The sequence below is a fragment of the Rattus norvegicus genome, chromosome 6, assembly GCF_036323735.1.
Source record: "Rattus norvegicus strain BN/NHsdMcwi chromosome 6, GRCr8, whole genome shotgun sequence".
NCBI classification, from domain to species: domain Eukaryota; kingdom Metazoa; phylum Chordata; class Mammalia; order Rodentia; family Muridae; genus Rattus; species Rattus norvegicus.
The window spans coordinates 25333134-25405222 of NC_086024.1; the positions used below are offsets into that span (position 1 = coordinate 25333134).

The following is a 72089-nucleotide window of genomic DNA, read 5'->3' on the forward strand; positions in this document are numbered from 1 at the left end:
GTTTTGTACTCTATGGCCATGAAAGCAGTGAGGAAACACCTGTCAGAAAGAAAGACATCATGCTCAGTCCCTTTGGTTACAACTGAACGGCCACGATTTTCACTCATTGGTGTTTTGAAGATAGGATTCTCCTTTGCAAAATGTCTTAATAGTTATGAATGGCTTGTTTTCAATATAAATACCTAATGTGTTTTTCTATCCGATTAGTTCGTTATGGAATAATGTACATCAATTTCATGCATAATTTGCACTCTTCTAGTGGAAACACCAAGTGGAAACATTATCATTAAATGTTGATCTGTGAAGCAAAAAAGACAAAAGTCATTTTTTTTTAATTTAAACTGAAGCCCATGTTTACTGAGCCAGCAAGAGAATTCTGCAGAGAAATCACTGTTTCCCAGAGGACACTTCTCCCAGCATAGCATTTCATTCTCACTGGCCAGTTGCTGCTTATAGCACAGTTTTTAGACACAGAAAAGTGCCATTCCCCCAAGAGATTAGAGGTTGTGCTAGATCCCAGGGCTTGGCAAACAAAGGTCTGAGAGCCACACCACCCCTGCCTGCTCTGATTCAGTTTATTAAGCAAGAATGGTCTCAGTTTTAACTGCTGGAGACGAGAGAAGAAAAGCCTGGGACCATAATCAGTCTCATAGTTTGCATATTACTTAGGGCCACTCTCCTGGTGACACATCAAAGAACAGCCACAAAAATCAGAGCGTGAAAGCTGTATTTGCTAACTGGCTATTAGAGAGAAAGTGTGTCAACCCCAGTCCTAGAATACCTAAAAAATTGTCCTTTACCACATAGATAGAGCATCGGTATTCTAGACAACAAGGGCAAACCCTTTGCTTCATGTTTGGTAGCATAGATAGATGATAGATAGATAGATAGATAGATAGATAGATAGATAGATAGATAGATAGATAGATAGATAGATAGATAGATATGATTGATTGATTGACATATGACAGAGATAGATATAGATGATAGATAGATAATTTGAAAACAAAACCCTTGTTTATAACAATTAAAGTTCTTAACAAAATACTTCCTTTGACTTTCTAGAACTCCCATTTTTCAGGCTGAGTCACTTAGTTAATTAATTACAGTGTCTCTACTCCCTGCTCTGGTTCTTTCCTTGCAAGGAGACCACTGATGGTGCTAACATGGTTCTTTTCTTTGTCCTTTGTAGCAGTTACAACTAGATTTCTTCATATCACTTGCTTAGCAATGATCTATTTTGTATGAAAAATAAAACCACGATATATACACCACAGACCTAATTCCAGATGCAGAGATGTTGCACTCAGTTCTTCCCCTCCCACAACATATCACAAGTGACTTAAAAGAAAATAAATTTAGTCTCCTGCTCTGAAGATCCTCAAAGTAATTAATAGTTGCATTTTCCCTAGAATTTCTAAGATGTTTCAGCCATTGCCTCTTCCAGCTCCTGACGGTATTACAGGCATCGCTGAATACGTAGGACTGTGTCACTCCAACCTCGGCTTATGTCTGATATATTTTCTGTCTCCTCCTACACCTCCTTCTAGTCTCCCTGTATCTCTCTCTGTCTCTCTCTGTCTCTGTCTCTCTCTCTCCCTTTGTGCACATGCACTCACACATGTATGTGTGCACACATCTGTGTCTAAATATCATAGGTGCATGTGTCTGTGCTGATTTTAATCACATCCTGAGTTCTGAGAATAAGAACATGAATATTTTGGAGAAGTTCCAATCCATCCTCTGCACTTAACCCTAGAATCTCCATTCCCTGCACAGTCTCTCTTGTTACTCCTCAGGCAAGAAAAATCTAGTAATAACATAAGAAGACCAGGTTGTAAAGGGTTCATTCCATCAAGAATTAAGAATCCCCTTGACAAAATTTCCTAAAGCAATGGCTTATGATCTAAGATCAAGAATCAACAAATTGGGACCTTTTAAATTGCAAAGCTTCTATAAGGCAAAGGACACTGTCAATGGAACAAAATAGTGCCCAGTAGATTGGTAAAAGATCTTTACCAATCCTTTGTCCAATAGAAGGCTAAGATCCAAAATATACAAAGAACTTAAGAAGTTAGACTCCAGAGAATAAAATAACCCTATTAAAAATGGGGTACAGAGGAGTTGGGGATTTAGCTCAGTGGTAGAGCGCTTGCCTAGGTAAGCGCAAGGCCCTGGGTTCAGTCCCCAGCTCCGAAAAAAAAGAACCAAAAAAATGGGGTACAGAGCTAAACAAAGAATTCTCAATTGAAGAATACCAAATGGCTGAGAAGCACCTAAAGAAATGTTCAGTGTCCTTAGTCATCAGGGAAATGCAAATCAAAACAACCCTGAGATTCCACCTCACACCAGTCAGAATGGCTAAGATGACAAACTCAGGTGACAGCAGACGCTGGCGAGGATGTGGAGAAAGAGGAACACTCCTCCATTATTAGTGGGATTGCAGACTGGTACGACCACTCTGGAAATCAGTCTGGAGGTTCCTCAGAAAATTGGACATAGTAGCCTTATTTATAATAGCCAGAAGCTGGAAAGAACCCAGATATCCCTCAACAGAGGAATGTATACAGAAAATGTCGTACATTTGCATAATGGAGTACTACTCAGCTATTAAAATGACTTCAGGAAATTCAAAGGCAAATGGATAGAACTACAAAATATCATCCTGAGTGAGGTAACCCAGCCACAAAATAACACACATGGCATGGTACACACTCACTGATAAGTCGATATCAGTTCAAAAGCTCGGAATACCCAAGAAACAATTCCCAGCCCATATGAAGCTCAAGAAGAAGGAAGACCAAAATGTGGATGCTTCAGTCTTTCTTAGAAGGGAGAACAAAATACTCGGGAGGAAATACAGGGACAAAGAGTGGAGCAGGGACTGAAGAAAAAGTCATCCAGAGACTGTCCCATGTGGGGATCCATCCCATATGTAGCCACCAAACCCAGTCACTATTGCTGATGCCAGAAAGTGCTTGCTGATAGGAAGGAGTCTGATATTGATGTCTCTTGAGAGGCTTGCCCAGAGCCTTACTGATACAGATGGGGATGCTTGCAGCTAACTATCAGACTGAGCATGGAGACTCCAATGGAGGAGTTAGAGAATGGACTGAAGGAGCTAAACAGGTTTGCAACCCCATAGGAAGAAAAACAGTATCGACCAACCAAATTCCCCAGAGCTCCCAGGAACTAGAACACCAACCAATGAGCACACATTGAATGACCGATGGCCCCAGCCACATATGTAGCAGAGAATGGCATTGTCTTGCATCAATAGGAGGAGAAGCCCTTGGTCCCATAAAGGTTTGTTTCCCTAGTGTAGGGGAATTCCAGAGAGATGAGGTTGCAGTGGGTGTGTGGGAGTGGGAGCATAGAAACATGGGTCGGAGAGAGGGGATGGGGAAGGGGCGAAAGGGGATAACATTTGAAATATAAATACACATAATATTCAAGAAAAAATGTTTTGCAAAATAAAAGAAAAAAGAATTCCCTTGATGCATATAGCATTCTACTGAGCAGGGTCACTCTTTAAAGTGCTCAATCTGCATGCTGAATATGTGAGAATCCCAAGTCACATTTCAGTCTCCTTCCACCTGCTCATAGATCCAGTTGTCACAGGCCACCACGAAATCCTCAATTACCCTCAGGGTTAATCAGACACCATCAGACACAGTCTCTGAAATTAACTTCTTGTGTCTCTTAAACCAGTTTTGTCCAGTGCCTAAGAGTTCACAGAAGTTTGAATGCCTTCTGTGAGCAGAGCAGACCCACAGGTGTGTAAGATATGAGTTGTGATGTTTTATGTTTTCACTTCACATGGCAATTATAAAAATCTGTATTCTTCAGTTGTGTGCAAAGAACATTGAAGCATCTCTCCTGGTGACGGAAATCCTAACTAATAATGAACTGTCAGGGCCAGTTGTATCAGGCCCTCGACGTCACAAATGGATATAAGCTGTGTTATGTATATGTTTCCCCACTCTCTTTTAAGGGCCTTGGCCTAAAATTCAAAATATTTAGTGCCTTGTAAAAATTCTCCTCCTCATGGCATGAGAAAATTAATGCCCTTCCTAAAGTAAACAATTTGCCCCTTTCCGTAGCTGGATCAGAACGGTTATAGATCATCTGACTCAGAAGAAAAATAGAGCTGAGGGAACAGAAGGGAAGGAAGTCAACCACCAGAAATGTATGTCAGAATGTATGCTTTTTCTTCTTTACCGTGAACAAACATTACACTTTAATACCACAGAGGCAGAGGGAAAACCTTTGGCTTGTAAGCCTGTAGACAAAGCAGAATGAAAAAGCTGCCTTCATACAAGAGTCAAATCCTGCCCTTCACCTTGGTGAAGAATGAAATGTCTGTGCTGTTTCATTTACCTCTGCTGGAACTGGGCTCTGACTGACACTGTGAACGGGAAACTAACAGTGACTGAGTGGTTTTTGGTTACCTGATCGTTCTGTGGTAATTACATCATCTTGCTGCTCACAACCACCCTTGAAAGGAGAAAAAAAATGCCCTCATTTTTTAACTCAAGAAGCTGACACTTGAAAAAAATTCATACCTTACCAAATATCATCCAGTTGATTTGAAATGGCAAAAGACAAACCAAAAATAAGCCCAAACAGGAAGCTCATCCAAACCAAGTTCATTGCTCTGCTCTCTCCAACATTTATAAACATATGCTTTTAACATAATGGCAGACTAAATCTTGCAATCAAGTTATTACAGCATTCTGGTAAGCCTGCAAATGGCATGTTGTTCTTACAGAGGACAACCAGGATATGACATTGTCTCCTTCCATTATGCACAGCCAGCAGGCTGACTGTCAAATGCCAACCACTGTGATCTACTTAGCAAGGTCGACTGCTTGATCGCTGTGAATAATTGGACGCCATTAATAATGGTCAGCTCCAGGATACAGGAAATTGGTCAAGCATGGTAATTGCATTTTGAATTCCAGCAGATTATTTCCTAGGGAGGAGAAAGGGACTGTATGAGTTACAGTTTTTCTAAGTACAATAGAGATAATTGCTTCCCCAGAGGTGAAGGGGACAAAGCAACAACTCCCTTATCTAGTGAGAAGCAACAGAGGGCAAAGTTTTGCAAATCAGAGGCAACACTAGGAAGCCTGACCAGAACTACACATCATCAACAGTTGTTTCCTTGCTCCCTCATTTAGATGAGGCCAGAGCTATATATGCTGATGGATCTCTGTCCAAATTTTGAATCAGAAAACAAGCCAGACCAATATCTACTTAGAAAACCTACTATAACTAATGTCATCTGAAAATGTGCAGCTATTGTTCTTACATTTTAAAATATATTGTCCAACTCTTACATATTCAGGGCTGTAAATACAATGTGATTCTATAAAGTAATATTACCTTTTATAAAAATAATCTTAAAAATAAAGGCACTTTAATAATGTTCCAGAGATGAGAAAATTAAAAAATTATTCAGAGTTACATTTATAATCATGTGAAAAAGGGGGGCTTGAAAGTGATTTTAGAGAGCCTGGAGACATGGCTCAGTGGTTAAGAGTCCTGCCTGCTCTTCTAGAAGACTTAGGTTCAGTTCTCAACACCCACTATAAACACCCGCTGTAAAATCGCTGAAGGAAGACTCCAGACTCAGACACTATACAAAGACAGAGAGTCTTTATTCTGCAGAAAGAGCCAACATGTGGGGGTCAGTCATTTTTCAAAATGGTAACCCCAGACAAAGGTGTACAGGCCTTCTTATAGGAAACTGGGGGAACTCTCGAGAATTAGGTAGTCTGGGGAGGTTACAGGCGGTCAGTGGTCTGCATTCCTATGTCATAAGTGTTTAACTACTGGACGAGATAGGACTTCCCAGCACAGATGGCCCATCCTGAAATAAGATTTTTCCCCATTCCTGTAGCTATCCTCAGGCTTTTCTTTGGGAGGGGGTTTTATGACACTGTTTCTGGATTTATGGTCTGTTCTTGGACCTGGTGCCTTATGGTCTTCTTTTTAAAAACAGGCCTGGTCCTTAAATTGAAACAAATGGAGTTTATGTTGGCCTTTCACCATAAACTCCAATCCTGGGTAATCCAACACCCTCTTCTGCCCTCTTCTGGCCTTCACATGTACCAGCCACACACATTGCACACAGACACATAAAGGTGGGCAAACACACATAAAGCAAAAAATTTTAAATATCTTTAAAGTGATTTTTAGAGAATAATAGACTAGGATTTGGATGGCAAATAAAGAGCTGTGTGTGTGTGTGTGTGTGTGTGTGTGTGTGTGTGTGTGTGTGTGTGTGTGTGTGTGTGTGTTTAAATAAAATATAACAGTGAGGAACTTTACAATCCTCTTAGCTATCCGTCTCAGGCTTTAACAGGGGAACTGTGTGTAGCAGGAAAGCATACTGAGCAGAAGAGAACTACAGTTAAAATTTTACCATAACAGAGCTAGCTGAGTAGGATGTAGGAGTAGGAGCATGGAATGCTGGCATAGATACAAAAAGCTATGAATATACTAAATAATATTTAATTATATACCTTGTTAGGGAATTGTATAGTGTGTGGATTATATTTCAAAATCATTAAATTCATCACTTAGCATGAGCTTTCCCCTGATTTGATGGAGCCACTAGGAAGTGGGTCATTCTGACCATTTTCCCCAAAGATACTCATTGCTTATGTCAGTTCTGAGATGTGAAATGAAAAGAAGCAAAGACTGAAGAAGGTCTATGTATTAAAAATCAATCGCAGGACTCTCCTAAGAACATAGAAGAGATGACTACATGACCTCACACTAGGGAATGCTTTGTTAGGCAGCATGAAAGACAGGGATACATATGTATGTATGTATATATGTATGTATGTATGTGTGTGTGTATATATATATATATATAATTAAATTACCTTAAAAATTAATTACCTTAAAATTAAAAATATATTTGCTACAAATGAGACCATCATGTAAAAACGTTTACAGATCACACAGCCTTGAAAAAATTCAGAGTAAGTATGATTCTTTCCAGGAAACTCCATTCACAACAATAAAAGTCTTTAGTTTCCAAATAAGTACCCAGCAATCAGAACTATCAAAATATTGGCAAGAGATGGGTGTTTCCCTAAAATATCTAAATTTACTCCCAGGATGAAAGAGATCATCTATGTAAAACAGCAACTCTCATTTAGAAGGGAATGACAGAGAAAGAACCAGCTTACCCCAAATTCCATGGCCCAAGGTGGAAATACTTTAATAAAGTTTTTATAGTAAGTAATCAAAGAAATTCCTAAATAAAGCCTCTTACAGCCAACCGTTAGACTGAATTTAAGATTCCTATGGAGGAATTAAGGGAAGAATTGAAGGAGATGAAGTGGATGGCAACCTCATAGAAAGACCAACAGTGTCGGCTAACCTGAACCCCTGGGAGCCCCCAGAGTCTGAACCACCAACCAAAGAGCATACACATACACAGGCTGGTCTGAGGCCCCCAGCATATATATAGCAGAGGACTGCCTGGTCTGGCCTCAGTAGGAAAGGATGTGCTTAATTCTGTAAAGACTTGAGGGCCCCAGGGAAGGGGGCCACCTAGGGTCAGGGGGAAGTGGGGGAGCATCCTCACAGTGGCAAAGGGGAGGAAGAATGGGATGAGGAACTGTGTGAAGGGGGGGGAGGGCAACATCTGAAATGTAACTAAATAAAATAATTAATTAAAATATAATAAAATATGTATAGGCTCTTTTTAAATATATCGGTGGAAACACCAGGAGGGTGAGCTACAGAAAAACAGGGAAATCACTACAGGCGTCAGATGCTAGCTGATGGCTTTCTTAGTCTTCTCACTGGTAGAAGTTAGCGGTCTGCGTGTACATTCCAAAAGATGTACCTAAGGGTCACAGAGATCGTAGGTCACATAGAAAGGTGAGCATGAAAGCCTATTCAGGGGGTAGCGCTCACCCAGTATAACTGGACTCTAGCCTTGCAGCATTCCAACATCTCCAACATCTTTGACGGTTTTGTAGTTAATCACACAACCTTGCAAAGGGTTCAGTGCAAGTGCGATTCTTTCCAAGAAACTCCATCCATAACAGTAAAAGGTTTCTGTCTACAGATAAGCAGGCAGCAATCAGAAACACCCAAATACTGGCAAAAAGATGAATGTGTTACACAAATGTGTGCATTTACTCCTAGGATGAGAGATATGACCCAGCCACAGAAAGGAATGGAATGTTGACATGAACTACAAAGATGCTTGCTACTTGACAGCATTGTGACAACTGAAAACATTCTGCCACAAAAAGCCCCGTAGTGCATGGTTCTATGTCTGTTTGTCCAGAATAAGCAAATATATGGAGAAAGATGATGGTTTCTTTTTAGTGTTGCAGAAGAAGTAGACGGGAGAAAGTAAATGTAGCTCTTCTGTATATAGGGCTTCTTTTAAAGAAAATGAAGATGAAACGTGATGTGATTACAGTGATCATTGCACACCTCCTTATGAATATGCTAAATAATATTTAATTATATACCTTGTTAGGGAATTGTATGGTGTGTGGATTATATTTCAAAATCAGTAAGCTACTTAAATAAATCAAATGCAAGCAAAAGCAGCACTAGGTGTTATTTGCTTCCTAGATGACAAATTATGTCTTCAGAATGCATATCCAGGCGAGCGCTGAAGGCCAGAACGACTCAGTAGCTCGGTAAGTTCCCTAAGATTTCTGCTTTTAAGAGTTTGTTGGCCCAATGGTTTACAAATATATGAACTCTCTGCAGCCCAAATCATTGGTATTGTTGTCTTTTCTCCTTGGTTGTTGACGCTTTCTTTTGCATTTTACAGAAACACTGTATCAGCTCACACAGAGAAGGCTCTGTGACCTACAGAGAGTGCTAATACAATCTTTGCAAATGCCTGCTTTCCTAGATAAACACTAAAAAGCTACTGAAGGATCCCAAAATGTGAACAAGGTCTAAGGGGACCGCTGAAGAATGTTGCTTCAAGGCATGAGAAAGATCACACACACATAGGTGATGGTGTGCCTATAAAAGTGAACACTCAGAACCATAATTCCCTAGTCCTTAAATATGCCTCACATGCTAAGCAGTAGACATAAAAAAGCACAGAGAGTCAGCTCTTCGCCTTTTCCTTTAACAATCAATGCCTTTTTTTTCCAGTGAGGAATACCTGTTGTCTTTTATTAATAAAGTTTTATTTATTCTACAAAAGTTCTATACACATATATATTTTAATCATATACATCTCCCACTACCTCTGTCCATCTCCCCATGGGGCCCTCCAGTCCATCTCCTTCCCAATTTCATGTCTTCTTTTATTATTAATAATAACCTTATGTCTAATTAGTGTTGACCGCATGCACATGGGTGAGTGCTACACACTGGGGCACGGGCAACCTACTCTACCCTTCAGCAGCCATCAACTGCCCCTAGACTCTTAGCTAAAAGTAGAGGCCTTGGGAGCCCCTGCCCTATCCATTCTGTAAGTTTTATTGATTTAATCTTGTGCAACAGTATTTACAAAGCTCTCAAGAAACTCATGACAACCAGAGGTCAGAGAAGATGCTTCACACACCATTGTCCTTCTCACCCACACCATGGTGACAGGGTGGGTGAGACTATCAACTTCCCAAGGAATTCACTGGGGACAAGGCTTGAGTCCAAGTAAGAAGGAGTAATGAGGACCAGGGCCTGTGAATGTGTGCATATATGATATAGATATGAGGTACGGATGTGTAGTATATGTGTGTGATTTGCCTATGACAAGTCTAGTGTTTGTGTGTTGTATTTTTTGTGTGGAGTGCTGTGTGTGTGTGTGTGTGTGTGTGTGTGTGTGTGTGTGTGTGTATTGTAAGGGTGGGTGGCTGTGTGTGCATTGTGTGTGCATACCACATGTGTGCATGTGCAGAGAGTAGAAGTGAAGAGAGGGCTTAGTGAGCATTTTGACAGTTTCCCTGAACAAAGAACATAGAATGAATTTCCCTGTGGTTAAAAAGAGAATGTCACTGATGAACAAGAGGAAGGTGCATTCTTGTTCTTTCTTTTGCACTCCAGGCTTAAAATGAAAAAAAAAATCAGCATTTGTTTCGTCCTTATGCTATTTCCTTTATCTGTAATCAATTTGCAATTTCCATGTTCCCATTGCGCCTATTGTCTTATGCTTCTGGCTGAGTTATTTTTATTTCTCTCTCCCTTCAAAACCTAAGCGTTTATCTCCACGAAAGCGCTGACACGCCCTCCAGAGTGAGGAAATTTGAAGCAACCTTCTTGCCATCTTTTCAACCACTACAAACCTACCTGAATGGGAGGAGGAGAAGATATGAGAGAGGAGGTCAAGAGTGTACAGAAGCCCATGTTTTATTCATTTCTCCAGAAAGCTATGGATATTAACTAATTACCAAACTCCGTGCATCCCTGAAGAATGAAGAAGGGTAATCCAGCTGTGCCCTCCTTTAAGAAACACTGAGTCAAAAATAAATTATGAAATGAAACAGGAGGTGTATTTAGAGACAGGTTCAACAGAAGGTTGTATTTTTAAGAGAGTGTTCCCCCAGTGCATGTAAAACATGACTTCATTTAGAAAACTTGAGTCAGTCTGCGGCAGAATACCATTATTAAAAGCTCCATGTCAGTAAAAGCAGGTGTGCTGGGGGCTTAATTGTTAAATCCATAATAAGTTTCCTTTAAATAGCATAACACTTCCGCACCCCGGCTCCAAGTACTAAAATATGAATTGGTCTGCCGGCTATTGATTAAATGTAAATTAAGGGAAACATGACTATTGTCAGAGCTAACTATGCCTGTTTGCCTTTCTATTTCTGTGAGTAAATGGGAAAATTGAATATAAGAGAAAATAAGCAGTTATTTCTTATTTCATTTTATAATTAATCCCCATGCTATTATCTATACAATCTCTATGTAATGCTAAGACACAAATATAAATTATTCAAGCTAATGGAGAAGACAGAGAAGCATGGAACTGGATAATTCCAAAATTAGTTCATCTTCGCTTTTGATTACATTCTCTGCCTTAAATCTTTGCCTCCAATTTTGGAGTGATCCACAAGAAGTCGATGGAAATCTAATCTTCCTGCATATGAGTCAAAGCAAATTTTTAAGCAGAATTTTAAGCAGAATGTCTAGAACCAGATACAGGAGTAGGTCTCCTGCACATGCTGTGAGGGCAGATCCCAGATAGCCTCTAAAGTTGCTGATCAAAGCAAAATGAAATAAAAGCTCTTAGGGCAGACTACTATGCTTTTAAAATAAACACATTGTATTGCCAAATAGAAACCCTCCCAAAGACGTCTTCACCTTCAGAATTTCTTGGTCTACACTACAACTACTTTGTTTCTGTTCTTGTTCTTGTCACCATTGTTGAGATTGTTTTGTTTTTCAAAGTCCTTACATTTGATTTCCGCTTTGAGGAACAACCCCTATAGCAATAGAAAAGTTCCCTCTAGTCTAGGTGACCCCCAACTACTGTGTAGCCCCTCAGAGGTCCTAGCCCAGGTGAATTTAAAATTTCTACTTCATCTCCCAAAACAAAATTAAAATGCCAATTTACAGAAGAAAGATATGTGTCGCAATGGATCATTAGAGATCTCAACAACCTAGACTGGTGGTCATACTGCTGGAAGTTTGACCAAAAAGAAAAAGGTGGGATCAATTTCAAACTGAACATATAAATAACGTTCCAGGTATTTAATTCCAAGACAGACAGGAACCTGAGCTTCATATAGGATTCTAATCTTGAATAAGGACTTTATCTTATTAATTTGCTCATAATCAAATGTGACAAGGCCAGGTAAAAGGAAATATAATTCTTGATAAAATAGAAGCATAGGACTAAATTACAGGAGGGAATAAAATTGTTTCTATCAATCTATTTAAAGATTCCATTAAATAATGCTGCTTGGTTCTGAATCGTGAATGGAGCTACATGAGTTCCACATGAATTGAAATGATTAAAAACAATGCTCTCAGACAATGAGCATTAAAGTGAGTTATGCTTGCAGAACACAGATAAGGGAGCTTTTGGCAAAACCAAAACACTGAATTGAATATACATATTGGGTATTCCAGGAGAGGGGAGGCTATGGTTGAATGGAGAATCTAAAAAACACAACTGTGCTATGAATAGGGACAGCCATGCATGTAATTTTTGTCAAGACAAATTGGCTGATTAAAGCTGCTAGATATTGTGATAATACAAAAAGGGGAGCTGGTGAGAAAATTCACTGAGCTCAAATGAATAATAAAACTGAAAATGAGCAGAGATTATAACATCACTTCAAAAACTGGAGCTAAGAATAGTGCCTTTGTGTCTGCTATACTTTTATTTTAACAGCATTTCACAAAATCACTGAATCATAACTTTTATAGTTTAAAATGGTCAAAAAAGATGATCCAGTCCAAACATATACTCAAGACTTCTGTCTCCTGAAAAACTCCCTGCTCACAGTCAGCGTGTGTGAACATTCCAGAACTGTCATTTCCTGCTGAGTAGACCATTCCTGATTTATAGGGAGTGACAGTATATTTGTCACAGCATCACAGGACAATGTTACTTTGTGACTGTAGGGACTCGGAAACAAACAAAGCGGTTAAGATTACCAGTCATATATATGTATAAATTTATATAATTATTACAGGAAAAGCTATTACATAGTAACTATATGCATTTACTACAGTTTTGTTAAAGGGTAGGCTTTCTGGTTATAAAAAATGTTTAATGTAAAATATATTGACGTTGTTGTATTTTACCATCAACAGTCTCTAATGGGTGTGTAGGACTGTGTGTATGTGTGTGTGTGTGTGTGTGTGTGTGTGTATGTGTGTGTGGAGAGAGAGAGAGAGAGAGAGAGAGAGAGAGAGAGTATGAGAGAAAGAGAGAGAGACAGAAGCAGAGACAGAGGGAGATCTGTGTGTGTGATGTATGTACACACCCCTATGAACATGAGAAGCCAGAAGAGTACACTGGTATCTTGTTGTATCATTCTCTTCCTTATTCCTTTGAAACAGGGTTTCTCTCTGAACCCTGAGCTTAACCAGTGGATAGGCAGTCCTATTGATCCTCCTGTCCCTGTAACAGCACTGATATTGGAGATGTGCAGCACTCTTAGCTTTTTATATAGCAGCTGGAGTCTTCAACTCAGGTCCTCAACTTTCAAAACAGGCATTCTTACCCACTAAGCCATCTTCCCACCCCTACCATAGGTCTGGATCACAGCATTTTCCTCTTGTATTTGGTTTGTTTTGTCCTCAAGGCTATAGAATATTTTATGCATACATTTAAACATATATAAATAAATATATACATATGTATAGCCAAGCTGTGTATTATGCTCCACCATTTGAGTTTATATGAGTGTAAAAATTACTAGCAAATGCACTTCTCAGTGTTTGACACATTGTTAAAGAATTCTTGGTTGTGGACAAAATTGTGTTGAATACTTAGTACACCAAATCCTGCTCCAGTAATTGCAGCTATGGTCATGAACTAATTGAGTAGAGTAGGTTGTAGACAAAATAGGAGAAACATAAAGTAGTGGGAGATCAAAAGAAGGTCGGAGCCTGGGAGGGCATAAGGAAAAGAGGCTGAAAGGGGGATGGTCAAGACTTCAGGCTGCTGTTGGGTGGGATAAGAAAGTTCTTATTTCTATTTAACAAATAGAGTAACACATGGATGGGAATTGGAATAGCCAATTATTTCCAAATTACTTGTAGAGTATGTTTTGAATATTTCTAACACACAGCAATGATGTGCTACATCATTCCTAGGCTCATGTGCTTTAATTCTTGGTTTCATCTGGTGGTGATCTTTTAGGATGTTGGTGAACCTCTAGGACAGCACTTTTGTTATAGGTCAGTAGGAGTAGGACTTTGGAAAATTTAGTCCAGCCCTATTTTAGGTGTGAGATGTAAGATATCTGCTTCCTTCCTTTGCTTTGGCCACCATGGACTCTGCCGTGCCTTTCCTGCCATGGTGGATGTTTCCTTCCAGGATTATGAATCAAAAATAAACCCTCCTCTTAAATTTTTCTTTCAAGTATTTTGTCATAAAATGAGAGAAATAACCAGTACAATACCTGAAGTGGTAGATATACTCACTCCCTTGATCTGATCATTCCACACTGCATAAATATACACACATGTATCCAGTAAGTACATGCAATGGCTGTGTACAAGCACATATTCATTAAGGATATGCAATGGCTATGTCTTTTCAAAATTTAAAATATATCCAGAGGTATCAAATGAATAAAGTGGCCACAGAATACTTTTCCTGGAGTGACAGTTGAGTGCCAAGAGGAAGTCTGGTGGCTATCTAGGTCATGAGAGGCATGGAGGCCTCCATAATGAAAGCTTGTAAGCTATATGTTGACAGTTGAGATTAAAGGGCATAGAAGGGACATACATTACCTGTAATGTAAAGGAGAACAAAGCCCCCACTAAGGAGACCCTTAGGGATGCTTCTGACCTCAAAGAAGCTTCATTCTACCCTTCTTCCTAAGAAACCATTGGCAGGAGTACAGGGAAGCTATCTCCTATGAGATACTCTTTACCCTTGATCTAGCCTGTTTCTTACAAAGAAGATTCCCTGACCTGGCCCAGGTACTCTCTTGTGAAACCCATAATCTTCAGTGCCCACCAAATGAGTTCTGACAGGAGAGTCAGGAACACTTTGTACCTCTACAATTCCTATGAAGACACATTAAATCTCTACCCAAACCTGAGTACGTGTTAATGGGTATGGTGCACACCTGCAATCTCAGGATTTGGGACACTGAGGCAGGAGGAACATATGCTCTAGAATGGCCTGAGATATATACAGAATGACACCTTGGTAAGATGAGTATCTGTTGCTTCCTACCCATCAAATAGTATGTGTATTTCCGTGGTCTGATATTTACAAATGAAATCTGGCCCTGAACAAGAATTATCCCAACAGGCAGCAAAGAAAATCAATTTTATTTCTTCTTCAGCAAACTGCTTGAGATGTGGAAAGTATTCGCCTGGTCAGAGAGGCTGCAATCAGAGCCAGCTTGCTGCGAACCATTTCCATGCAGCATATAGGAATTACAGCAGCCTACAGTTACCCTGCAAGGGGCCTCTGCTAAGTGCAGGCTTGTGGGTCACTAGGAAAGCAGGCCAGCTCCAAGCGACCAGTTTCTGGACTGTGGCACAAGTTATTCGAATAATACCCAGATCAGCAATGATTAGCCAATCCACTCAAGGATCCTATGAATTCACAAACAAAGGCTAGAACTAGAATAACCCTTCTGTCGCAGGGAGATCTCTAGCTGCAGATCCTTATGTTCTAGGTAGGGGCTGATGCTGGTGAAAAAAATTGAGGTGACTTGTGACCTTGATTGATGAAAAAGTGTGTCTTTTTTTTGTTACTGTTGACAAACAGAAATTTAGCATATTATTTATAAATAAGCAAAAACATTTACTTAAGTCATTAGTATTCTCTCTGTATAAATCCAGCCTGTTACAGTTATATACTTTCCAAGCAATCTGCTTAGTCACAAAATGATATGCTATGTTTCTGTTGGTTGCTAGTAACATGCCTGTTTGCTTTGTCACCAACAGAATCCAGGTATTTCATATTGTATTTCAGCTAGATTCCTCACTATATGCACACAATACTTCAATGAATGGGACTAATAAAGCCCATCATTAGCTCCAATGTATGTTAATAAAATATGCATATTACTATTTGGCCAACTTCAGTTTGTTGTACATTACCATTTTCAATATAATTTTAATGCAATGCTATACATTGCTAATGTATGTAACTGACTTCATTCGTGGATCTATTCATTATACTTTGGACATTTGTAACCAAAGTAAGCATTGTACTTGGGAGATGGGGTGGGCCACACAGTACCAGAAAGGAGATAAACCAAAAAAGAAAAAAAGAAAAGAAAATGGGATAGGAAAAAGAAGACAAGAGGCTCAGAGACATTCCTCAGGACTGATGGAGTTTGGAGGGTGTTTTCACAGGCTGGGATTTGACCCTGCAGGATAGAAGAAGATAAAGGGAGTTCTATGATCAAGGTTCTCATCAAACAATAGTTGACTAATACTGCTTCAGGGGACCAAGGATGCCTGCTAGAAACTGTCCCACCGTACACAAGCTGAGAGGCATGCTTACATCAGTAAACAGGTTCACATGAGTCTGGCCTCTCTGTTTCCGAAGTCATAGTTTGCTGGTTATTTTTTTTTATGTTAAAATACTTGTAACCTTTATCTCTATGACCTCCCCCAAATGTGTTGTCCTTTATAGCACTGCCTTCTACATATCATTTTAAGAAAAAACTTGCAATTCCATCCATCAATCTTAATTTTCATATTTCCTATCGTGTGCATCTGATTTATTGCCTATTCTTGCCTTCTCCACTGTGAGCCAAGAGCCACACACATCTCCAAGAACATGTGCTACTTTAAAAGCTTCAGACGTCCTCAAATCACAGCAGCTGTACTCCAGCAGGTACAATTAGAGCACAGAGACAGAGGAGTTGGCAGGGAGAGACAGCACAGCCCTCTCAAGTTATCCTCCAGCGAGTCAGTCTGGCTCCCAGCAATGACCTCAGGCTAGCAGCAAATGACTGCCAAGCTCAGATTCCTTCCCATCGTGGCTTTAAAATTCAGCTAACTGGAAGAGTTCACAAGCTAACAACAACAAAAAAAAAATCAGTACCCAGAATATGTAATTGGAACGGGCTGAATTTGTGTGGAGAATGGAGTGCCCATGGGCAGGAAATGTGGAACTGCTCCCTCCTTAGATGAGACAGAAAGGCTGGTTCCAGGCAGAAAGGATAAGAGGACAGAGGACCCTCTGTAAATCACTTCTCATTAGAATAGCATCATATTGTTAACTCAACTTTGGAGACCTGAGAAAGACAATGACACAAGGCCAAGTTTCTTTGAAAGTGAGCAGAGCATAAAAAAGTTTTGGGGTCATTTTGGTTGTTGGGTTACTTCTTTGTTTTGAGCAGCAAACCGACTCTGATTTGGAGATATAGGTGTCTTTTCAAAAGCAGATTTTTAATCGACTGCTCCACAGAATGGGTTACCTTCTTCTGCCTCTCAGGAAGATACTTACAGAGGAAGAGAGATGAAGATTTGAACTCATTCCTATATCCACTGGCATTCTTTGGTTTCCCATAGGAACCTTCTAATTGATAACCTTAATGGCTACCATGTATTTCCCTGGACTACCAGACTCCAAACCCTTTCTGTGGCAAACCCCTTCTTACTCACCAGGTTTTAGCTTTCATGTCATCACACCAATGAGAACTTCCAAGACCAGAAAATTAAGATTACTCCATTTCCACTTCCCTGCCCATATCCCTTTATTTTCCTCGATAAAATTAATCTTGAGTTAAATCTTTACTTCTTTGCCTACCTCCCTCTGTCTCCTCCATGAACTTGTCAGTCTTCAATTCTGCCACATTCCCAGCTAGAGGAAGAGCAGCCACCACCTAAGCACCCAATAAATACTCTCATGGATCAAATAAATGTTAATGAGTACCTTTGATAGGAGTGGGACCGATGGCAGGATCTGTCTGCAGAGTTCTAACTGTGGGAGTCTAAATCTGAAACAAGACAGCACACAAGGATTCACACACTCAGAAAAAAAATCTTTCTAGGGACAAAATGTACTAGTATGATCAAAGTGCTCTGTTTTGTACCAATTAGTTTAGCCATTTTTAACCTGCCACAGTGAGGGAAGAAATATCACAGTAAAATTAAATTCTGAAGTGCAGGTAGGCTTAAGTCCATTCCCAAAGTTCATATATTGGGGCAGTAACACGTGAAATATGTACTCTTGGATACATGGTCTTTAATGAGATGATTAAGCTTTAACGAAAACAACAGAGTGTGGCTATGTGTCTTTTATGACCAGTGCCTCAGCCTCTCTCTTTCTAACACACACTCATGGAGGAATGGCCCTGTGAGAGCATACAATAGTAACACATTGTCTGCAAGCCAGGAAGAGATACCTACCCTGCCAGCACCTTCCTTTGGGTCTTCCAAACCTCAGAATTTGTAAAACATTAAACAAATAAACAAACAAACAGATAATTTGAGCCACCAAGTCTCTTATTTTTTTAGTCACAGCCTAAGAACATTAGGAAAGTTTAGATAGTATCCTTGAACAAGACATTCAACTTCTTAAGCTCAATGTCTTTACTGACTAATACTAAGGAAAGAAAGTTCATTTTGGCCTGAGTACTCTTCATGTTATGGTGTTATGTATGAGTGCCAAGATAAGAATCCAGACATGGCAAATAGTCAATTAAGAAAGTCCAGTGTACATGACAACTGAAATGCCTGGGTATCATTTTATGCAGAACTACAGAGAAGGTGCTCGAAAGTCATGATAGAGCCCACAGTACTATTCTGACCCTTGGGCCATCTATTAATGTCCTACTAACCAATGTGAATAGTTAACTACATAAAGACAATTGAACCACCAAATGGGAAACCAAAATGGCTCTCAATATCATAGAACAAACAATTTAGTGGCAGAGCTAAATATCCTACCAAATAATGAATAGAGGGAGACTTTTTCAGTTTTGACCAATTGATTTGTCTTGAAAGGTGTACCATGTATCTAGTTGAAATATTCAAGAAACAGATCAAATTCTCTTATAACAAACATTTAATAATTATCTGAATTCCAAATAGTGTGGTTTGAAACTAAATAAACATCATTTACTTGGGTAACTCATATTATGTGCCTGGGTCACTGACTCCTCCTATGTCAAAATGCCTACAGCCATACATTATTATAAATATTCTTCTAAACTTCAGGATCTGGTTAAATAAATGCTTCTCACCTAAGCCTGGTCACTCTACCTAACAACTGGGTATGTCTTGAAGTAAGTACCCAAAGTCAAGTAGCATAGGGTACATTTTTTTCCCTTTTATTGAAAATGGATTTTTTTCTCACATAATATAACCTGATTACAGTTTCTCCTACCTAACTCTTCCCAGTTCCTTTCTAGATCTCCAACCATTGGGATCCACCCATTTCTGTCTCTCACTCAAAAACAAACAGGGATAATAATAAAATAAAACTAAACTAAACTAAACTAAACCACTGGAATACAGAAAAACAAGAAAGTCACAAGAAATAGAGACCCACTTTGCACACTCAGGAATTCCATAGAAACACTAAACTGGAAGCCATAATATATACACAAAGAACCTGTATGGTAAACCAGGGGAAGAAAACTATATATGAATAAAAATAAAATTAAAAATAATGAGATTTTTTTAAAAAAAAAAGAAAAGCTCTGACATGACATTATGAGACAAGGAACATCTGAAAATGCTCTTGCATTCATTTCCTGTTGGCCATCTACTGAAGGGAATGTAGCCTATGCTTAAGAGTAGTTTGTTTTTCCAGCAAGACTTCCCTTGAGAAAACTAAATTTTCATTTGCAAATGGTTATCAGTTGAAAATGTGTCCACTTCTTCTTTCAGCACTAGGACCCTATCTGGTACAGACCTGTGCAGACCCTGTGCATGCTGCCCCAGTCTCTATGACTTCATGTGTGCATTTATCTTGCTGATTTAAAGGGCCTTATTTTCTTGGTGTCCTCCATAATTTCTGTTTCTTACATTCTTTCTGCCTCCCATGAGGTTCTCTGTGTCCTGACAGGAAGGCTTTAATGAAGACATTGCATTTAACAATGACCGTTTCCAAGGTGTCTCACTCTCTGCATGTCTGTCTCTATTCTTGCTCCCACCTGATGCAGGAAGAAGCTTCCCTGGTTACGACTGAGCAAGGCACTGATCTACGAGTACGGCAGAAGGTCATTAGGAATGTTGTTGTTGTTGTTGTTGTGGTGCTGGTGGTGGTTATTGTTGTTTTAGAACATCTATATTTAGTTTTACTCTAGGTCCCTGGGCTATCTAGATTCAGGCACTTGGTCACCCAAGCAGTGTTTAGGATGAGTTCCATCTCCTAGAGTAGGCTTTAAATCAAATGAAACATTGGCTGGTTAGTCTCAAAAGCTTTGTACCACATGCACACTCATCTATCTTGTAAGCAGGATATCACTGTAGATGCAAAGGCTCTGTGGCTGACTTGGTGTTTTTTTTTCTTCAGTAGTATGCAATGTTTCTTCCTATACCAAAGTTAATAGTGCATAGAAGTGAAGGCCCTATATAGATAACATGTCTACTTCTTCATGTTCAATGAGTTGTATCTGTATCCTCTAGTTCTTAACCTCTGTGGTTCTGCAGATTGCAACTTATTTATCATTGACTTATCAGCTAAAATCCATTTATAAGTGAATGTGCACCATACTTGTCTTCCTGAATCTGGATTACCTCACTCAGAAGGGTTTTTTTAACTTCCATTTATTTATTTTTTAACAGCCAATAATACTCTATTGTGTATTTTATCCATTCTTTCGTTGAGAAACTAGATTGCTTTCAATTTCCAGCTTTTATTAACAGAGCAGCAATGAAACAAGGTCAAGTAAGTGTCTCTGCCTACCACAGATGAAGGATTCTTTGAGTATACATGGTATAGGTAGATCTTGGGGTAGATCTATTCCAGTCTTCCTGAGGAATCCACATGCTGATTTCCAGTATCCTTTATTGCAAGTCCTACGCCCATTCTACTTTACCCTTCACTTTTGAGAAAGAGAAGCCCCACTCTGGGTTTGACCCCCACCCCTCCACCCAACTCTATTTCCATTGGCAGAGCCTCTCAGTGGACAGTGATGCTAGGTTCCTCTCAGCAAGCATAGTAGGGTGTCATTATCAGTATCAGGGATTGGTTCTTGCCCATGGGATATGTCTCAATTTGAGGCATTCAATGGTTGGCCATTCTCTCAGTCTCTTTGTCCCTGTACATCTTGTAGGCAGTACACATTTGGGGTAGGTTTTGTGACTGAGTTGCTGTCCTTTTCCTTCCACTTGGAGTCCTGCCTGGCTACAGGAAGTGGCCATTTCAGGATCCATATCTCCCACTGCTAGCAGTCTTAGCTAGAGTTGCCCCAGTAGACCTTCTGGGACCTCTCCTCATCCCAGGTCTCTAGCACATCCTAGAGATTGCTGCCCCACCATCACCAGTACTGATTTCTCTTTTCTATCCCCAGCTGTCCCTACATATGATCTCCCCTTCCTCCACCCTGTTCCCTCCCCACCTTTTCTTCCACCCAGTTCCACCCTTTCATAGACCTATGATATCAAGTCGAAGACCCAAAAAATAATCCCACATACCTACAGTCACTTGATTTGTGACAATGAGTCCAAAACCACACAATGAAAATGGGAAAGTATCTTCAATAAATAATGCTGGTCTAACTGGATGCCTGCACATAGAAGAATCAAATGGATCCATATTAATCACCCTACATAAAACTGAAATGCACATGCATTAAAGACCTCAATATAAAACAAGATATACTGAATCTAATAGAAGATAATGTGGGAAAGAGCCTCAAACACATTGGCGTAGGGGAATATTTCCTAAATAGAACACCGATGGCTCAGGCTCTAAGGTCTACAATTGACAAATAGAACCTGATGAAACTGAAAAACTTCAGTAAATCAAAAGACACCTTCAATAGAACAAAATGATGGCCTCCAGATTGGGGAAAGAACTTCATTAATCCGACATCTGACAGAGGGCGAATATCCAAAATATACAAAAAAATAAAAAACAAAAAAAAACAAAAAAAAACAAAAAAAAACCAAAAAAAACTGAAGTTAGACAACAACAATTGAAAATTTAAATAACACAATTTAATAATGGGGTACAGAGCTAAACATAGAATCCTCAACAGAGGAATTTCAAATGTCTGAGAAGTACCTAAAGAAAGGTTTAACATCCTTAGTCATTGGGAAATGCAAATCAAAATGACTGAAATTCCACCTAACATCCATCAGAATAGCTAAGATCAAAAACAATGAACAGCTCATGCTGGTGAAGTCATGGAGCAAACGGAGCACTCCTCCACTGCTGGCAGGAGTGCAAACTTGTACAACCACTCTGGAATTAAATCTGGAGGCTTCACAGAAAATTAGGAATAACTCTACCTGAAGACCCAGCTCTACCACTCCTCAGCATATACCCAAAAGATATCCCAGCGTTCCACAAGGACACTTGTTGAACCATGTTCATAGCAGTTTTATTCGTAATAGCTTGAAATTGAAAACTTCCTAGCCTAGACGTCCCTAGGATAAACATGTGGTTCATTTGCACAATGGAATACTATCCAGCCATTAAAAACAAGGATATCATGAATTCCTCAGGTAAATGGATGGCACTAGAAAATATCATTCTGAATGAGGAAACCCAGACCCAAAAGGATGTGGGTGGTGTTCCAAGAGCTTTTTAGAGTCAACAGTTTCTTCAACCAAGGGATTCATTTCTTATATCACGTCTTCAATGACTGAGATTCTCTCTTGCGTATCTTGTGTTCTGTGGGTGAGACTTGCTTCTGAAGTTTACTGTTCAAGTTCCTAATTCTTTTTATTTTCAGATTTCTCTCAGTTTGGGTTTTCTATTTTTTTTTAATCTATTTTTGTGTTCAGGTCTTGAACAATTTTCATTCATTTGCTCCCACTGTTCGTTTATATTTTTATGGATTTCTTTAAGGGATTTCTCCATGTCATCTTTAAGAAGAGGATAATGGGGGAGGAATTTTTAAGGGTGTGACTGGGAGGAGGATGGGTGGGGCTGTGATTGGGATGTAAAGAAAATAAATAATTAATTTTGTTTAAAAAGAAGAAGCTCTATCATACTTACAAGGGCTATATTAAGGTTGTAATCTGGTGCTTCAGCTATGTTGGAATACTCAGGGCCTGCTGTGTCAAGGCTGCTGAGCTCTAATGGAGACATCTTGTCCTGCCTGTTACTGATTGTGTTTTTATGCTGGTGCCTAGGCATCTGGGATTGAGAAGACCATAATTCTAAGTGCTGACATTTGGTTTGACTTTGATGAGTGTGTGTTTTGTTCATTAGTTACTATTGCCCTTTCCGTACCTTGGGAGATTTTGGAAGCTGAATGTTGCCTGGTGGTTATTTTAGGTGTGGTCACTGGGAGTTCTGGGTAAAATGTGTTTCTAGGTATTAGAAGATGACACTTGATTGGGGATGGACTGGGAGAGGACTGGGAAGTCCACCAGGGGGAATTCAAGCATGGTGTTCCGCCAGAATCTGCTTAGTCCTCTGGGAGTGGAGAAAGAGTGAGGTGAGGCCACACTAGATAGTCTGCTACAGAGCTGGGAATGCGACTGGGGATTGATATGGAAGAGAGGAATAAAAGTAAAGATCTGCTATTTGCTTTTCTGGCAAGCTTGTCTGCCAGGCTCATGGAGAATGCCTGATGGAGAAGTGACTGGGATAACAGCAGAATGGTGGTTACAGGAGATCATTAAGATCTGCTGCAGATGGAGTTGGTGTGGGCAGCATGTGTTCTGCTACAGAACTAGGGATGAGACTTGGAGTTGGATTTGGAGGAGAAGAGAAACATATGAAGATGTGTGGTTAGGCTACCTGACCAGAGTGGTCCCCTGGTTGCCAGAGAATGCCTGCTGAGTTGGGGATTGAGATAAAATAAGGAACAGGAGGAAGACAGGTTGGCAGAAAGATTCTAGTGATCCCATATGGATGGAGGCAGGGAGGCAGTCAAGGCTACGTGGTAGTCTGCTACCCAATTGGGGATGAGGCTGGGGGATTGAATTAGAAAGAGAGAAGGAAAAGGTGAAGATATGCAGTTACCCTAACTTTCCAAGACCTACAAGGACAGCGTGATGTTTTCCTAGGGAATGTCTGCTGGCGTTAGTGGGTAAGTTAATGGTATAAGTGGAAGAAGGAAACAGTGGGGTAAAGGTCTTCATGGTCTATTAGAGGAGGATGTAGGAGAAGAAGGGGGGACCAGGACAGGTGTTCAGCTATGGAGCTGAGACCAGGAGTTTGGATTTGGAGACAGTGAGGTATAGGTGAAGGTCTGATGTCAGCTTACCTGCTTCCCTGGCCGGAGTAGCCTGCTGGTTCCCAGGGAAGGACTGTTACAGTTGGAGGTTAGGGCAGTGTGATGAGTTAAGGGGAAGGGAGTTTGGAAGTGAAGATCCAGTCCACAGTGACACATTGGAAATGGGGACAAAGGAGCCACTGGTGGCCTATTATAGAAATGGGAATTAGAGTGAGGGATTGGACTTGAAAGAAGAGAGAGAGAAGCAAAGATCTGCCATCAGCCTAACTACATTTTTGGCTTTAGCAAAAGTGGCTTCCTGCTTCCCAAGGAATGTCTTTAAGGTAGCTTCTAAAAATCAAAAGTATATCTTCAACACATTCTTAGTACTTTAGTCTCTCAAAAATACATGGATTGAGAATGATTGTGATAGTCACATTCAGTTTTTGAGCTCATGGCTCATTCTACTTTGGGGAATGTGAACTGACAAGTAGTAATAGGTTAACTTCAATGCCTCAGCACATCACCGCTATACCAGAAAACCTGTTTTGATGTAACTTAGTCCGCCTCTATACAATCTGAATTCCAAGTAGGCATCAAGATTATATTATGCCTGGTCCCGGTTGTACATGAAAAAATCCTGAGAGCCTGGGAGAGGCTTACAGGAGATGATTGGTATTTAAACCTCCAATCCTGATTGTGCAGGCAAAGAGAAAGACTGGATCTGCAGTACTTACTCACCAAACAACCCTGAAGAAGAGAGTGCTAACCGGTTTATTTTGTCTTTCCCTGAAGGGCACAAACTTGAAAATGTTCAGTCAAACAAAAAGATTTTTCTCCTGATATAATGCATAACTGTGCTCTCTGCCCTGTAGAAGTCCCACAGCATCCTCTTGATATGATCTGCAGCCAAGAGTCTGACAAATTGCAAAACCACACCCCCCTTGTTATCTTGTTGCTGAAACTTCCAACAGCCTACAAATAGTATGGATAAGATGCATGTGGTTTATTTACTCCATGTTTACAAACAAGGGAGGGCATCATGAGTTTTCCAGGAAAATGGGTGGAACTGGAAAATATCATCCTGAACGAGGTAGCCCAGACCCAAAAGACATATGAGCATAGTATGTACTCACTTATAAGCAGATATTAGCCATAAAGTACAGGATACCACCAGCACTACAATCCACAGACCAAAAGAAGCCATATAACAAAGAAAGACCAAGGGAGCATACAAATACTGTTCCCCCAGCATCTTGGTTTGAGACAGGCTAGTAATTCCTACAATATTTCCCAATACCTTGGATTGAGATAGCCAGTAATTCTTGTAGATTTTCTTTCTTTCTGCTGCCTCTTCTAGTTCTCCTTTTCAGCCATGTACATTATGTAAATTCTTCTCCCCTTCCCCACTTCCCTGCCTCTCATCCTAAGACATCACATTCATGAGCTCACAATGACAATTTACCTTCCTGGAACAAGTTAGCTAGAAGGCAATGTTAAAATTATATTCTGTAAGGTAAAGGGAACTTTTCCCTACTCTGACTGCTCCTGCCTCCCAAGTTACAGGAAGAGTGAGAGAGCTGTAATCTACAGAAGGAAAATCCTTAACAAACATACAGAGCACTGCAGTGGGGAAATGGAGTCAACAAAGAAGAGAGAAATGATGGGGTGAAATGCTGTAAACTGAACAAGGGACACAAATTTTTGTGAAACCAATCCCTCAATATCCAAGCCCACCAAAAATCAGATATACCTCACCAATTAAAATATGCTTCTTTACCCATGGAGATCATCTCTGCACAAGCCCCAGAAAAGCAATGGTGGCTTAAGCTATACACTGCAAAACACATCCTTTATTCCAAGAAATACACAGAAATGTCCAAAGCCAAAGCCATAGAAAAACATGAGGATACGAGCAGCACTTGAAGATTCTGATGCTGGCAGCCACAAAAAAAAATACTGAAAATATCCCACATCTAGTCATGTTAACAAAGACCTTCACAGCAATGGCCTAGTTACTTCAGTACCTATTATCCACACAAGGATCCAGCTTTCATCCAAATTTGAGAAGCATGGAAAAGACAAGGAAGACACCCTGAAAAAGTCGTAATCAGAACCAGATTTGGATATGACACAAATATTAGAATTATCCATGTATCCATCAAGGAATCCAAAATATCTGTGATTGATATGTTAAAAAGAGAGTGGAAAGGAAAATGGCTAACCTGAGTGGGCAGATCAGAGAAAGGATGGAAATGCCTAACAAGGAAGCCAAACTAAGTATTAGAATTAGTGTGTGTGTGTGTGTGTGTGTGTGTGTGTGTGTGTCTGTGTCTGTGTGTGTCTGTGTGTGTGTGTGTGTGTGTGTCTGTGTGTGACTATGTGTGTGTCTTTGATGTGGCCTACCTTAAAGTCAACAGAGCCAGGAAAACAATCTTTACCTGAAGACATATCATTGCAAAATTTCAAAGCAGGAAGGAAATGAAGAAAAAGTAAACACAGTGCCTAAGACTCACAGGACAATATCAAAAGGAGCGGCATGCAGAACAACAAAGGATAATGAAAGAGAAGAAAGAATAGATAGAATGCTTAAAGTAATAAGAGCAATGGATATTCTCAAACTAATGATAGAGCGCTACATAACAGAAGTACCAAAGGCAAAGAAAGGAAGAAATGTGGAATTTAAAATGTGAAAAACTATGACCTTAGTGACCAAGCACAAGGCTCCATCTTAAGATCTTGAATTTTAAATGACCATGAGGATATATAGGGAAATGTTCAGGAGTTCTAAAAATAAGTTGGCTGATTGGGGGGGGGGCATTCTTCAGCCTATCTCATGGGATATCACTTTGGAACCACCATCTGCTTCTGTGACTAGTCCTGTGCCGGCAGGATGATGCTTGAGCTGCTGTTTCACATTAACAACATGAGATGCCAGAGGCTATAAAAAAATATGAACTAAGCCTTTCTGTTAGACCCTATGCTTACATAAAAAAATGTTGGCCAGTCTGTGCCTCCTTTATTTTACAAAATGAAGAAGTCAGCTGTCATAGTCCTGTTTACACAGACACTGATTACAAAAGAGATATTGTCTTTATGGACTTTTGCATTCATGCACGGCAGGACTTTATTTTTTCATTGTGAGGGTTCACTTATTAAACAAAGGGGAAACAACAGATTTTTTTTCCTCTTGGAAGTTGCCTGGGTTTGCACAACCTTGGGAAAACAATAAACTTGAACGTGTGAGTGAGTGAGTGAGTGAGTGAGTGTGTGTGTGTGTGTGTGTGTGTGTGTGTGTGTACTTATACATGTGTACTTATACATTCACATGTATGTGGAGACTAACGTTCACTCCTCAAGAGTCACCCACCTTGTTCTGTGAGACAACATCTCTCACTAAGAAGAAGGGAGAAGATTGTTTGTTTTGACTGGGGACAGGACGGCTGTGGGATTAAATCTATACAAACAAAATTTATAGGAGTTCAGCCTTTGGTACCATTGGCATAGAACAATAAATGTCAGCACCAAGTGGGAATATACCTCTCTTTTTGTACAGGCTGTACTCACTAGTGAAATGTAGTCCTTCGCCTGGCTGGATAAGTGGGATGTCTCTCATATTGCCTCAGCACTGGTCCAGGAAAGAGTTGATGAGAGCATTCTGAAGTGTTCCAGTCAACAGCAAACATATCTAGTCGATACTTCTCAGTATTTACCTAGCAGGTGCAGGGTGAGGCTTGAGTCTAATCTTCAGGATCCCATCCCCAATTTCAAAAGGAAGCAATACTTTTTCTTTTAAGCGAGCATTTTTAAAGATCTTTTAAAATTAAAAGATCAATATTGTGATACAAAACATATTTAGAGTAATTTTGTAACTCTAGTGCCAAAAAGAAAGCTACTAGGGTTCTCGTTCTCTCTCTCTCTCTCTCTCTCTCTCTCTCTCTCTGTCTCTCTCTCTCTGTCTCTCTCTCTCTCTTTCTCTGCGTGTGTGTGTGTGTGTGTGTGCGCGTGTGTGCGTGTGTGCGTGCGGTGTGTGTGATAATTTTGCCTCTTGTTGAGAACAAGAACAGTGTGGTGCATGGGCAGGTAATTTTTTGTCATTGACTGACAGCATATGGAACACCTCAGAATGTTCTCATCAACTCGGTACCAGTGCCGAGGCAATATGACAGACATCACACTTATCCAACTGCGTGAAAGACTGCATCTCACTAGTGAACGTAGCCTGTACATTGAAGGTTCTGGAATAACATTGCAATATTTCATGGCAATAAAGCTGAGGAAGCTAAAACATTAAGGCAAAGAGCCAGTGGTCAATAACTGATTCTAATGCTTTGCTTCCACACTAGGCTGTAGTTTACAAACCACATTCACCTATTTCCTCCAGTCTTTCTTCATTAAAATTATCTTATTAGAACCTATAAAGTTAGAATTAAGTCCTGTAGTTCACTAGTGGATAAAATGAGGCTCTCCTCTTTTCTCTTTTCATTTGAGTCATTAGGAATGATTTTCTTGTGGTTGTTCAGTAAGTCCACTGAACTAAGAAATCAAATGGAAAAATTATCAGTAACTGCTTCAGTCTGGTCAAATTAAGCAACTTAGAACCAGCACGTGGATGGATCAAAATGTCACAGGGCATGTGCCAATCAAATGGCATCTACACCGGCACCACAAGTTCATCATTGACACCACATCCATCACAATAGCCCTTGCCACTGAGCACTTAAAACTTGTCCCATGTCCTTGTGAAACATGATGATGTCACTGCTAATAGCAAATGCAGGCAGGCAACCTCTGAGTGACAAATGAAAGAAGAATTAGAAGTTTGATCACATTTTGCAAACTTGGCCAAACCAATCTAAAATAACAAAGTCCTGAGAAATCAATAGATTTTAATATATCAACTAGGATTTATCCATTACTTCTTGGACAAGTGGCTGCTTACTTCCAAATGTTCCTCTCTTATAAGACACCAACTTATAAAAAAACAGCAAAACTTAACTAGGTCTCTACATCCTGATTAATACTTCCCAGTATGCAAGGAGCTTGGCAGATGTCTCTAAGTCAAGGAGCATACACACACCACTCCAGTTGGTCAGCAACAGCAGGTCTACATGACAGGTCCCAACATGTTGCAGCTGAAACTTGGCATAAATGTGAAGTTCCCGTCTGTTCAGACACCATGTCAAGCCCCACGTTGATGGCTACCATGCATCTCTGTTCTGCTTGATCTCCTCTGAGGAAGATTTCCCAATTTGCAGAGTGAATGTTGGTTTTATAACCACATGGATGCAGCAAGGCTGTGACTCAACTAGTGCATTTAAAATTGGGTCGGTGCATAGCAGAAATATTGGGAAAAGAAGCATACCCTCAAGCTTGAAATTTTGGCAAAGAGTCAAATGGCCATAAAACAGAATTTCATGTAAGAAGATAGGGGAGTAGAGGGGCATTAAGTATCTTCCTCAATTCCTCTCCGCTTACTTTTTTTTTAGACAAGGTCTCACTAACTTAATGCTCACTGTTTAACTAGACTTGCTAGCAAGCAAATCCCAGAGATCCTCCTTTAAGCCACCATGATGGGTGCTGGACAGCGGACCTTATAGCAAGTGAGCCGTCTCCCCGACCACAACCAAAAAGCTTCTTACACTGAAATAATCTTTGAAAATGTCCTCATAGCTATCTTCCTCAACTTCAAAAGGGAGCCAGGGCATTATTTCAAAATGCTAGCTAGCATGTGCGCCTTTAGCAGATGGCTGGTCCACACACTTCAAAAGTGACTGGATCATTTGGTGACTGCTAGAATGTGCCGGTGCTGAGGACAGATAACTACAATGAGAGAAATTCTATTCCTTCTTCACAGTCCTGTGATTTAATTGCTCTTGGTCTTGAAACTGCTGCTTCAGTGTCACGTGGCTAAGTGGAGTAGTTTCAATAAGCAATATCTTCAATTGGCTGGGGGTTTGAGCACTCGATCTCCAGTTAGTGGCGCTGTTTGGCAAAGGTTATGGGACATTTAGTAGGTAACGCCTTGTTCAAGGAAGTATGTCACTGGCTGTGGTTTGGATAGCTTCCTCCCATTTCTAATTTGCTGCCTCTGCTTCCCTTGTGTGGAGGAAGATGTGAGATTTCTCAGCTTCCTGCTCCAGATGCCTGTTATATGCCTCCTCTGACCTTATGTTCAAATAGCCCATAGGCCAAAATTGGCTCATCTTTCTATATGTTATCTGGTTGTGGCAACAAATAATAACTAACACAGCTACCTTAGTTTCTGTAGCATATTGCTTTTACCCATCTTCAACTTTTAAGGAAAATTAAATACCGAATGCCATACAGCTTTAGTAGAGTACAGTGGTATTTTTTTTGAATGCCCTGAATATTTTTCAAAAATGGTAACTACTTGCTTCTACCAAGTGCATTGCTATCTCTAGTCTATTTACCCTCATAAAAGTATATTACTTTATACATTGCATTTGATAAATGCTATTATGTGCCTTTCCACAATTTCCAGTAAATCCACTTGTTGCCTTTCTGTTCAAAGGTAGCATGTGGAGAATGATGGTTTCTAGTCTCCTGGCCTTCATCTCTCCTGCCAAAGCACCTTATCATCCTCAGATACAGCACAGTATTCACAGAGAACCATTTGCATCCTCTGGTTGCCCGTATGATCTCCAACTCCTTTGGTTATGCGGAGGCAGAGGGGGAGCTCAGTATTTTAATTTCCATTTGCCTCAATGTCCTCAATTCTACTCTTCGTGACCCCTACCTTAACTTAGTCACATTGACAGACAAGTGTCTGGAACGGAAGAGGAAAACTAGATAAGGGGCCTCTTGATTTTCAAAGAAGAATATAAAGACAGCTTCTGTTCTAAAGGTGTTAAGATATAAAACAGATTCCTTCAGTTCAGAAACAAGAAGAAACAAAGTTATTTTTTCATCATTATGGTGGCTGATAGGTGTAAAGTATTGCTGGATGTTGATTATTCTAGACCATGTATCTTCCTCAAACAAACCTGCAAGTTGCATATCATCTCACTAGAGATGGTAAAACTCTGTCAAGATGTCCATTCTTCTGTGTCATGTGGCTTAGGCCCTGGAAACCTTTGGGCACAGTTCATGTCCTGTTTTCACCAACTGCAGTGTAGTTCAGCATTTCTCATATACTGTTACATTTTGAGCCCCACAAAGGCAGGAGCTGAACTTCCTACCCTCATTTCTTCCTAGATCTCTCCAAGGTTCCAGACCAGTGTGGGTGTGTAATCCAGGCCTCCCAGTTGCTTACAGTATAGTTCAAGTAATGGTCTGGGGTGTAACTCAGTGACACAGACAGCATTCCCCTGCTATATTCAAGGCTCTGGATCCAATTCCAAAAGCTGGTTTCATAGAAAATTCAGAATAGAGGAAAGACAAAATAAGAAAAAATTAGAAAGCAGAGACAATTTAGAGTACAATTGGGGGTTTTCACAATTTGTAAAACATTCTGTTGTGATGAGCAAACAGTGGGCCTGAAGAAGGCTCCATCCCTAAATAAACTTGAAATCTAAAACAGGACATATCGCCAAAGAACATGTTTGACTGCAGTGAACTTTTCTCACCAGTCTGTCCCCAGAGCTTGGTGCCTAGGAAAGATGTAATATACACTGTTTTTAAATGAATGAAAGAAAAGCTGTTCGAGCTACAACCTCAACCTGTTGCTGCAAGCTTCCTTTTCCTAGAAGGCGTTATCTCCATATGTGATTAAGAACCCCAGGAGGACACTGTTGCCTTTTACACAGGAGCAGAAAGCTACATGAGCACCCTTCCTTTCCATACCTCCAGCCACACATCACACAGGCATTTTCAGAGCCCCACACTCACAGTCAATATAGTAAAATACAATACACAGCATCCCCCCAAAGGAAGCAAGTAACAGCTCCACCACAGCCCCTCCTTCAACAAGAATAATTAATTTCCAAGCATCTTTAAGTGATAACCTACACTGATCATCATCAAGAGATTTGTTTCTCTCAGTTACTCAAATCTATCGCAGCCAATTTGCATTATGAAAAGTGCAGCTGCAAAAATAATGACTGGCTGGGGTTGGGGTGGCGTGTCTTTAACGATCCACACAAATGACTTACAGATTCTACCTTAAACCCAAGAAACCATAGGGTCCTGCACTTAGGGGGATCAATAATCCTGAGCTGAAAAATTTGGAAGCATACAATATCTAATGGATGGATTCTAAGCTTCTTTTTATGAAGATGGAGATATGCATGTACGTCCTGAACATGGGGAAGATCTATGTTCCAACTGTGTGTAGCCCGGGATCTCTGTCAGCTCCACACACAATGGTTCTGGGTGACTCAGGGTGGTGAATGGTGCTTCTTGTTCACTGAACCTGGCTTTTTCATCCTGACAGAATGCTTGCTGAGGTTTTAGCATATTTGGTTGATTGCATCTTTTCAGTCTTGGACAGACAAAACTTATTAATGACAGAGGCAAACACTTTCAGAATCTATCAATATTCTCACTTGTATTGAAAGGTTTTTCTAACGGCCTCTAAGGAAATGATTTTCTGATTTCAAGATCTGAGGCAGCCTCCTTTCTGAATTAGCAAAGGAGTCAAGGGGCCAAGAGTCAACCATGTGCCAGCTTAACCAAGCTGGGCGATATGCTAATTAGCAGACTTACTGTTTGCAGAGCCCCAGGCAGGCCTCGTTTGTGAAGATAAAACTAATAAGCATTAATGTACAGTTCTTTTTATTAGAACAGATAAGTCTTACATAATTGTAGTACATACATTTATCGGTGTACTCATTCCTATCTCAGCAGCAAATGTAGTGAGTATAAGGGTATCTGATGAGGTTACCAGTCACTCTTAAGGAGCAAATCTTATTCTTTAATAGCATTCCTATGAATGACTCCAGCTTAAGAAGAAAGGACACTCAAACACAGGGAAACCCAGATTTGCAAAATACAGCCAAAGAGTCTTTATGAGAAATAAACACATGTCAAGTGTGGAGAACAGATTTATGGAGTCTACGTTGTTGGTAACTGAGTTGAAATACATACATAGGAGAATCGGAGTAACTTCATAGTCTGGATGTAAATTCTCCCCAAATTTCAACTGCAAAGTTCTCTGAGCTTCACGGTGAAACCCGGAGAGATATGGAATATTGGTAAATTGCCTGCTGTGTACAAACTCTTTCCAGGGGATACATACACAGCATTGAAATCCATCTCCACACCCGTGCCTATTTCATAGTTGAACCTACTTTATGACACTATAGTTAACAAATACTTGAATACTGATTCATGGCACACACCACTTTAGACAAGGAACATTCAGCAATGATTATAGTGAGTCTCTGCTCCCACAGATACAGGCTGAGCAACATCAAACATGCAAGCAAATAAACGATCATAAATAGTAGGTTAAAAAAAATCCACGAAGACCTAAAAGGAGTTAAACAAAATATAAAGTGAGCAGCTTTTGTCGTAGGTGGTAAAGTGTCACCTTTATCAGGCACGTTCCTTCCTACCTGGTCAGATGGAAAGAAAGAATGCAGGGAAGTCTGTAGAAGCCACTGAGTGGTCCAGATTACACTGAGAGCAGTGTCTCAGGCAATAGCTTTCTAGATGTACAGTTTGCAGCCACTCCGTTTCTAAATGGGAAAATGGAGACATTTAGAGCATCAACTGCTATGTTCAGGTTTCCTCAGAAAATGCCTGCAGAGATCACAGGAGAGCTGGGACCAGAAGAACCATTAAAAAATTCAGAGCACTGACTTGTGAAATAGAAAGGACAGAGTGAGCAGGGGGAGAGGGACATCAATGAGTTGGTGAGCCATTCAAATGTTGGTAGCTAGGACCATCCTGAGACTCTCCTACGATGGGAAATGTTTTCTTTAAGATTAAAGTTCTACCTCACACCATCTTCCAGAGCAGTGATTCTCAGCCTTCCCGATGCTATGACTCTTTATGGCAATTCTTTATGTTGTGGTGACCCCCAACCATCATTATTTTCATTGCTACTTCATAACCCTAATTTTGCTACTATAATGAATTGTCTATATCTGATGTACAGGATATCTGATGTGTGATCCCTGTGAAAGAGTTATTAGACAACCCCTCCCAAGGGGCCTGACCCACAGGTTGAGAACTACTGTTCTTGAGGGAAGGAAAACAACTTTTAAAATAAATACATACTTTAACAAATCTGCTTTGAATAATTTCTAAAATTATATTAATCCAGGTTCTTTAAGAGAATCAACATTAAATACATTAGTTTAGTCAAATGATGAGCTCAATAATATAATTATAACTATCTGGCAGTACTCAATTTATGAAATGATACACTATTACCTGATGGTTACAAGGGGGTGGGTATCTACCCCCTTGTAAATATGAGCACACATTTCCACACACGTGAAAGCCAAGTGAGGATTTCAGGTATCAGGCATTCTGCTCTGCCACCTTTGGCCTTATTCTTTTCAGTCAGGGTTTGTCACAGAACCTGACACTAACTTGGTAGACACCAAAAATGAGGAAAGCTCCTATCTCCCTTTTACATAGCACTGATGTTACAGATGCAAACATGCTAATTCCCATATTTTTGTGTGGGTGGAAGATTCATAGTTAGTTGCACAAGAAGAGCTCTTACCAACTGTACCATCCTCAATTCCCACAATATGGTGGGAAATTGAAATCATCATTAATTAGTTCCCTATTGAGGGGGTTGGGAGCTCAAAGAAAAGCTGTAGGAAAGAAGAAGTAGTTAGAATAGAGTATACAATGACATATACATATAAACATGCTATAATTAAACATTATTTTGTATGCTAACTCAAAAAATTTAATAAAAAATAAAGTATAAAAATATTTCTTATTGAAATCTAACACTTGCACTGCTGTTCAGATACACTGTATGAGATTTGCTTTGCATTTCATACAAACTTTGTTAAAACACCATCACATCATAATTATAATAAATGATGATTCACAGTCATACATTTATTTCCTGTCACTTATCCCTTGTTTTTTCCAACTTTAAATTTATTACTGACATTAATTAAAGCTAAAGTAGTCAAAACCTTGGGAACATCGGCAAAATCAAAAAGTTGTGTTTGTATTTTTAGCGCAGTTTTCTCTTAAAAAAATTCAAAGTCTGAATGTTGCTGACTTTGTATAAGAAAACAAACAAAACAACTGTCATTTTTAGGCAAGATCATTTTTCAAACAAACATCCAAAATGATGGAATAGCATAAAGGCTCAGTGGGTAAAGGTGCTTTCCCATGCAAAACCGATGCCTGGAGTTTCTTCCTTGGAATCCACATAGAGGTAGGAGAGAAGAGTCTCCACAGGATGTTACCCCACACACATCATAAATACACCCCACCTCCCCACATACACCACACACACACACACACACACACACACACACACACACACACACACACACACCACTACTAATATTTTAAGAAATTGTGTTTGTGATCTTTATATTTGTGCTATGTTTATAGATGAGACATGGGGAGAGGGAAAGAGAGATTGAAAGGACAGACCTATGCATGTACAATGAGAAACGAAAGTTAAAATGTATGTTCTATAATACTGATGCTTCCGTCTATATTAATGAATTGCAACAACAGCTACGGAGAGAATCGTGGTGAAGACCAGAGACCTCATACCCAGCATCCACATAAAAACCATGAGTAATGCGGTCCATCTGTACCCCCAGTGTGCCAGAAGCAGGGGAGAAGGAGTAGTCGAAGCAAACTCACTTAGTTAGACTACCACAATTGGTAAACTGAATTGAAATGAGAGACTCTGCCTCAATGTATATGACGAAGAGCTTTAATATTACTGACAAATATAAAGTTGGAAAATAAGAGCAGAAGGAGAAAAATGTGTCCATGCTGCCTGCTTGCTTTCAAGCTAGCCACCTCTATTCTTACGCATCTCAAAGTCTACTGCCCAGGGAATGGTGCTACCCACAGTGGGCTGGGTTTATTAACAATGCTCCACAGGCATGCACAATGGCCAATCTGGTTTAGGTAAGCTCTAATTGAAACTCCCTTTTCAGGGGAAGATAAGCTGTGGTAAGATGACACTTAAGAGTAATGAGTACAATGGATTTCTTTAAAAGTTCTACAAACATGCATATTTATTTGAATTTAGGTTCGAACCACTCTGAAGTCTGTATCATTAAAGATGACGAGGAAGACCAACAGAGTCAACTAATGTGGAACCTTATGGGCTTTCAAGGTCTGAACCACGAACCAAAGAGCATACATGGGCTGGACCTAGGTCTCTTCACTCATATATGGCAGATGTGCAGCTTGACCTTCATGTGGGTCCTGAACACCTGGAATAGAGCCTATCCCAAAATATCTTGCCTGTGCATGGGATATGTTCTACCACTTGGGCTGCCTTGTGTGGCCTCAGTGGGAAAGAAAGCGCCTAGCCTCACAGAGACTTGAAGTATGGGGGACAGGGGGAGACACCCAGGGGAACCCCAACCTACTCAGAAGAAAAAAAATGGGTGACAGGGGAAGGATTGTGCGAGTGGGAAGTGAGTGGGATATAAAGTGAATAAGTAAAAAAAAAAACAATAAATTAAAAAAATCATTCTGGAAAAATTGTACAAAACTATTGTCATGCTGAAAGCTAGCACTAATTAAATAAAGTCTCTTTGGTTGATTAAAAAAGATGATGATGTTTACTTATTTCTAAGCTTATAAATAAACCTGTTACTTTTCGATTTATTATTCATGCTCAGTTCTCACTGGAGATGCTGTTGTCTTTTCTGCTACCTTTTGACAGGTCTTCTACATTTCACCTGCATCCTCACCTTTCTTGGCATTATCAGGGACCCTTTACCTGGTCTCCTTTTCCCCATAGCACTCTAAATTTGTGGAGATGAGAAATGATATCTTAAATATATCTCTTTCCATCTCCAAATATTTAGCTCCTAGGAAGCCTCCAAATGTGTATTAAATGCAAGGAAACTTTGCTATCTCCATCTAATTCTTTACTTTGAACCACTAATGACATTTCTTTGGTTTTTTTTTTACATACCCTGAAATTTAGTCCATCCCTAATGTTGATAAATTTAATTTAAATAATATGTCTCTTAGCTACTTTCATGTTCCCAGAGCATTTTCCAACTGCAGACATAATTCTCTTTAGAGTTGAGCTATTTAGATAAGTTCTAAGTTACAATGAGACAACCAGCTCCTTTTCATAAAATGTTCTTGGAAAATATATAATAACATTCAACATCAACTTTTCCTACCACTCCAGTCCCAGAGGGATGGTTGGTTCTATATGCATCCACCAAGAACCAGTCTTAACATTCCAGGAAATATAGACAGTCTCCAAACTCCAAGTTTCAACTTTATTATGGCATAAAAGTGATGTGTGTTCAGTAGAAACTATACTTTTAATTTAGAATGTTGATCTTTGTTTCCCCAGGATACTGATAGGACGTAGAACAGTCTCACGGGGCTGGACAGTACACAAGGCAACATCCCAAGTAGCCATATGATAAGGTAAATAAATGATTCTCTAGAAGAACACTGTGTTCCTCAGCTCTGATATTCAATAGACTATGTACAGTAAATACACTTTCAATTTATAGAATTTTGATTTAACATGAGCTGGAAGAGGGCAAGCAAAAATCTCAAATGGTGTCTGTAAAAGATATTCGTCATTTAGTCATTGTCAAATCATGGTTCATCTGCGCCTATTGTGAACCTAACTGAGCCATGGGCAACCAGATACCTAGTTAAACATCTCTAGGAATGTCTCTACAGAGTATTTTACAAACAGGTTTGCATTTGAATTAGAGGACTAAGCAAGCCTTTTGACCTTCCCAATCAGGGTGTTCCTTTTTCCTCCGTCAAACTCTTGACTGAAACAAAAGCACTGTAAGAAGGCCATTTGCTGACCTTCTGGTTGAACTGGAATATTGGTTTTCTGCCCTCAGTCTGGAATTCACACAATTGGCTCCAATGATTGTCCAGCTTCCCACCTCTGGGGATCTTGGAATTTCTTGGCCACCATAAGTACATGGTCCAATTCTTTTTTTTTTTCTTTTCTTTTTTTTTTCCTTTTTTTCTTTTTTTTTTCTTTTTTATTTTTTATTTTATTAACTTGAATATTTCTTATATACATTTCGAGTGTTATTCCCTTTCCAGGTTTCCGGGCAAACATCACCCTCCCCCCTCCCCTTCCTTATGGGTGTTCCCCTCCCAACCCTCCCCCCATTGCCGCCCTCCCCCCCATAGACTAGTTCATTGGAGGTTCAGTCTTAGCAGGACCCAGGGCTTCCCCTTCCACTGGTGCTCTTACTAGGATATTCATTGCTACCTATGGGGTCAGAGTCACTTGATTTTTGACAAAGGAGCCAAAACCATCCAATGGAAAAAAGATAGCATTTTCAGCAAATGGTGCTGGTTCAACTGGAGGGCAACATGTAGAAGAATGCAGATCGATCCATGCTTATCACCCTGTACAAAGCTTAAGTCCAAGTGGATCAAGGACCTCCACATCAAACCAGACACACTCAAACTAATAGAAGAAAAACTAGGGAAGCATCTGGAACACATGGGCACTGGAAAAAATTTCCTGAACAAAACACCAATGGCTTATGCTCTAAGATCAAGAATCGACAAATGGGATCTCATAAAACTGCAAAGCTTCTGTAAGGCAAAGGACACTGTGGTTAGGACAAAACGGCAACCAACAGATTGGGAAAAGATCTTTACCAATCCTACAACAGATAGAGGCCTTATATCCAAAATATACAAAGAACTCAAGAAGTTAGACCGCAGGGAAACAAATAACCCTATTTAAAAATGGGGTTCAGAGCTAAACAAAGAATTCACAGCTGAGGAATGCCGAATGGCTGAGAAACACCTAAAGAAATGTTCAACATCTTTAGTCATAAGGGAAATGCAAATCAAAACAACCCTGAGATTTCACCTCACACCAGTGAGAATGGCTAAGATCAAAAACTCAGGTGACAGCAGATGCTGGCGAGGATGTGGAGAAAGAGGAACACTCCTCCATTGTTGGTGGGATTGCAGACTGGTAAAACCATTCTGGAAATCAGTCTGGAGGTTTTTCAGAAAATTGGACATTGAACTGCCTGAGGATCCAGCTATACCTCTCTTGGGCATATACCCAAAAGATGCCTCAACATATACAAGAGACACGTGCTCCACTATGTTCATCGCAGCCTTATTTATAATAGCCAGAAGCTGGAAAGAACCCAGATGCCCTTCAACAGAGGAATGGATACAGAAAATGTGGTACATCTACACAATGGAATATTACTCAGCTATCAAAAACAACGAGTTTATGAAATTCGTAGGCAAATGGTTGGAACTGGAAAATATCATCCTGAGTGAGCTAACCCAATCACAGAAAGACATACATGGTATGCACTCATTGATAAGTGGCTATTGGTCCAATTCTTTATAGTCAGTGTCGCTGTCATTCTGTCTCCACAGAACCCTGACTAACACATTACTACCTTAAGTATTATCAAGCTCTGAAGACGTCCTTGTTGTTTCCTTGCCTTTTTGCTCTGTGCTCAGCATCAGACTATGTGCTATGAGTAACATATAAATATACTGTTAACTAATAAACAGGGAAACAAAAGCCACTGCTGCAATCCCTTACTGAGAAGATAATGTATCAGTATAAGTAATATTGATCGTCAAACCCATCAGAAGCTGGGAAGAGAACTTGCCTGTCCTCTCAGCAGAGAACAGCTGAGCTAATTCTTCTTAGGGGCGTCCTTGGTGCTTTCCATCTTCCTAAATGGTCAGGAAAGATGCAAAGGAGCAAAAACCAGAGTTCCATTTGTCAAACCAAAGTAGAATGAAAATTAAAGCACAGGAACTCTGTGGAGCTTTTCGTTCTTAATACAAAATTGCTGATGCCAAGAAGTGCTTGCAGACAGGAGCCTGGCATAGCTGTACTCCGAGAGGCTCTACCAGCATCTGACAAATACAGATGCAGATACTCACAGGCAACCATTAGACTTAGCTGGGGTGGGGTGGGGGAGCAATGGAACAATTAAGGGAAGGATTGCAGAGCTAAAAATGATTGCAACCCCATAGGAAGAAAATTATATCAACTAACGAGATCCACCAGAGCTCTCAGGGTCTAAATCATCAACCAGAGAATACATGGATGAGTCCATGGCTCTAGCTACATATGTAGCAGAGGATTGCTTTATCTGGTATCAACGGGAGGAGATGCCCTTGGTCCTGTGGAGGCTTGATGCCACAGCATAGGGGGAGGATACTAGTGGTGTGAGGCAGGAGTGAGTTGGTGGATTGGGGAGCACCCTCTTAGAGGCAAAAAGGAGGCTGATGGGTTGGGGGTGTTGAGGAGGGGAGACTGACAAGGGTGGACAACATTTGAAATGTAAATAAAAATAAAATAACCAATACAAATTTTTACTTAAAATATACACTTTATTCATTCATATTTGTGTGTGTGTGTGTGAGAGAGAGAGAGAGAGAGAGAGAGAGAGAGAGAGAGAGAACATGTGTGTGCACCAAAATTCATGTGTGAAAATTAAAAGAAAACATGCAAGATACTGTGGTCCTTTCCTCCTACCGTGTGGGTATCAGGAATAAAACGCAGGTGGTCAGGCTTGGCAGCGAATGTCTTATTACTGAGCCATTGTAGCCATCTTTGCTACTTTGTGGTTCTTTTTTCCCACAGTTCATCCCACCAGTTTCAATTCTAACACCAGATAGAGAAACAAGAATAGAGGAGAAAGAGGAATTAGGAAAATCCATAAATCTAATTTATTTCCTTTTGTTTCTTCTTTGACCACAGCTTCTAACAAAATGCAACCCACTTCCCTAAACAACCAACAACCACCCACCACATCTATCCAGGCTCTGTCCTTTATATACCGTTTGAGAAGTTCTCAGAATTCTGAATATCACACAATCACAGAACTCTCTGTGGCTGGCCAATCCATGCCTCTCCTTGAACATGAGTCAAATCATAGCCAGTTTCTTTGGTCATTCCAAAACAACTCCACATCCCCACACATAAGAATAAAACAAAGACACTTTCTTATAAGATTTCTGGTTTTTTTTTAAGAAACTAAAATTCAGAAATTGTCACTAGAAGCCATTTTACCTCTTTTTCCTTTTCCTTGAATGAGAATGATGGTGTGAGGAGAAAGCCAAGGACAGCTAGTTCATGATGCCAGGGGTCCATCTGGAAAGCATTTCAGAGATTTAAGCCTTGATCATATATATATATATATATATATATATATATATATATATATATATATATATATGCATATTGCTTTCTAAAGACAGCCTTGTCAAGGCAATGTTAATACTTCTTTCTCCATAAACTTTAGAAGCCAGGTAATTCAGCCACAGTCATTCTGCAGTAGTCTTTGGAATTCAAGGGCAGATGCATATATCCAATTAAAAGTATTTCTTCCATTTGCCCAGGCTGGCCCACTGAGTAGGCACTGGTACAGATGAAATTTATTCTGACTTTGGAAAAATAAAAATGCTTTTTCCATAAAATTAATTCAAAACCTGTTTCCCAAATAAGCTTCAGGGAGAGCCTGACATGACTTTGTCTGGTCTCAGGGGGTTTCTACTCCCCTTGGAAAAGCAATGTTGTTGAACTGTGTAAACAATATGACACTGGAATTCCAAATTTAAAAGGAAACCTTGAAACATCCTGATACATGTGTTAAACATCCTGCTTCTTGGAAAAATAAACCTGGAGCCTAAATATAACCTGGAATTTGCATAGCATATGAATATAGATTACATCCCAACAATTCTCACTGTTCTTGTCTTTAGAGCAGTAACTTCTACTTTCTGTGGCTCTATAAACAGATGCCCTCTTGCCAGCCATTTAGAGCAACCCTTGTCAGTGTTACATAAGTGAAACCAGTTGCCTTTGTGGGTTCTGTTTTTATTTATTTTGTTATGGCACCACCATTAACATTGTGTCTATATATAGTTCTGAGTAAATTGAAATACTTATTTTAAAAATATTGTCATTTAAAATGTGTTAAAATCCCATTCTCATAATGAAAGTCAACATAAAAATCCAGAGAATTGAAAAGGATCCGGTGCTTTGTACAAAGAACTTAACTGGTAAGCTAGTCTGTTGCACAAGATTAACCTATCCATCTAATCCAAAAAAGAAACACTAGAAGAAGGCTTTCTGCCTAGATGTGCACAGGTTGAAATACATCCATACCAAAGTAATTCTTTGCTAATTGGAAAGACTGAAACACATAATTAGAGTTAGGAGTGAATATAGGCACTAAGTCATATGAAGAAAACCTATGTGGAATACAGGATGGAATCCCATACAGAGAAAATCCCACTCCTGTGATGTCAGGGAGTGGCCCCAAAGGCAGCATGACCACATTCCATATAAATGTACAAAAGCACTGATGATCTCAGAGTGTTGACAAACACAAATTGAAATTGTACATGAAAAACAAAATTTGAGCTTCAAAAGTATTCTAGAGATGACCACTGTACAGGGAGCCCACAGAACACTAACTTTTAACAATATGATCATTTTTCCACCAGCATAATAGTGCATGTCTTGTATGGGTCCTGCTTCACTGACGCTTAGTCAAGGTCCTCATGGTTAGAGTCACATTAGTGGCATCATGGTTAGAGTCACAGTCGTAGGAATGAAGGTGGTATATCTAAAACATGAAGGGAAGGGTTTTTTCTTGTTATGCAGGAGAAATTGTTTCCAAAGGATGTGACTCTTTCACTCAAGATAAAGGCTAAAAAGCCATAAAGTAGCTTTGCTGTCCTCTAGCACCTTAGCCCAAAACAAAGGTACATTGGAAGGAAAATTGGGGATGTTATCTCAAATTCAAGGGCAGGATCTGAGGCTCCCTGAAGTTCATTGTGCAGCTACTCTCTGGCTGAATTAATGATCTCTACATTCCGTAAGATGCCAATCCCACACACCTATACACTAAAAGCAAAATACAATGGAAACCAATTGGTGAAGACATCCAACACTGACTACTGGGCTCCATAAGCACATGTACACACGTGCACATACATCTGTTGCATACATACACACGAACATGTACATACACCACAAAAAGAGGAATAAACCAGGTTAATAAATAATAAGAGGACTTACGTGCATATGTTCTCAATAATGTTATTAGTCATAATTGAGAAATGAAAATAACACAAGTATCCACAACTGATGAATCAACAGACAAGATATGTTTTGCCTATACAATAAAAGTTACTCAGAGATTATAAGTCGTAAAGAGCTGAGCCAGGTATAAATGGATCACCTTTAAACATGCAACATCAAGGAAGCTGTCACAGGAGATCTTACCCTCTACCTTGGCACTGATGTGAGATGTTCAGACTAGTCAAAAGTAAACAGATAGAAAATTAATTTCCCAGTACCCAAACCCCGCCCAGAGAGAGCTGGCCTCCCAGGGTCCCGGGAGCAGACTGGATCAGGATGCTTCCAGTCTCCATCTGTGCCCACAGCTAAGGCTGCCCCACAGCCCTCCTTACCCAAATCTCAACCAGAGAGGGCTGGTCACCCAGGAGTGCTCTGAATCCTAAGATCACAGGCTCACAGATCTACTGGAGAAACAAGCTCCAGTCAGAGAGAGCAAGACCAACCAACACCAGAGATAACCAAATGGTGAGAGGCAAGCACAAGAACGTGAGCAACAGAAACCAAGGCTACTTGGCATCATCAGAACCCAGTTCTCCCACCACAGCAAGCCCTGGATACCCCAACACACCATAAAAGTAAGATTTGGATTTAAAAATCATAATTCACTATGATGATAGAGGACTTTAAGATGGGCATTAATAACTCCCTTAAAGAAATGCAGTACAGCACAGGGAAACAAGTAGAAGCCCTTAAAGAGGAAACACAAAAATACCTTAAAGAATTATAGGAAAACACAACCAAACAGGTAAAGGAATTGAACAAAACATCCAGGATCTAAAAGTAAAAATAAAAACAATAAAGAAATCACAAAGGGAGAAAAAAACTCTGGAGATAGAAAACCCAGGGAAAAGATCAGGTGTCATAGATGCAAGCATCACTAACAGACTACAAGAGATAGAAGAGAGAATATCTTTAGGGGTTATGGGACTGTTTGGATGGTTTATCTGATCCTGATCTAACTTTGGTACATGGTATCAGTCTAGAAAACTGTGAATTTCCTCAGAATTTTCCATTTTTGTTGCATATAGGCGGGATCTGATGTTTTTTTGAATTCCCTCAGTTTCTGTTGTTACATCCCCATTTTCATTTCTGATTTTGTTAGTTTGGATACTACTCTGTGCCCTTTGGATAGTCTGGGTAAGGGTTTATCTATCTTCGTGATTTTCATAAGGAAGCAGCTCCTGGTTTTGTTGATTCTTTGGATAGTTCTGTTTCTACTTGGTTGATTTCAGCCCTGAGTTTGACTGTTTCCTTCTCTCTACTCCTCTTGGGGGTATTTGCTTCTTTTTGTTCTAGAGCTTTTAGGTGGACTGTCAAGCTATATGTTCTCTCCAGTTTCTTTTTGGAAGCACTCAGAGTTATGAGTTTTCCTCTTAGCACAGCTTTCATTGTGTCCCATAAATTTGGGTATGATGTGCCTTCATTTCCATTAAATTCTAAAAAGTCTTTTAATTTCTTTTTTATTTCATCCTTGACCAAGTTATCATTGAGTAGAGTGTTGTTCGGCTCCCATGGGTATGTGGACTTTCTTTCGTTTTGTTGTTACTGAAGACTAGCCTTAGTCTGTGGTGATCTGATAGGATTTGTGGATTACTTCAGTCTTCCTGTATCTGTTGAGCCTGTTTTGAGACTGATTATATGCTCAATTTTGGAGAAGGTACCATGCGATGCTGAGAGGAAGGGTAATTCTTTTGTTTTAGAATGAAATGTTCTATAGATATCTGTTAAATCCATTTGGTTCATAACTTCTGTTAGTTTCACTGTGTCTCTGTTTAGTTTCTGTTTCCATAAATGATAATTGCTGTTTCCTGTTATCTTTGTTGTTAGTGAGAAATCTTGATGCAAAAGCAACATGGACTCTCCTGAAGAATGATATCCAAGACTGAACTCCTGCCTTCACACACATACAAGCACCCAAAAATGTGAACACACACACACACACACACACACACACAGACACACACACAGACACACACACACACTAAGCACACACAACTACATAGAAAATAAATTTTATTTATTTATTTATTTATTTATTTATTTACTTATTAAAATTTACCACAAGATTGTGCATATGGAGGGAAAGGGAAGAGAATTTTCAGAGTCTGGTGGTTGGTGGGTAAGATTCCAATCCTCACATGAGCATCTTTGAATACAATCCTTGTGGATGATGGGGGACTAATCTACTCCTATTTACATTTCATATTAGGTATACTAGCACACTCAGGTACCTGTATGCCTCATACCCCAATATAGCCCTCCCAACAGATTTGGAAAACTGATTTTTTAAAAAGGCTAAAAATGGCTCGATTTTCCTAAACATTTTGATGACTGCAAGATAATTTACATAATATGATATTAACGACAGCAGAGCTTCCTCAGGAAATCTTAAATCCTCCTAATAGAGGAATCTTGGCAGGTTCTTCCTTGCAAACGCCTGCCAAACAGGAGTCGAGAGTTATTTAAAATTCCCTCACCAGGCTGAAGTTGTGGCCAACGGCTTCAGCATTTTAACACTCTCTTCTGCTAACTAGACTCAACACTTCCCCCCCCCACCAAAAAAATCACGCTTTTTTTCTGTTTTCTTTTTTTGTTTCCTGAGAATTGACATTCTCTGGAGTTTTGTTTTTAACATGACTCCAACTTTTCTGAAGAAAGACTGACATGGTATGGGTACTACAGATGCGAATGCAGACCTGGATTTGGTCAATGTCCAAAACCTCTGAGCTGTCTGACCTTCAGCATAGTACCTTTTTCTTCATCTACAAAACAGTAAAAACTTAACCTAATGGTACAGGGCTGTTGAATCACCTGTACTACATAAATAGCTAAGAACCCAACAAGCAGAACCTTTAGAACACAGCTGCTTTTCTCATTTCGGCCATCGCAAAGGGAGACCTTATTTCATAATAAAATGGAGCACACTTGTGATTTTTGTTTTTGAACTTGTGATCCTCCTGCCTCAGCTACGAAGCGTGACCCTTGGTAGGCTCTGTACCCCTGTCTTGCATTGTTTGTACAATCTTGTTACAGCATGTGAGACAGATTTCAAACCCACCTTTGCTGATAAGAGAAATGGAATCTGGTAGGACTCTTGATACTTATAGTAAGTTTACCAAAATAATTGTGTGCCCTTTTATTTTTATCATATATTGATAAATTAATGTATATCATAGGAGTACAAATTTATGCTACAATTTTATACAATATAGAATGACTAAATAAACTGTTATATATAATTACCTTAACTATTTAACTTTTTAAAATAATATTTTATTTAATCTTTGAAAGGTATTGCATTTATATAATATCATTTGATATATCCATCTACCACTAACTGTTTAAAACTCAATTCTGGTGCTACACTCCATCCAGTCTCCCTTCTGATTCTTGGCTTGTTTTGTTTTGTCACTAGTAACCTCTTGAGTCTAATTAGCTCTTAATTTCTTTCATTAAGACCAGATTTTCCTATGTAGTACTGGCTGGCCTTGAACTCAGAATTCTCCTGTGTCAGCCTAGAAACAAAATATATCTACACAAATATTTCTAATGTATAATTTAATGTTAACATCATAAGAAAAATAATTGCAAAGTTAATAAATCTCTTATTTCCAGCAGTCATTGTCTTTCACTTAGTATAGTCTATGAGGATGGCAACAGGAAGGAAAAGGTCTATGCAAAAATGTGAATGTTTACTAAACTTAGTGAGTTAATCTAGTTACAGAATGATGAATAAGAATTCAGAAGGTCTGTGCCCAGAGCTGACCCTATGCCACAGTTCTCTGTACCCAGATCCTACCAAGAGAGAGTTGGTCTCCAAGGACTCATGACACACCTGAGAGCACAGGTAAGACTACCACTTCTGCTCTGAGGGACCTGGCTGGAGCCCTCGGGACACAGAGGAGCAAACTGGGACAGGATCTTCCCAGTCACCATTTGTGCCTGGAGCTGACCTTGTGCCACAGATTTAGGTACCCAAATCCTGCCAGAGAGCTGGTCTCCCAGGAGTAGTGACACTCTGGCTTACAAGAGAGTCAAGCCACTGTCAGGACAGCAAGACCAATTAACACCAGACATAACCAGATGGCAAGAGGCAAGGCCAAGAACCTAAGCAACAGAAACCAAGGCCACTTGGCATTATCAGAACCCAGTTCTCCCACCACAGCAAGTCCTGAATTGCCCAACACACCATAAAAAGCAAGATTCTGATTTAAAATCACATCTCATGATGATGGTAGAAGACTTTAAGAAGGACATAAATAACTCCCTTAAAGAAATACAGGACAACACAGGTAAGCAGGTAGAAGCCCTTAAAAAGGAAACACTAAAGAATTACAGGAAAACACAACCAAACAGGGGAAGGAATTGAGCAAACCCATCCAGGATCTAAAAATGGAAAGAGAAACAATAAAGAAATCACCTGGAGATAGAAAATCTAGGAATGAGAACAGGAGTCATAGCTGCAAGCATCACCAACAGAACACAAGAGATAGAAGAGAAAACCACAGGGTTAGAAGATGTCATAGACCTGTACAAAGCTTAAGTCCAAGTGGATCAAGGACCTCCACATCAAACCAGACACACTCAAACTAATAGAAGAAAAACTAGGGAAGCATCTGGAACACATGGGCACTGGAAAAAATTTCCTGAACAAAACACCAATGGCTTATGCTCTAAGATCAAGAATCGACAAATGGGATCTCATAAAACTGCAAAGCTTCTGTAAGGCAAAGGACACTGTGGTTAGGACAAAACGGCAACCAACAGATTGGGAAAAGATCTTTACCAATCCTACAACAGATAGAGGCCTTATATCCAAAATATACAAAGAACTCAAGAAGTTAGACCGCAGGGAAACAAATAACCCTATTAAAAAATGGGGTTCAGAGCTAAACAAAGAATTCACAGCTGAGGAATGCCGAATGGCTGAGAAACACCTAAAGAAATGTTCAACATCTTTAGTCATAAGGGAAATGCAAATCAAAACAACCCTGAGATTTCACCTCACACCAGTGAGAATGGCTAAGATCAAAAACTCAGGTGACAGCAGATGCTGGCGAGGATGTGGAGAAAGAGGAACACTCCTCCATTGTTGGTGGGATTGCAGACTGGTAAAACCATTCTGGAAATCAGTCTGGAGGTTTTTCAGAAAATTAGACATTGAACTGCCTGAGGATCCAGCTATACCTCTCTTGGGCATATACCCAAAAGATGCCTCAACATATAAAAGAGACACATGCTCCACTATGTTCATCGCAGCCTTATTTATAATAGCCAGAAACTGGAAAGAACCCAGATGCCCTTCAACAGAGGAATGGATACAGAAAATGTGGTACATCTACACAATGGAATATTACTCAGCTATCAAAAACAACGAGTTTATGAAATTCGTAGGCAAATGGTTGGAACTGGAAAATATCATCCTGAGTGAGCTAACCCAATCACAGAAAGACATACATGGTATTCACTCATTGATAAGTGGCTATTAGCCCAAATGCTTGAATTACCCTAGATCCCTAGAACAAACGAAACTCAAGACGGATGATCAAAATGTGAATGCTTCACTCCTTCTTTAAATGAGGAAAAAGAATACCCTTGGCAGGGAAGGGAGAGGCAAAGATTAAAACAGAGACTGAAGGAACACCCATTCAGAGCCTGCCCCACATGTGGCCCATACATATACAGCCACCCAATTAGACAAGATGGACGAAGCAAAGAAGTGCAGACCAACAGGAGCCGGATGTAGATCGCTCCTGAGAGACACAGCCAGAATACAGCAAATACAGAGGCGAATGCCAGCAGCAAACCACTGAACTGAGAATAGGTCCCCCGTTGAAGGAATCAGAGAAAGAACTGGAAGAGCTTGAAGGGGCTCGAGACCCCAAAAGTACAACAATGTCAAGCAACCAGAGCTTCCAGGGACTAAGCCACTACCTAAAGACTATACATGGACTGACCCTGGACTCTGACCCCATAGGTAGCAATGAATATCCTAGTAAGAGCACCAGTGGAAGGGGAAGCCCTGGGTCCTGCTAAGACTGAACCCCCAGTGAACTAGTCTATGGGGGGAGGGCGGCAATGGGGGGAGGGTTGGGAGGGGAATACCCATAAGGAAGGGGAGGGGGGAGGGGGATGTTTGCCCGGAAACCGGGAAAGGGAATAACACTTGAAATGTATATAAGAAATACTCAAGTTAATAAAAAAAAAAAGAAGAAGAAGAAGATGTCATAGAGATCCTGAGACCGCAGGACAGGCTGCCATTTCTGCACACCTCTGCCCATATCCCTGGTCCAAGGGGAAAATGCACAGTGCCTCTGGACACAGGAATATAGGAAAAGTCAGCCGTCAGTACCTGGGGTTCTGGTCTGTGCCCAAGACAGAACTGAACTGGCCAAACAACTCCCTGAACCCAAATCCTGTAGGGGAGAGAGCTGGACTCTCAGAAGTGTGGACACTCCTGAGGAGTCAAGAAGACTACCCTCTGTCCATATTCCAGAACCAAGAGGGAATCGCCTAGTGCCAACTGTGCCTGCTGGGTGTAAGGACCTAGGGGCAATCAGGGGTAGGACCCTTCTGATTCTTGCCCATGTATAGAGCTGGAAGACATTTTCCAGGAGCACGTACACACCTGAGAGCAGAGGTAAGACCCACTTTTCTGCTACCAAGTGACCTGCCTGGTGGATTCAGGACACACAGAGGCAGAAGTCCTCTGGGTCAGGGCACTTCCTGTTTCTAGCTCTGCCCAGAAGTGAACTGATACTATCCCACAGTTCCCTGCACCCAAATCCCATGGAGAAGAGTGGAACACCCAGAAGTGCAGACAACTTGAGACTGCAGAACAGACTAACACTTCTACACACCTCTGCCCACATCCCTGGTGCAAGGGGAAACTGCACAGTGCCTCTGGACACAAGAATATAGGAATAGTCAGTCGCTGGTACCTGCAGTTCTGGTCTGCGCCCAGGACAGAACTGAACCAGCCAAACAGCTCCCTGAACCCAAATACTGTGGGGAAGAGAGCTGAACACTCAGAAGTGTAGACACTCCTGAGAAGCCTGAGGAGACTACCCTCTGCCCACATTCCAGACCCAAGAGGGAATCACCTAGTGCCAACTGTGCCCCCTAGGTGCAAGGACCTAGAAGCAATCAGGGGCTGGACTCTACTGATTCCTGTCTGCACCTAAAGCTGGAAGACAGTCACCAGGTGCACCTACACGCCTGAAATCAGAGCACCTGCTCTCAGAAAAGGCTGAAAGAAAACAGGAAAACAGTTCTATAGGAGTGGTGACACAGAGGCCTACAGCAGGGTCAAGTCACTCTTAGAAACAGCAAGACAAGCAAACACCAAAGACAACCAAATGACTAAAGGCAAGGGCAGGAACCTAAGCAACTTAAATCATGACTACTTGGCATCATCAGAGCCCAATTCTCCAACCAAAGAAAATGCTGGATATCCAAACACACCAGAAAAGCAAGATTTAGATTTAAAAATCACTTTTAATGATGATGACGGAGGATTTTAAAAAGGACATAAAGAAGTCTGTTAAAGAAATGCAGGAAAACACAAGTAAACAAGTAGAAGCCCTTAAAAAGAAAACACAAAAATCCTTGAAAGAACTACAGGAAAACATAAACAAACAGGTGAAGGAATTGAACAAATCTGTTCAGGATTTAAAAATAGAAATAGAAACAATAAAGAAAGCACAAAGGGAGACAATGCTGGACATAGAAAACCTAAGGAAGGGACAAGGAGCGGTAGATACAAGCATCACCAATAAAATACAAAAGATAGAAAAGAGAATCTCAGGGGCAGAAGATGCCACAGAAAACATTGACACAACGGTCAAAGATAATGTAAAATGCAAAAAGCTCCTAGCCCAAAACATCCAGGAAATCCAGGACACAATGAGAAGATCAAACTTAAGGGTAATAGATAAAAAAGAAAGTGAAGACTCCCAATATAAAGGGTCAGTAAATATATTCAACAAAATTATAGAAGAAAACTTCCATAATCTAAAGAAAGAGATGCCCGTAAACATATAAGAAGCCTACAAAACTACAAATAGATTGGACCAGAAGAGAAATTCCTCCTCTCACATAAGAGTTAAAACATCATTGAACAAAACAAAGAAAGAATATTAAAAGCAGTAAGGAAAAAAGGTCAAGTGACATATAGAGGCAGACCTATAAGAATTACACCAGATTTCTCACCAGAAACTATGAAAGCCAGAAGATCCTGGACAGATGTCATACAGACCCTAAGAAAACAAAAATGCCAGCCCAGGCTAATATATCCAGCAAAACTCTCAATTAACGTAGATGGAGAAACCAAGATACTCCATGACAAAACAAAATTTACACAATATCGTTCTACAAATCCAGCCCTACAAAGGATAATGGATGGAAAACTCCAACACAAGGAGAGAAACTACACTGTACAGAAAGCAAGAGTATAATCTCCTTGCAATGAAACCAAAAGAGAGACACACAAACATAATTCCACCTCTAACAACAAAAATAATAGGAAGCAACAATCACTATTCCTTAATATCTTTCAACATTAACAGACTCAATTCCCCCCAAACAAGACACAGATTAACAAACTGGAAACATAAAGAGGACCCAGCATTTTGTTGCATTCAGGAAACATAGCTCAGGGACAAAGACAGACACTACCTCAGAGTAAAAGCCTGGAAAACAACTTTCCAAGCAAATGGTCTGAAGAAGCAAGCTGGAGTAGCCATTCTAATATCAAATAAAATTGATTTTTAACCAAAAGTCATCAAAAAAGATAAGGAAGGACACTTCATGTTCATCAAAGGAAAAACTCACCAAGAAAAACTCTCAATCTTAAATATCTATGCTCCAAATGCAAGGGCACCTACATGCATAAAAGAAATCTTACTAAAACTCAAAACATACATTGTACCTCACACAATAATAGTAGGAGATTTCAACACCCCACTCTCATCAATGGGCAGATCATGGAAACAGAAATTAAAAAGAGACATAGAGAAACTAACAGAAGTTATGAACCAAATGGATTTAACAGATATCTATAGGACATTCCATCCTATAACAAAAGGAAATACCTTCTTCTCAGCACCTCATGATACATATTCCAAAATTGATCATATAATTTGTCACAAAAGAGGCCTCAACAGATACAGGAAGATAGAAATACTACCATGCATCCTATCAGGCCACGCACTAAGGCTGGTTTTCAATAACAACAATACCGACAGAAAGCCCACATATACATGGAAATTGTATAATGCTCTACTTAATAACAACTTGGTCAAGGAAAAATAAAGAAAGAAATTAAAGACTTCTTAGAATTTAATGAAAATGAAGATACAACATACCCAAACTCATGGGACACAATGAAAGCGGTGCTAGAAGAAAAACTCATAGCTCTGAGTGCCTGCAAAAAGAAACAGGAGACAGCATATGTCAGCAGCTTGACAGCACACCTAATAGCTCTAGAACAAAAAGAAATAAATAAACCCAAGAGGAGTAAAAGGCAGGAAAAAAATCAAACTCAGGGCTGAAATCAACCAAGTAGAAATGAAAAGGACTATACAAAGAATCAACAAAACCAGGAGCTGGTATTTTGAGAAAATCAGCAAGATAGATAAACCCTTAGCCAGTCAGAGGTCTCAGAGAGTGTATCCAAATTAACAAAATCAGAAATTAAAAGTGAAACATAACAACAGAATCTGAAGACATTAAAAAAAATCATCAGATCCTACTACAAAATCCTATATTCAACAAAACTCAACAATCTGTTGGAAATGGACAATTTTCTAGACAGATAGCAGGTACCAAAGGTAAATCATGATCAGATAAACCATGTAAATAGTCCCATAATTCCTAAAGAAATAGAAGCAGTTATTAAAAGTTTCCCAACCAAAAAGAGCCCAACCAGAAGGTTTTAGTGCAGAATTCTATCACACCATCATAGAAGACCTCATATCAATATTGTACAAACTATTCCACAAAATTGAAACAGAGCACTACCAAATTCCTTCTATGAAGTCACAATTACTCTTATACTGAAACCAGACAAGGACACAACAAAGAAAGAGAACTTCAGACCAATTTTCCTTAAGAATATTGATGCGGGGTTGGGGATTTAGCTCAGTGGTAGGCAAGCGCAAGGCCCTGGGTTCGGTCCCCAGCTCCGAAAAAAAAAGAAAAAGAAAAAAAAAAAAGAAAGAAGAATATTGATGCAAAAATACTCCATAAAATTCCTGCAAATCAACTCCAAGAACACATCAAAACAATCATCCATCATGATCAAGTAGGCTTCATCAACATAATCCACTATATAAACAAACTCAAAGATAAGAACCACATTATCATTTCATTAGATGCTGAGACAGCATTTGACAAAATTCAAAACCCCTTCATGATAAATGTCCTGGAAAGATCAGGAAATCAAGGCCCTTATCTAAACATAGTAAAGGTAATATACAGCAAACCAGTAGATAACATCAAACTAAATGGAGAGAAACTTGAAGCAATCCCACTAAAATCAGGGACTAGACAAGGCTGCCCACTCTCTCCCTACTTATTCAATATACTACTCCAATTCCTATCCAGACAAACAGACAACAAAAGGAGGTCAAAGGAAGGCAAATTGGAAGGGAAGAAATCAAATTATCACTATTTCCAGATGATATGTTAATATACTTAAGTGACCCCAAAAAGTTAACCTGATAAACAACTTCAGCAAAGTGTGGGGTATAAAGTTAACTCAAACAAATCAGTAACCTTCCTCTACTCAAAGGATAAATAGCATGAGAAAGAAATTAGGGAAATGATACCCTTCACAATAGTCCCAAATAATATAATATATCTTGGTGTGAATTTAACCAAGCAATTGAAAAGTCTATATGACAAGAACTTCAAGTCTCTGAAGAAAGAAATTGAGGAAAATCTCAGAAGATGGAAAGATCTCCCATGCTCATTGATTGGCAGGATAAATGTTGTAAAAATGGATATTAAGCCAAAAGCAACCTATAGAGTCAATGCAATCCCCATCAAAATTCCTACTCAAATCTTTATAGAGATAGAAAGAGCAATTTGCAAATTCATTTGGAATAACAAAAAACCCAGGATAGAGAAAACTATACTCAACAATAAAAGAACTTCTAGGGGACTCACCATCCTTGACTTCAAGCAGTATTACAGAACAATATTCATAAAAACTGTATGATGTTGGTACAGAGACAGGCAGGTAGATCAGTGGAACAGAATTGAAGACCCAGAAATGAACCCACACACCTACGGTCACTTGATATTTGACAAAGGAGCTAAAACCATCCAATGGAAGAAAGATAGCATTTTCAACAAATGGTGCTTTTTCAACTGGAGGTCAGCATGTAGAAGAATGCAGATCAATCCATTCTTATCACCATGTACAAAGCTTAAGTCTAAGTGGATCAAGGACCTTCACATCAAACCAGATACATTCAAACTAATAGAAGAAAAAGTGGGGAAGAGTCTCAAACACATGGGCACTGGGAAAAATTTCCTGAACAAAACACCAATGGCTTATGCTCTAAGATCAAGAATCGACAAATAGGATCTCATAAAACTGCAAAGCTTCTGTAAGGCAAAGGACACTGTGGTTAGGAAAAAATGGCAACCAACAGATTGGGAAAAGATCTTTACCAATCTTACAACTTATAGAGGGCTAATATCTAAAATATACAAAGAACTCAAAACATTAGACTCCAGAGAACCAAATAACCCCATTAAAAAATGGGGTACGGAGCTAAACAAACCATTCTCAGCTGAAGAATATCGAATGGCTGAAAAGCACCTAAAGAAATGTTCAACATACTTAGTCATCAGGGAAATGCAAATCAAAACAACCCTGAGATTCCACCTCACACCAGTCAGAATGGCTAAGATCAAAAGCTCAGGTGACAGCAGATGCTGGCGAGGATGTGGAGAAAGAGGAACACTCCTCCATTGTTGGTGGGATTGCAGACTGGTACAACCATCCTGGAAATCAGCCTAGAGGTTCCTCAGAAAATTGGACATTGAACTGCCTGAGGATCCAGCTATACCTCTCTTGGGCATATACCCAAAAGATGCCCCAACATATTAAAAAGACACGTGCTCCACTATGTTCATAACAGCCTTATTTAGCAGAAGCTGGAAAGAACCCAGATGCCCTTCAACAGAGGAATGGATTCAAAAAATTTGGTACATCTACATAATGGAGTACTACTCAGCTATCAAAAACAATGACTTCATGAAATTCATAGGAAAATGGAATGAACTAGAAAATAACATCCTGAGTGAGGTAACCCAATCTCAGAAAAACACACATGGTATGCACTCACTAATAAGTGGATATTAGCCCAAAAGCTCAAATTACCCAATATGTAATCCACAGACCACAAGAAGCTCAAGAAGAAAGATGACCAAAATGCAGATGCCCCCACTCCTTCTTAAAAGGGGAAAAAATATCTATAGGAAGGGATATGGAAGCAAAGTATAGAGCAGTGACTCAAGGAATAGCCATTCAGAGCCTGCCCCACATGTGGCCCATATATATATACAGCCACCAAAACTAGATAAGATTGGTGAAGCTAAAAAGTACATGCTGAAAGGGACTGGATATAGATCTCTCCTGAGAGACACATCTAGAGCATGTCCAATAGAGAGGTCAATGCTAGCAGCAAATCACTGAACTGAGAACAGGACCCCATTTAGGGGAATTAGAGGAAGGATTGAAAGAGCTGAGGGGGCTTGCAACCCCATAAGAACAACAATGCCAACCAAACAGAGCTTCCAGGACTAAGCCACTACCAAAAGACTGTACAAAGACTGACCCAGGGCTCCAACTGCATATGTAGCAGAGAATAGCCTTGTTGGGGCACCAGTGGAAGGAGAAGCCCTTGGTCCTGCCATGGTTGGACCCCTAGTGCAGGGGAATGGGGGGGGCAGTAAGGGAGGTGGAAGGGGGAACCACCCATATGGGGGAGGGGTGGGGATGCTAGCTTATGGACAGGAAACTGGGAAAGGGAATACCATTTGAAATGTAAGTAAAGAAATATATCTAATAAAAAAATTTTAAATGTCATAGAAAACACTGACACAACAGTCAAAGAAAATGCAAAATGCAAAAAGTTCCTAACCCAAAAAATCCAGGAAATCCAGGACACAAAGTGAAGAGCAAAGCTAAGGTAATAGGTATAGAAGAGAGCAAAGATTCCCAACTTAAAGGGCCAATAAATATCTTCAACACAATGATAGAAGAAAACATCCCTAAGAAGCCTACAGAACTCCATATAGATTGTGCTGACAAAGAAATTCCTTCCATCAGATAATAGTCAAAAGACCAAATACACAAAACAAAGAAAGAATATTAAAAGCAGTAAGAGAAAAAGGTCAAGTAACCTCTACAGGCAGACCTATAAGAATTACACCAGACTTCTCAACAGACTATGAAAGCTAGAAGATCCTGGACAGATGTCATCTAGACCCTAAGAGAACACAAATGCCAACCCAGGCTACTATATCCAGCAAAACTCTCCATTACCATAGATGGAGAAACCAAGAAATTCCATGACAAAACAAAATTTAGACATCTTTCCACAAATCCAGCCCTACAAAGACTAAAAATAGATGGAAAAATCCAACAAAAGGAGGAAAACTACACCCTAGAAAAAGCAAGAAAGTAATCTTCTTACAACAGACCCAAAAGAAGCAACCTCATAGAAGCAGGGGATGGGGGATGGGATAGCGGATTTCTGGATGGGAGACCAGGAAAGGGGGTCACATTTGAAATGTAAATAAAAAATATCCAATAAATGAAAAAAATAAAGAAAGAAGAATTCAGAGAGACTAAGCTTAACTGGAAATTCATAATGTGTTTCCAAAATCTAGGGGGAAAAAAACACAGGGGGCTCAGGTGATTGACAAAGTAGAAATCAAAATCTTCCTGATACTTCCTCATTACCTTGTAATGAAGAAAACCGATGCTACGATTATTTACCTTTTCCTTTTATCCCCCACCCCTTGTGAACAACCCATGGGCAGCTGAACAACCAAGCAGATATGAGGGAGAAATCAAATCCTTTCATTTACGACTCCATCTTACAGAACCTGACCTAAGGCTGAGCTCAAGTTAACTAACAGGCTGCTACCTAGCAACAGTCTCCAGGCTACCCCCCCTCAACAAGACCTGTGTCTACCAGTTTCCAGGTTACAAACCCTCCCCACCCCAGAAAAAGACCTGAGTCTAGCTCCAATTTCCAGGTTATGTCCCAAGGACCAGGTTACAAGCCCACCCCGGCATTTCACTTCCTAACAGCCACCAATCAGCAGGAAAACAGAAGTTAAGCTTATGGTTTGGCTCCCAGCACCATCCATTTATGTTAAAGGCCATAACCCCCCACCCTCCCAATCAGATGTGTGCCAGGCTAGCTACCCTCTTCTTGTCTCTATAAATGCTTGCCTAAAACTGGGCTAAGGGGTCCCCTTCACTTTCCTGCTGTGTCAGGGTTGGTGAGGAGCCCACACTCAAGTGTGAATTTAAAAAAAAAAAAAACCCTAAGGGGATTGCATTGAAATCAGCTTCTCAGTGGTCTTTGTGGTTCACAAACATTTCCTGGCACAACATTAGGAAACAGTTATCAGAGCACATGTCAGACTGAATTCATTTAGAAACATGCCTTCAGGATTTGGGTAAATGTAACTGCCTCAGAGGTCTAAAGACTCCTGCTGGGTCCTACTAATCACTGTTCTGACTTTCAGCACTTGCCCATCAAGGTCACCATAGCTATATGCCAAAACTGGTGGACCCCCTCAGTCTACACAGGACAGTCACAAGAGTCACTCAGAATTGACGCATGCAAACTTGCTTACAAAAATGTTCTCTCACTACCAACTACATAAGTTCAACTGATGGACTAAATACAAGAAGTTAATCTGAGAAATCTAGACGGAAGTTAATTCAGTAATTGATCATTCTTTGTTCCTCTCTCCTTTCCCAGAACATATGTTCTGTTGCCAAACATGGTCAAATTGGAAAGACGGGGCACAACCTTGATGAGTCAGTTAACACTGGAATTTTTTAATAAGAAAGTTTAATGGCTCAGTACTAGCATGTCCCTAAAATATTCCAGCAGAGCTCAGACATGCCTGCTTTCCTACTGTGAAATGTAGGAGTTATACCTCAAGGTGATAGGGGTCCCCCTGGATCTTGGAAAAAGGTAAATAATATACTTGAACTCCAAACATTTAGTTATAAGACAAAGCTTCAACAAGAAGCACTTTCAGAAAATAACAACACAGATGTTGTGGATCCCTCTGAGGAATTTGGCAAGGTACAGCTTTATTCCGTCCTTGGCAGGAAGGGTGCAGGAACCACTCTTGCAATCTGGAATTTACCCATACTTCCAGAATTCCCCTCATGTTATCTGTTTGCTCTGACTGCATGGGACAGGACTGAAGACTGTCCTCTTGTGAATACAAGGAAGACCTGACCTCCCCTGCAAAAGCTTGACAACCTACAAAAAAGCAGTTTACCATTATCAAAATGTGAAAAATCAATTGGCATTGTGTATAATGGGTTTAAACCAGCACAGAGCAAAGCCAGAGGATAATTCACTTTTATCATGATGTACTCTGAATTTAAACAGTAAAGAGCAAATATGATCATTAAGTGTATGGAGGCAAGTAATATTAATCTAAAACCTAAAAATGGGAACCTTATCTGGAAATACAATCTTCTGAGACTATCATTGGTTAGAATGAGACCACCCTGGATTAGGGCAAGAGAGATGAATCTACCTACTTATGTCTGTAAATGAGAAGACACAGTCAGAAGAGTGCTGTGTGGGGTATGCATCGGGACAGTTGGCCTCTACTAGAATCCAGGAAAAAGGCAAGGAGGCTTCTTCTCAGGAGCTTGTATGGATCTGGCACAGTTCTGCCAACCTGCTCTCTGGATGTCTAAAAGAATCAGCTACTTCAGTAATGTTAGAGGATGGACTTTTTGCATTTTGAACGATTCATATATATAGTATTCCCTTGCCCACAGCGACCAGCACAGAAAAGTCCATGTAAGATCCTTGGTTTATACAGAATGCTTACAGAAGAATTAAGTTTGTACCCCTTCTGCCTGGTCCTTTCTGCTGGGACAGATGGCTAGCTAGTCTGCTTCCTGGAAGAGGATATATCCTCAGACATACCAGAGAATCCGCTGCACTCAGGACATTTGACATCATATCCTGAAGCATACCAAAAGAACCGCTGTACCCAAAACATTTAATACCACATCCTGAGGCATCCCAGGAGATCTGCATCATCCAGAACATCTGATACCACAACTGGAGACATTCCAGGAGGTCCACTGCACCCAGGATACCACAGCTTGAAGGCATTCCAGAAGGTCCTATGTACACAGGGCAACTGGGCAATTAACATGACAGTCTGAAGACCTCCCAGGGCCTCTGAGGCATGCAGGGCAACTGACCCCCCAAAAAAGTGAGTCTCCCTGGAGTGTGGCAGCACACAAGGAAAGAGAAACCACAGTCTATTTACACCCCCTACCCTAACCCCACCCCCAGAGAACAGCTTCACACAGGACAACAGTGTGACTGCTCCTCTGAAGACCCAACAGCCTGAAGGCCTCCCAGGAGATCTGCTGCAGTCATGGCAACAAATCAGCAGCTTCTCTGCCCCTCTGAATATCCTCCAGTTGAAAGGTCTCACAGGAGGTCTGCTAAAGCCAGGGCTACGGGCCTACCAGGAAACTTGCTGCAACCCAGGGACAAAAAAGGCAGACTCCAGACAGAGTCACCCGGACCAGCAAACACTAGGGACAAGCAAATGGCAAGAGGCAAGTGCAAGACCATAAGTAACAGAAGCCAATATATATTGGCATCTTCAGAATCCAGTTCTCTGACCACACCAAGCCCTGAATATACCAACACACCTGAAAATCAGAAGGGTGACCTAAAATCCTGTCTCAGGAAGATAATAAAATCCTTTAAGGACAATCTGAATAACTCAATGAAAGAAATACAGGAAAACACAGGAAAACAAGTAGAAGCCCTTAAAGAGCAAACATATAAATCCCTTAAAGAAATACAGGAAAACACAATCAAACTGGTTAAGGAATTGCATAAAGCAACCCAATACCTAAAAGTGGAAGTAGAACAATAAAGAAAACACAGATGGAGGCAAACCAGGAAATGGAAAACCTAGGAATGAGGTCAGGAATTGTAATAAGTATCACCAACATAGTACAAGAGATAGAAGAGAGAATCTCAGGTGTAGAAGATACACTAAAAGAGATTGATGCAACAGTCAAAGAAAATGCAAAACAAAAAATTCCTAACCAAAACATCAGGAAATTCAGAATATGATGAAAGAACCAAACCTAAGAATAACTGGAATAGAGAAGAATGAAGATTCCCAGCTTAAAGGACCTGAAAACATCTTCAACAAAATCATAGAAGAAAACTTCCCGAACCTAAAGAAAGAGATGGCCATAATGGTACAAGAAGCCTACAGAACACCAAATAAATGGGACCAGAAAAGAAAATCCTCTTATTACATAATAGTCAAAACACTAACTGCTCAGAACAAAGAAGGATTATTGAAAGCTGCAAGCAAAGAGGGCCAAGTAACATACAAAGGCAGACCTATCAGAATTACACCAGACTTCTCAATAAAACTATGAAAATCACAAGAGCCTGGTCAGAGGTCATGCAAATTCTAAGAGAATACAAATGTCAGCCCAGGTTACTGTACCCAGCAAAATTCTCAATCAACATAGATGGAGAAACCAAAATATTCCAGGACAAAACCAAATTTAAATAGTACCTATCTACCAATCCAGCCCTAGAGAGAATCCTAGAAGGAAAATTCCATTACAAGGAAGATACCTATACCAAAGAAAAGACAAGATATTAAGTATCGCATAACAAAGCCAAAAGAAGAAAACCACAAGTACATAAAGCTTCTTACTAAAGCAAATATAATAGGAGCCAACAGTCATCTGTCTTTAATATCTCTCCATATTAATGAAGTCAACTCACCTATAAAAAGACATAAGCTAACAGACTGGATACAAAAGCAAGATCCAGCATTTTGCTGCATACAAGAAACACACCTAATTAAAAAGACCAACACTATCTCAGAGTAAAAGGATGAAAAAGGTCTACCAGACAAATGGTCCCAAGAAACAAGCTGGAGTTAGTATCATAATATCCAATAAAATAGACTTTCAACCAAATGTTAGTGTATTGAGAAATGACACTTCATATTCTTCAAAGGGAAAATTCACCAAAAAAAAGTCTCAATTCTGAACATCTATGCCCAAAATGCAAGGGCACTAATACTCATAAAAGAAACTTTAGTAAACCTCGAAACACACATTGAACTCCAGACAATAATAGTGGGAGAATTCAACACCCCACTCTCACCAATGGACAGGTCATTGAAACAGAAACTAAACAGAGACACAGTGAAACTAATATACATTATGAACCACATGTGTTTAACAGATATCTACAGAATATTTCACCATAAAACAAAAGAATACACCTTCTTTTCAGCACCTCATGGTACCTTCTCCAAAAGTGACCATATAATCGAACAAAAAAAAAATATCCCTCAACAGATACAAGAAGATTGAAATAATCCCATACACCCTATCAGACCACTATGGCCTAAAGCTGGTCTTCAATAATAGCAAAAGCAACATTAAACTCACATACATGTGGAAACTGAACAACTCTCTACTCAATGATAATTTGGTGAAGGATAAAGTAAAGAAAGAAATAAAAGACTTCTTGGAATTTAATGAAAATGTTGACCCATCATACCCAAACCTGTGGGACACAATGAAAGCAGTGCTAAGAGGAAAATTCATAGCCCTGAGTGCACTGGTAAGGAAACTGGAGAGATCTTACACTAGCAACTTAACAGCATACCTGAGAGCTCTAGAACAAAAAAGAAGCAAATTCACCCAAAAGGAGTAGAAGGCAGGAAATAGTCAAACTTAGGGCTGAAATCAACCAAATAGAAACAAAGAAAACAATACAAAGAATCAGCAAACCAAAACCTGGTCCTCTGAGAAAATCAACAAGAAAGATAAAACCCTAGCCAAACTAACTAAATGGCCCAGAGGCAGTATCCAAATTAACAAAATCAGAAATGAAAAGAGAGACATAACAAGAGAAATGGAGGAAAATCAAAAAAAATCATCAGATCCTACTACCAAAGCCTATACTCAAAAATATCCTGGAAAATCTGGATGAAATGGATGCTTTTATAGACAGATACCACATACCAAAGTTAAATCAAGAGCAGGTAAACTTTCTAAACAGGCCCATATCCCATAAGGAAATAGAAGACATTGAAAACCTTCCAACAACAACAACAAAGAAGCCCTGGGTCATAGCTCAGGATTCTACCAGACTTTCCTACCAATATTCCTCAAACTATGCCATAAAACGTTATCAGAAGGAACACTACCTAATTCCTTCTCTGAAGCCACAATTACTTTGATACTTAAATCACACAAGGACCCTACCTAAAAAGAGAACTTCGGGTCAAACTCGCTTATGAATTTTGATGCAAAAAACTCAATAAAATCTGGCAAACTGAATTCAAGAACACATCAAAACCATCATTCACCATGATCAAGTAGGCTGAATCCCAGCGTTGCAAGGTTGGTTCAATATACGGAAATCCATTAACATAATCTACCTTATAAACAAACTCAAAGAAAAAAAATCACATGATCATCTCCTTAGATGCAGAAAAAGCATTTGAAAAAAATACAACACCACTTCATGTTAAAAGTATTGGAGAGATTAGGAATTCAAGGCACATACCCTAACATAATCAAAGCAATTTACTGCAAACCAACAGCCAATATCAAATTAAATGGAGAGATACTTGATGCAATCCCACTAAAATCAGGGACAAGACAAGAATGTCCACTTTCCCCAGATCTATACAATATAGTACTTGAAGTGCTAGCTAAAACAATAAGACAACAAAAAGAGATCGAGGAGATACAAATTGGGAAAGAAGAATTAAAAGTATCACTATTTGCAAAACTTTTACCAGAGAACTTCTCCTGCTGATAAACACCTTCAGCAAGTGTCCAGACATAAAATTAACTCAAATAAATTAATAGCCTTCCTTTATATAAATGATAAACAGGCAGAGAAAGAAATTAGGGAAACAATTCCCTTCACAATAGCCACAGATAATATAAAACATCTTGGGGTAACTAACCAAACAAGGGAAAGACCATTGTGATAAGAAGTCAAGTCTCTCAAGAAAAAAATTGAAGAAGATCTCAGAAAATGGAGAGATCTCCCATGCTCATAGATTGGCAGAATTAACATAGTAAAAATGGCCATCCTACCAACGACAATCTAAACATTCAATGCAATCCCCATCAAAATCCCAACACGATTCTTCAAAGACATGGAAAGGACAATTCTCAAATTTATCTGGAAAGGCAAAAACCCAGAATAGTGTAACAATTCTTAACAATGAAAGAACAGCTGGGGGAATCACCGTCCCTGACCTCAAGCTCTACTACAGAATAATACTAATAAAAATTGCATGATATCACTACAGAGACAGACAGGTTGATCAATGGAATAGAATTGAAGACCCATAAATAAAACCACATACTTACGCACATTTGATCTTTGACAAGGAAGCCAAAAATAAGCAAAGGAACACAGAAAGCATCTTCAATAAATGGTGCTGGTCTAACTGGATGTCTGTATGTAGGAAAATGAAAATATACCCATATATGTCATCATGCACAAAGCTCAAATCCAAGTGGATTAAGGAACTCAATATAAGACCAGATACACTGACTCTAATAGACAAGAAAGTGGGAAAGAGCCTTGAACTCATTGTTACAGGCAGAAATTTCCTAAACAATGGCTCATGCTTTAAGATCAAGAATTAATAAATGGGACCTCATGAAATTGGAAAGATTCTGTAGCACTAAGAACATAGTCAATAAGACAAATGGGCATCCTACAGATTGGGAAAAAAAGCTTCACTAACCTCACTTCTGATAGAGAGCTAATATCCAAATATTAAAGAACTCAAGAAGCTTACTACCAAAATATCAAAAAAAAAAATGAGATATAGAACTAAACGGAGAATTCACAATAGAGGAATCTTGAATGGCTGAGAAGCACCTAAAGAAATGTTCAAAAGTCCTTAGTGATTAGAGAAATGCAAATCAAAACAACCCTGAGATTCTACCTTATACCAGTCAGAATAGCTAAGATCAAAACCTCAGGTAACAACACATGTTGGCAAGGATGTGGAGGAAGAGGAACACTCCTCCATTGCTGGATGGGATTGCAAACTGGTACAACCACTCTGGAAATCAATTTGGAGGTTCCTCAGGAAATTGGAGATAGACCTACCTAAAGACTGAGGAATACACCCCAAAGATGCCCCACAATGCTTCAGGGGCACATCTGTCATTATGCTCATAGCGACCTTATTTGTGATAACCAGAAGCTGGAAACCACGCAGATGTCCCACAAAAAAAAAGAGTGGATACAGAAAATGTGGTTCATTTACACAATGGAATACTATTCAGCTATTAAAAAGGAGGACATCCTGAGTTTTGCAGGCAAATGGATTGAACCAGCAAATGTCATCCTGAGTGAGGTAACTCAGGTCCCAAAGGGCATGCATGGTATTTTAGCTAGTAAGTGGATATTGACCAAAACAAAGTACAGAATACCCAAGATCCAGTCCACAGAACTCAATAAGGTCATCAAGCTGAAGGGCCCAAGTGAAAACACCTCAGTTCTACTTGGGAGGGAGAAGGAAGCAACCACAAGGGGGAAGGGAGGGAGGTACATGGAGGGAAAGGGAATGGGGGTTGGAGAAGAGGGGATCATGATCTGGTATTGGGTGGGGAAAAAGGACTGAAGCCCTGAGGACCAGCAGAAAGAATGGAAAGTGGTGACCTCCGGAGAAAGGAGGTTGGGAGGACCCTCCAAAATGTACCAGAGATCTGGAAAGTGAGAGACTCTTAGGACTCAAAGGGGGGGACCATAGATAAAATGCCCTATAGTGGGGAGAGGGAACTTACTGAACCCAACTCCAGCAGAAAGACAGGGCTTCAAGAAAGGGACGGGATTGCTATCCTACAACCAAAGCTCTGACCCATAATTTTACTGTCTGAAAGAAATGCAGGGATGGAAATGGAGAACAGCCTGAGCAAAATAAGGTCCAGTGACAGCCCAAAGTGTATTACAGCTCAATGAGAGGCCCCAAGACCTGACACTATTACTCAAGCAACAGGGCGTTCACAAAAACGGACCTACCATGACTGCTCTACAAAAGACCAACCAAGCAGCTGAAAGAGTCAGATGCAGATGTGTGCACCCAACCATGGAACAGAAGCTGCTGACCCCTCTGGTTGAATTAGGGGAAAGATGGAGGAAGCTTAGGAGGAGGTCAACCCTGTAGGAGGACCAGCAGTCTCAATTAACCTGGACCCCTGAGATCTCTCAGACACTGGATCACCAACCAGGCAGCATACACCAGCTGAGATGAGGCCTCCAACACATATATAGCAGAGGACTACTGGTTCAGTCAGGCAGAAAAAAAATGTACCTAACTCTGAAGAGACTGGAGGACCAAGGAAATTTAGAAGTCTAATGGGTTGGGTGATTGGAAACATCCTTCTGGAGATGGGGATAGTGCGGGGAGGAGGGGGGAGGTATGGGATGTGGAACCCTGGGGGTGTGGGTTTGGACCAGGAGGGGAATAAAATCTAGAGTGTAAAAATATATTAATTAATTAATTAATTAATTAATTTTTAAAAATAAAATTAATTTTGCTGCAATGACAAAAAATGGAACAGATATTGAAGGAAGACTGGCCAGTGACTGGTTCAGTTTGGGATAAATCCCATGGGCAGGCACCAAAACCATGACACTCTTACTGATGCCATGCTATACTTGCAGACAGGAGCCTAGCATGGCTGTCCTCCGAGTGGCTCAACCAACAACTGACTGAGACAGATGCAGATATGTACAGCCAACTATTGGACTGTGGCATTTCATAGTGTCATGTTGGAGAAAACAAGGCAGGCAGCAGATACATCTCGATATGGGTATGGGAGGATGATGTGGCTGGTCACAAGTTGGATGCCATATTTTAACCAGCTACCATTCACTACAGACATGATGCCATCCCTAACATGATGGAGCAAACCCTCTTCAACTAGACAAGAGAGATAGCCAATCACCTCTCTGAAGACAATTCGTTTTAAATTGTCAGAGAGCCTCACAGGGATTGTTCTGAGCTAAAGACAAGGATATGTTGTCCTCCTAGAGGCTCCAACCAGCAGCTGACTCACACAGATAGAGACACCCACAGTAAAACAATGGATGAAGCTTGGAGACTCTTATCAAGGAATAGGAGAAAGGATTACAGGCCTCAGTGGGGATGGGAACTCCATAGGAAAACCAACAGAGTCAACTAACCTGACTTTTTGGGTTCTCAGAATCTGAACCATCAACAAAAGAACATACATGGGTTGGCCCTAGGCCTCCTTGCACACATGTAACAAATGTTCAGCTTGGTCTTCAGGAGGATCCCAGACAGCTAGAGCGGCTGCTATTCCAAAAAACTCTTGTCTATACAGTATGTTCTTGTAGCTGGGTTGCCTTGTCTTCTCCAATGGGAGAAGATGCTTTGAGGGGCTTTACAGGTCCAAGGAAGCAGACTCAGAGGTTGGTCCTCCTTGAAAGTTCCCAGGTGTTATTTTTCCCAGTGTTCCAGAAAGTGAAGGGTTAGCCAGAATGAAAGGAATTGCAGTTTAAACATTTCCAAAATAAGGTGGGAAAACTACTTAAGAGAAATATAATTAAGTCAATGTGTGACTTTGTTTACATATAAATTAGACATGGTGAAATTGAGCCCTGGCCAAGGGGTAAGGTATTTGCATCCAATTTGTAACTAGTGGTGGGCAGCAAACAAGAAAAATCAAAGGCAAGAAAGGTCAGTTTTCAAAACCCTCCCTACCTAAGGCAGTTGTTGCCTCAGTAAGGGCTCTGCAGCCTTGCTTCTTGTTTGAGCACTCTGATCACAGCCATGAGTTTCAAAAAATCATTTCAGCCATGGAAGACAGTCACAGCTTATTCTGATGTTGGTGTCTCACAGAGAAAGAAAGGGAGAATTATGTTGTTTTTATTCATGCCTGGCTTTTTTTTTTAATGCCAAAGTACAGAATGCAACTTTCAAAGAAAAGTGTAGCAAAGAAAAAAATCAATAGTGAGAGCCAACTAATGGCTAACCATCTGTAAATGTTTGATCGTATAATACCCAGCAGCAAGAAGGGAAACGAAGGAAAGGGAGAGGAAGGAAAGGGAGGGGAAGGAAAGGGAATGGAAGGGGAGGGAATGGAAGGGGAGGGGAAGAAGGGGAGGGGAGGAAGGGAAGGGAAGGGGAGGGGAGGGGAGGGGAGGGGAGGGGAGGGGAGGGAAGGGAAGGGAAGGGAAGGGAAGGGAAGGGAAGGGAAGGGAAGGGAAGGGAAGGGAAGGGAAGGGAAGGGAAGGGAAGGGAAGGGATGGAGGCTAAGATTTGATATGAGGAGCTGATTCAGTTGAAAGTCAGAAGTGAGAAAGATTCCATCTAGGCCCATCTTCTATGCTCACATACTTTTGGAGAAACAAAGTCATAGATTGTACCCAAGCTTCTCTTAGGTGTGACAGGGTGGAGCTCATGGCTTGGTTTTTATCATGGGGCTGTATGTGGCTTGGCTTCATCACTTCTACTCATAAAGAAAGGATAGTAGAGACAATATTTGGTTTCATTTATTGTGTGTCTGTTTCATTTCTTTGGTTGTCAGGTGATTGTTTGGTTTGCTGGTTCAGTTTTGGATTTTGGTTTTCTTTCTGTACAATATGGATGTTCACTCAGATTTAGTGCAATCTGTACCCTAACAATTTTCTTCTTGTAGTTTTTGAGTATGGTTTGAATACATTATTCCACCCCAAAACTGGAGTACTGGAAACTTGCACCTGATGTGACAGCATTCATAGGCAGTGGCTCTTTAAAAGGTAGACATGGGTTTCTCCTGAGAGGCTCTGCCAGAGCCCTACTGATACAGATGAGGATGTTTGCAGCTAGCCATAGGACTGAACAGGGGGTCCCGAATGGAGGAGTTAGAGAAAAAGACTGAAGGAACTGAAGGGGTTTATCTATGTGCTTTGGCTGTGCTGTCTTGTCTGATTCTCTGTTAAGAAAACTGATGAGAGGTCATGTGCTTTGGGAAAAGGCAGACGCACTCAGGAAGCAGTTCCGGAGTTTGTCTCACCTGAAGAACCTGAGGGAAACTGAAGACAACTAAGAGACAGACATATAAAAGGAACCTACCTCTCCCGGGACGCTGGATGGATAGCAAATGCCTCAAAGCAACATAAAAATCTGTTAAGATCACCACTGCTGACGCTCCTTGCTGAGAGCGCTCCTGTTCATCTTCCTGTGGATAAGCTAAGATGCTAGTGGGTGGGAGATTGCCTTCTTGTTGGTGGCAACTAGATTCCCCTCTGCTGATTTGGTTGCTTTGGTCAAAAGGACTCAGCCAATTAGCTAGCAAGCCTCTCTATGACAGTATCTGTCACTTTGAACACTACACGGATGTTCTGGGAATGCTACATCAAGATCAGAACTCTGGCATCCAAAGGTGCAGCCTTGGTCATAACGGTTTCAAATAAATTGTACCCATCAGTACCTGCAATCATTCATTCCCACCTAGACAGAGAGGGAATACTTCTAGTGACCTACCATAGGGAATACTGTGCCAGGTGCAAAATGCCATGATTGGATTAAGTGCAAACCTTTATTTGCATAAAACGTTTGCTGTGCTTGGTACAAATGTTTCTTCTCTGGCTATATAAGCAGCTGGAAGACATCCTCTGTTCTCCCTCTACTGGAGTTACAATATTAAACCCGACAAAGCTATTTCCCAAGTGGTCTCTAATGCCTGTTTTACTAGAAAGGATTGGTCTGTTAGCACAAAGATGCAATGGCAGGGGACATGGCAGAGTGGCCACAATATGAGCCTCAGAAGCGACAGGAAAGTCAGCTTCATGTCACCTGAGCACATATCAGACCCTAGTCATGGGCAGGAGGAACTGCAAAAGCAGTGGGAGAGGTGAGATGTGTCTGTAGTTGCAAAAGAGACAGAGTTGACAGACTGAGAATTATAGCAACAGAACTGTCTTGGTGATGAGAGGAGCTGCTGGAGTCAACTAAGTCACGAGAGAGGCAGAGAAACAGGCTGAGAAGGAAGAAGGCGGCGATAGAAGTGGGCAGAAGGCCTGAGAGGCTGCACAGATGAGACAGAAGATAGAGAAAAGGTTGTAAAGAACAAGAAAAGAGAATGTGGCGGCTTTAACTATTGGAAGAGTTCCTGAGCTCTCAAGACTTTAGGGCCAAGGGTCTCAGCCAGCCCAGGCCTGGGAGTTTGTGATGCTGGTTACTGTTAGGGGCTAAGGAATCCTGATACCTCACCTCAGAAGCTGCAATACCACAAGCTGACAAAGGCTGAAGAGTCTCAATGCCTTAAGGGCTTCTTGAGGGCTCTAACACTTGTGGAACTGAAGGCCTGCAGAAAAGCTGTTCCTCCAGAGGATACCAACTGCTGCTCCTTTCCCTGCCCACTGCCACCACCCACTGCTGTCAAACACTGAAGGACAGAAAGCTTCCAAAGATCTTCTCACTGGCCCAGGCTTCCACTCCAACTGGAGAAATAGGACCCCAGGGAGCTGGCTGATAACCTCTGCTCTAGCTACAGATAACAAGAGATTAAGGAGATGAGGTGAACTTTCCCAGGTTCACTTAGGGGGAAAAAATCTTATAAAGCTAGAACTGAGCTGGCTCTACCTCAGGGAGATGTAATGACGCTCCTGTTGCACACAGCCCTGATAGCCCTGCTACTTCCTGATGTGGATGCTCTTTGGGTGTCATACCATTAGGTACCCAAACCAATGCCCTTACCATCAGACCCAAAACTGTTAAAGCAATGAATGCTTTATCTAACACAAAGGCATTGCAAGTATGATTAAGAATTTTGAAATGGAGAGATTATTTTGGGTTATCAAAGGGTCCTCAGTGTGATAACCTTTATAACAGGGAGGCATATAATCATTCACTGGGGCTCAAAGCCTGAGGGATATGAACTCACTCTACTGTAAGTCCAAGATCTGACATCCTTACACAGACAGTTATGCAGGCAAAATACCAATGCACACCAAATAAAAAGAAATAAATAGTTTTAAAAAAGTAATTCTTTTCCTAGCAATCAGTTCCCTTTCACAGATACCAGAAAAAAAGTTAAAGACTTAATCTAGGCATGGTGGTACATGCTTTTAATCCAAGCATCAAAAAGTCTGAGGCATAGAATGATTCCCATTACACACACACACACACACACACACACACACACACACACACACACGTGCGCACGTGCCCCATAAAAAGAAAAATGGAGGAAGCTTCTCAATGATCTTTGATGCATCTGTTTTACAATAGTAAATATTGCATATGTTTACCAATTACAAATTTGTAAATATTACAAAATAGTAAATACTGGGAAGTGTTCTCCAGTCAGAGACAACATCCGTCCTTCCCTTAGCCCCACCACATTGAAAGTGAGCATATGAGCATACACTTGCTGTAACTTGACCTGCAGAGATCTGGAGTTAACCTCACTGGGGCTACAGGGAAATGAAGAAAGGACAGCTAAGCAAACACACCTAGAGAAAAGCTGGCATTGGGTGGGCTATGTATTCCGAGGGCAGTGCACCAGCATCCAGGAACTCAGCACAGTTACTTTATGTTCCTAAGCAAGGAGGCAAATTTGTTATATACAGTGGAACAAGGAGGCGGTTTTAGCTAATCTTGATAGTTGGTCTCTGTAGGGGATCAGGTCAGGTTATAGTCATCTGGGAGGAGGACTCTATGGTTGATGGTTTCTGTATAAACTGTTTTTAGCTAATCCTCCTTCCTTCATAACATCCATATTTGAACCAGAGAAAATCTTTGCCATTCTTATAATAAGCCTGACCCAAGGAAGACTTTTTTCTGTTCCCATGTGTCTGAGACATTAGGGTCCTTGACATGTCTGTGGTCATGTAAATAATACACATCCACCAAGGACTTCATTTGCTCCCTACGTTCACGAATGTAAGCACATGAGCATACCCCGCCTTCTTTCACTCTTCCCACTTCAAACAAAAAAATCAATTGCCAACTTCAACAATTTCTCCAATCAATGATCATATGAAATATAGTATGGCCAGTTAACATGATAATTGACTTCTGTCAGAGACTGTGGGCTGCGGTGGTCTAAACTGACAATATCTTCTACATTACTTTCATCATTTTACACACCACCAGATAGGCAAAAGTGAATATGGAATAGATGTCTATTCATGTCAAGATACACATATGTCTCCCATTACTAATGACATCAGTGGAATGACTATTGCCAGCTCTCTGCAGGACCTTTCCTGGGGAATCCTATGAGATATCTGTTGTTTCTGTCATTCTTGCTGGCAGACAGAATGGTTCTTGTTGGCATCCTGGGCCTCAGAGTGTTTAAGAGGTATACATTGATCAACGGCTTATCTTCCCATTGCACGTAGACAGTCTCTAGTTATTTAATGAATTTTGCTGACCACCTCAAGGGAATGCACCACATGTGAATTCAATCGTCTTCTAATCCTGGAAGAAAGTTCTTCTGAAGGGCATTCCCATCCCCATGGTGATTACCACAAGCCCATGTCTCCTGCAGGCATCATTTTAATACTCTAATTTTCCATTGTCCATATAACTGACCATTGGCCACTGCC

General features: G+C 40.3%; 1 long non-coding RNA gene across 1 annotated transcript; it reads right to left on the reverse strand.

Annotated features, from left to right (window-relative positions):
• Nucleotides 1-4645: 4645 nt before the first annotated feature.
• Nucleotides 4646-33597, reverse strand: LOC120093234 (uncharacterized). Its single transcript, XR_005486356.2, has 4 exons — nucleotides 33470-33597; nucleotides 21253-21344; nucleotides 17540-17603; nucleotides 4646-4975 (listed from the first exon to the last, which is right to left on the reverse strand). It is a non-coding gene; the product is annotated as an uncharacterized LOC120093234 (long non-coding RNA).
• Nucleotides 33598-72089: the final 38492 nt, after the last annotated feature.